Source organism: Sorex araneus, chromosome 3, assembly GCF_027595985.1.
Source record: "Sorex araneus isolate mSorAra2 chromosome 3, mSorAra2.pri, whole genome shotgun sequence".
Classification (NCBI taxonomy): Eukaryota; Metazoa; Chordata; class Mammalia; order Eulipotyphla; family Soricidae; genus Sorex; species Sorex araneus.
The window spans coordinates 9,210,659-9,280,919 of record NC_073304.1 but is presented as its reverse complement, the minus strand read 5'-3'; the positions used below and the strand labels follow the sequence as shown (position 1 = coordinate 9,280,919).

General features: G+C 55.9%; 2 protein-coding genes across 7 annotated transcripts in view; one reads left to right on the top strand and one right to left on the bottom strand.

Moving 5' to 3' along the window:
- The window catches only part of RIN3 (Ras and Rab interactor 3), a 94,058-nt gene extending 80,356 nt beyond the window's left edge, over positions 1-13,702 (top strand). For both annotated transcript variants that reach the window (XM_055132426.1, XM_055132427.1), the window contains exons 8-10: positions 4,890-5,021; positions 11,041-11,204; positions 12,936-13,702. In XM_055132426.1, coding sequence (XP_054988401.1) covers positions 4,890-5,021; positions 11,041-11,204; positions 12,936-13,244 — 605 coding nt within the window. In that variant the 3' untranslated portion in view covers positions 13,245-13,702. The remainder of the gene's footprint in view (positions 1-4,889; positions 5,022-11,040; positions 11,205-12,935) is intronic.
- A 2,670-nt stretch (positions 13,703-16,372) lies between these two features.
- LGMN (legumain) lies at positions 16,373-54,342 on the bottom strand. 5 transcript variants are annotated; one of them, XM_055133720.1, is made up of 14 exons: positions 54,231-54,342; positions 44,170-44,321; positions 32,997-33,094; positions 28,826-28,907; positions 26,958-27,043; positions 25,817-25,892; positions 24,805-24,867; positions 24,323-24,389; positions 22,486-22,604; positions 22,307-22,396; positions 20,665-20,865; positions 19,134-19,304; positions 17,003-17,070; positions 16,373-16,854 (listed from the first exon to the last, which is right to left on the bottom strand). In XM_055133720.1, the coding sequence occupies exons 2-14, from the start codon at positions 44,305-44,307 to the stop codon at positions 16,809-16,811; spliced, it is 1,305 nt and encodes a 434-aa protein (XP_054989695.1). In that variant the 5' UTR covers positions 44,308-44,321; positions 54,231-54,342; the 3' UTR covers positions 16,373-16,808. The 5 variants fall into 5 exon arrangements, with proteins under 5 accessions (XP_054989695.1, XP_054989697.1, XP_054989693.1 ...); XM_055133722.1 differs by lacking the exon at positions 54,231-54,342 and adding an exon at positions 53,885-54,035; XM_055133718.1 differs by lacking the exon at positions 54,231-54,342 and adding an exon at positions 53,902-54,017.
- Between the last annotated feature and the right edge of the window lie 15,919 nt (positions 54,343-70,261).

Genomic DNA, 70,261 nt, shown 5'->3' with positions numbered 1-70,261 from the left:
CTCTGTGTCTCTTAACTGGTGAATTTAGACCACTGACATTGAGAGAGATTATTGTTATGGGGCCGATGTCACAGGCTGAATGAATGTTCTCATCATCCCATTTTCAGATGAGAAAACTGAGAAAACAGAGGGCCCCAGTGAGCTGCCCTGGGTCACACAGCAGTTACAGGCCAGCCTTCCTATCTGCATGGCCAGTTTCTCCCCTGAAGTTCCCAGGCCCTGGAACATGCATCCGTGATTTAAAAGGGCTCAGAGTCCTGAGCTGGCAAGGTAGCTTGGCTTTTGGGAGGCCTCGGGCTCAATCCCAATACTACACATGGATACACATGTGTGCACCTGTGGGCACACACACACACACACACATAAATCAATAGAATGTGACCAGCTCCTCGCCATCACCTAAAGAAACAGTTGTGTGTTTGGCAAAGGAAAGGAAAAGAAAGGAAAGGAAAGGAAAGGAAGGAAGGAAGGAAGGAAGGAAGGAAGGAAGGAAGGAAGGAAGGAAGGAAGGAAGGAAGGAAGGAAGGAAGGAAGGAAGGAAGGAAGGAAGGAAAGAAGGCAGGCAGGCTGGCTGAACTCTCCAGGAAACGCCAGCTGTCGTCCCACAGAGCTGTCAGAAACACACCAGGGGGGCGTGATCTTAGATCCACACAAGGCAGGTGTCCTGGCCGTAGTGGGACCCCATCCGATCCCCGAGTCCTGCCAGGAGTGATCCCTGGGTGCAGAGCCAGGAGGAAGCCCCGAGCCCCGCCGGGTGTGGCCCACCAGCAAAACCACAGCAGGGCCGCCCTGTCACGGGAGGGCCCTGCCGCAGCTGTGCCCAGCACGCAGAGGGCGTCTGCGGCTGCCCCGAGTCTCGCGCCCCAGGATTCCCAGGCAGAGGCACCCCTCGTCCCCCGGCTGGCGCCCCACCTGCCTGCAGAGCTGGGAGCCGTTTGGGCTCAGGAAAGAGACGCCCAGACTCCAGCCCAGATCCCCGAGTGCGAGCCTCAGTTTCCTCGGGGCGGGTGGGGGGGGGGAGGAAGGAGGGGGTTGCTGCTCTGCTGGCTCCGCTGCAGCTCTGCCCGTGCCTGGCATCTCCTGGCAGCTCTCCTGCACCTCGCCTCCCCTCCCGAAGCACATAACGTGGACGGGCCCCGGGTGTCTGCAGAGGCTGAGCTGTGCCAGTGCTCAGCTTCTGTGCCAGGGGCCAGCAGGCTCACCCTGGGGACGCTTGGGGCCCCCAGAGCTATACGCGGCAGCACCCGGGGTTGGCACCATCATAGCAGAGGGGCCAGTCCGGAGCCCAGGGGACTGTGGGAGCGGCTGGCGACTCGGCCTGCCCCCGGGCACAGAGCACGGCGGAGTCCTCACCAGTCTTCACACCTGGGGTCCACCTGGCCCTGCGGGGTCTGAAAACCATGCCCCACCCACCCCGGGCCTCACTGAGCCGCTTCCCTGGGGCCAGCAGTGCCAGCACCCCTTCCTGACCCCAGAGAGTGACTCCGGACGCTTCCCAGGAGGCTCCCTAGAAGCCGGGCTGTGGCGAGCCCGTGGGGGCACCAGTGTCGGGGGCCCCAGTGTTGCTGCTCTGTGGGGGATAGGCGGACCAGAGGCCGCGGGGCTCCTTCCCCTCAGCCTCCCGCAGGACTCCCCAGAGGCAGGGGCCAGGCTCCCCGCCCCTGCTGCCTGGTCCCAGGGTCCCAGTGATGAAGTCGCTCACGGATGCTCCAACCCAGGAGCGAACGCAGCCTGCCTCGGGCAAGGCAAGGGCTCCACCCACGGCCCGATCACCCACCCCGGCGTTTACAACAAATTATTAAACTATTTTTTTTTCTTTTTGGGTCACACCCAGCGATACACAGCAGTTGCTCCTGGCTCTGCACTCAGGAATTACCCCTGGCGGTGCTCAGGGGACCCTATGGGATGCTGGGAATCGAACCCAGGTCGGCCGCATGCAAGGCAAACGCCCTCCCTGCTGTGCTATCACTCCAGCCCCTTTAAACTATTTTTAAATAAAAACCCGTGCAAAGAATCTATGATGAATGATGGAGCTACAAACAAGTCAGTGGTCTGTTTTATGGTCCTGACTAACTTGATTGCCACGGTTCCTAGCTGGCCCGCGGTGCCCTGGCGCTCTTGCCAGTGTTGATAGGGCAAGCACTTGGCACCTCGGGGTATAGGAAAAAATTGCTTGCTTTCTTGCTTTTTTTTTTTTGGCAGCAGGGGAGCTTTTCTGTTGCTCCTGGCAATGCTCAGGGGTTACTCCTGGCTCTGCACTCAGGATTCACTCCTGGCGGTGCTCGGGGGTACCAGTCTTCACACCTGGGGTCCAGGCAGCTCTGGGATGCCGGGGATCGAACCCGGGTTGGCCCCATGCAAGGCAGACGTCCTCCCCGCTGCACTAACCCTCCAGTTCCGAGACTTGCTTTCTCATCGAAGTCTCTAGGAGGTTTTTCCACTTGGTGCACAGCATGTGGGTGTGCACCAAGAGAGAGTTCAACAGGACGAGCATATTTAGGGGGCCTGGGGCCACGGACCCCGATGCTGCCTGGAGCAAACCCTGAGCCCAGAGCTGAGACAGACCCAGACCCAGAGCTCTGCCGGGCATGTGCCCCCCCCAGATGGAACGAATAAAGCAGGACATCTTGGGACGAGCTCTCATTTTCGTTAGCCTCAAAGCCCAGTGGAGCCGGACTCAGCCCTGACCACCCCGATCGATCACTGCCTGAGACCCTCAGTGTCTGCCTGGGTCAGAGGAGGGAGGGAGCTGCCAAGCGCACTGTGAGCTGAGAGCCAGGACTCGGACCCAGGCCCAGGCCCTACAGCAGCCTGCTGGGGCCAGGAGTGACATATACCCTCTGCGCCCCAGTCTCTCGGCCAGTGGGGGAGGGGGGGGCTTTCCCTTCATATAACTGGACAAGACCAGTACGAACGTGCATGCACCGTCCACCAGGGTCATGCTCCCCTTCCCGCCCCCCCCCCCCGGCAGTTGCTGAGTGGCAAGTTTCTGTCCCGTGAGCACTGAGAGAACTTGACACAGGTTCCCCCAGGATGCCACAGGGGAACATTTTATGGTAACCCTCAGGGCTAGAAAACAATCGGGTCCTGGCCGGAGCCATACTACAAGCGGGGAGGGTGCTTGCCTTGCACGCAGCCGACCCAGGTTTGATCCCCGGCATCCCAGAGGGTCCCCCACGCACCGCCAGGAGTGAGTGCAGAGCCAGGAGTAACCCCTGAGCATCGCCGGTGTGACCCAAAAAGGAAAAAAAAAAGAAAACTCTTTGGTCCCACCCACTCACCCCCCCCCACACACACACAGCAAGAAACGGGTCTGTTTTCTTCTCACGAACAGGAAAGAACGCATCCGGCATTGCTCTCTGGCCGTGGCCGCCAGGACTGTCCCCACCCCAGCCCCCTGGCCCGGCCACTGCTTGGGGCTCACGGGGCTGGTGTGTGGCATCTCGTCTGTTCATGTTCTCCCTCCAGTGGACAGTCCAACTGCCCACTGGATCCGTCTGCGTCCCCTGTAGATTTCGCCTTAGCCCATGTGTGTCCCTGTGGCCTCCGTGTTTGCACAGCAGACCCAGGGGAGGGCCGGCTCAGAGAACTCTCTGCCCGGTGCTCGGGCTGCTTCCCAAGCTCCCTGGGGGCACGGGCAGCAGAGGGCTCTGACCCTTCTGGGTGTCCCCTTGTCCCCAGGGAGCCGCCAGCGGGGACTGGAGTCCACTGTCCAAGCCCTGCTGTCCCTTGGGCCGGAGGAGGTAGGGAGCAGCTTGGGGGCGGGCATAGCTGCCGCCGAGAGCACCCCGGGCCCCTCCCCTCCGCTCAGCCTTTGGTTCCGGGTTGCCCGAGGGTCAGTCTCCAGAGCACAACTGGAGGGGCATCTTTGTCCCCGAGGGGCCACACCCACGGGGTCTGGCTGCCATGGTGGCATTCGGGCTGGGTGCCACCATTTGGACAGACGCCCTGGCTCACCCGGGCATCAGTACACTGGAGCGAGGGGCTCAGAAAGTTCCAGAAAGTTCCTGGGTAGAAACCTGCCTCTGGGTGTGTCCATGGACACAGATGGGATGGGAACTTGACCTCCAGCCTGCCACCAAGGGCAGCGCAGAGGGACAAGCTGGGAGAGAGTTGGAGCTCTCTCTCTCTCTCTCTCTCACACACACACACACTCGCACATGCACATGCACATACACACTCATATACTCACACATGCACATGCACACACACATGCATATGCACATATACACTCTCATATGCACATGCACGCATATACACACACATGCATACACATACACTCACACATACACATGCACACACATACACACTCACACACATACATATACACACACTCACACATACATATGCATACACACGCTCACACATACACATGCACACACATACACTCTCACACACATACATATACACACACTCACACATACATATGCATACACACGCTCACACATACACATGCACACACATACACTCTCACACACATACATATACACACACTCACACATACATATGCATACACACGCTCACATATACACATGCACACACACTCATGCCCACACATGCATACACACACACTCACACACATACTCACAAACTTTCATATACACACTCACACACATGTGCACACACTCTCTCTCTCTCTCTCTCTCTCTCTCTCTCTCTCTCACACACACACACACACACACACACACACACACACACGCACATTCCCGGGATCCCTTTCTCACTTCCCTCTCTGTGAAGCTGGAGCGGCCTCTGGCCTGGGAAAAGGCCCGCCCCGAGGTTGCCGGTTCTGAGAGTGGTGGGGAAGGGGCCGGTTCCCCTCCCTGGGGGACGCGCCTGCCCCGAAGGCCTGGCCCGCCCCACACTCACGGCTGTGTCCTTCCTCCCAGGCAAGCCCTACGGCGCTGACGACTTCCTGCCCGTGCTCATGTACGTGCTGGCCCGCAGCAACCTGACCGACATGCTCCTGGACGTGGAGTACATGATGGAGCTCATGGACCCCGCGCTGCAGCTCGGGGAAGGTGGGTCGCCACCCCCTGACCCTGAGGGCTGCAGGGACAGGCTGGCTCGGGCGCTGGCCCGGGGCTGCACATAGATGAGCTCTTGGGCCAAGGGAACCCGCCAGCACTGCTTGGGAAGTCTGGGATGAATGGGAAGCCCAAGAGCATGGCAGCACAGATGACATCAGGGAGGGCTTCCCTGAGGAGGTGACCGCTGGGCTGAGCATTGAAGGGTGAATAGAAGCCAGTTTGCTAGAAAGGGAAAGAAGAACACATTGACCGAGAGGGAGGGGCCAGGAGGGGCTGGAGTAGCATGCCCTGATGAGAAGATGGAGCAAGGGTGGTGAGTGGTTTCTAGGGGCGGGCACCCTGGGGACCCTCGGCCCTTGCTCACGCAGCACTGGGCAGTCACTGAAGGGTAATGTCGTGGAAGAGGGGCCCTCGCTCCCCGGGAGGGTAATGTCAGGGGGCTGTCCTGCTCGGCCCACCCGCAGTTTCCCTTCCCCTTTCCTCCTTCCCACCACTTCCCTCCCACCCACATAACCTCGGCCACACCTCTGCCGGGAACGAGGCTGGGCCCGGCCAGATAAGCAGCCCAGGGCGCCCGAGCTGGGCCTCGAGACCAAGCGCTGAAGGGCGGCAGGCTCCCGTGTCTGCTGGGGGCTTTGTGGCCCTGGGATAAGCCACGGTTAGCATGTGAATGTCCTGCGGGGGGTGAGAGTCTGGTATGTCTGCCAGTCCTGGAGGCCCACGGAGCATGTAAAGTCATGTGGGTGTTGGCATATATGACCTTGGCGTGTACCAGAAGGCCTCTCTCTGGAGCTACTTTTCTTCTGTTTCGTTAAAATTGCCCTGTAGTTGGAGCATCCTGTGATCTAGAGGGTATAAAAAGTCAGTAAAGCCAGGCTGACTTCAGCAGTGAGTATCAGCTGCCCGGCATTTCCAGCAAACTCTTCATCTACCCACCATCCTTCCACCATCTACCCTTTCCTCCCTCCACCCACCCACGCCTCCCTCCATGTATCCATGGATGTACCCATCTCCCCTCCACCCACCCACCTCCCCCTCTACCCACCCACCCATCCACCCACCCATCCATCCACCCACCCACCCATCCATCCATCTATCCATCCACCCATCCATCCACCCATCCATTCATCCATCCATCCACCCATCCATCCATCCATCCACCCACCCATCCACTCATCCATCCATCCACCCACCCATCCATCCATCCATCCGTCCATCCATCCATCCATCCATCCATCCATCCACCCATCCATCCACCCACCCATCCATCCATCCATCCACCCACCCACCCATCCATGTACCCATCTACCCCACCACTCATCCATCCATCCATCCATCCATCCATCCATCCATCCATCCATCCATCCATCCATCCATCCATCCATCCGTTCGTCCGTCCGTCCATCCACCCATCCATCCATCCATCCACCCATCCATCCATCCATCCATCCATCCATCCATCCATCCATCCATCCACCCACCCACCCATCCATGTACCCATCTACCCCACCACTCATCCATCCATCCATCCATCCATCCATCCATCCATCCATCCATCCATCCATTCATCCACCCATCCATCCACCCACCCATCCATGTACCCATCTACCCCACCACTCATCCATCCATCCATCCATCCATCCATCCATCCATCCATCCATCCATCCATCCATCCACCCATCCACCCATCCATCCATCCATCCATCCACCCATCCATCCATCCATCCATCCATCCATCCATCCATCCATCCATCTATCCATCCATCCATCCATCCACCCATCCACCCATCCATCCATCCATCCATGTACCCATCTACCCCACCACTCATCCATCCATCCATCCATCCAGCCAGCCAGCCAGCCAGCCATGCCTTCTCACCCCGGCTCCCCAGCACCCGTTTCCTGGAACTGGCTCCAGGTGTTGTGCCCGAGATTCAGATCCCCAATTGCGGAGAGACCCAGTTCCACACATGATAATGCAAAAGCAAAGGAGCTTTATTACTAGCCCGAGCCAGACCCAACTGCCCAATTCCTTATCTCGGCAAATTACTCAGCCGGGAGTCTACCAGGAACTGCAAGTCCTGCTCGGGGGATACAGAAACTGAGGCCTAGCAGAGACCTCATGTTGACTGCCGCTTGTCATGGCATCGGTGTCGCCCTCACACAGGCAGCACCACCGCGGGGTCCTGTGCCCGCACCCCCTCTCCACCCTGGCTGACGGCCAGCTGGGCTAGCATCTGGAGTAGGGCAGTGAGTCATTCCCACCCAGGGACACGCTCTCCAGGGGGGATGGCCCGCCACCTACTGGGCGCAGCGGGCACTGCCTGAGGCGTGGGGTGCCGGGAGACGCAGTCCGAGGGTTAGGGGTCGCCCTTTACCCCAGCCTCTAGAGCACTGCCCTCGGGTCACCTGACCACTGTCATCTTTGCTGATTCACATCCTTGAAGGCATTTCTGTCACAGACCCACCAAAGCTTGGCTTCCAGAACATTCCCCGTGCACATTCCCAGACGGCCCCCATCCCCCCTGCCGATACCGGCCGGGGGTCCTGATCGGGGCTTCTGGTCCAAAAAGTCTCTTTCTCTCCCTCTAAAAAGGCCACGCCCCGGGCCACCCACCCTGCGCGGCAGACTCTCCCCTAGGGGAAGGGTTTGTCAGAACACCCAGTTTTGGGGCTGGAGCGATAGGACAGCGTGGAGGGCACCTGCCTTGCAGGCAATGAGCCCAGGTTCGATCCCCAGCATCCCATGTGGTCCCCAAGCCCGCCAGGGGTGATTCCTGAGCACAGAGCCAGGAGCAACTCCTGAACACTGCTGGGTGTGGCCCCAAAAGCAAACAAACAAAAAAAGGAATATCCGGTTTCGTGTGATGGAGCGAGGGTCAGGGATGCTTCGGGACCTGAGAGCCCACCCTGTAACTAACAGGGGTTACGTGGGTTGGGGTCTGGGCAGAGAGGGGGTCTGGCTGGCATCCAGAAACCCTGGGAGGGGCCCAGGGGTAGGACAGAGGTGGCGGCTCCTGACTTGCATGCAGCAGACCCGGATTCGAATCCTGGCAGCCCATATGGGCCCTTGAGCACTGCCCAGGGTCACTCTTGAGCACAGAGTCAGGAGCAGCCCCTGAGAAGCACCTGGTGTAACCCCAAACCCAGACCTGAAATCAACCCTGGGATGAGTGACTCGCAGTGAGGCTGATGGCACCTCCTATCCCACACCTGTGCCCATCCCCCCGGCACAAGACAGCTGCCGAGTCTGGGGCAGGAGGTGGGGGGCATTGGCAGAACCCCAAAGGCTCGATCCCCTGGGTCTGGCCGTCCCAAAGGGCTTCCTGGAAGGCCCACCCCGGGGCTCCCCTACATCCAAGGAGCTAGAATAGGGGTCCCAGACCCCCTACTCTGACTGCAAGGGATTCTGGAATGAGGACATTGTCACTCCATTACCCTCCCCCCAAATACAATAGAGTTCTGTTAGGGAGACAAAAAAGTGAGGGTCCGGTGGTCACTGGCAGAGTGGACATTGTCGAGTGACAGTGTCCTGGCCGGAAAGAGCTGTAAGAAGAAAGGAAGCCAGGGCTGGAGCGATTAGCACAGCGGGTAGGGCGTTTGCCTTGCACACGGCCGACCCTGGTTCTATTCCCAGCATCCTATAGGGTCCCCCAGCACCTCCAGGAGTAATTCCTGAGTGTAGAGCCAGGAATAACCCCTGTGCATCGCCAGGTGTGATCCAAAAAGCAAAAAAAAAAAAAAAGAAGAAGAAGAAGAAAGGAAGCCACTTCAGAGATGTGAGACATTAGCTAAGTCCCCTTCCTCTATCCAGGGGGACAGATCGACAGCTAAGGCTCCACAGGCATTTGGGGCGGGGGCGGGGTGTCAGTCATACCTGGTGGTGCTCAGGGCTGCTCCTGGCTCTGTGCTCACGGGTCACTCCTGTTACGGAACACCATAAAGCAATTGAGGGGCCAGAGAGATAGTCCAGTGGGTAGGGTGCTAGCCTTGCATGTGGCTGACCTTGGTTCAATCTCCGGTACTATATATAGGTCTCCTGAGCACTGCTATGTTTGGTGTGGCCCCAAAACTAAAATAAAATACGTTAGGATTTTCTTTTAGTGGGGGGGGGGCTACATTCAGTGGTGCTCAGGAAAACTCCCAGTTCTGTGCTCAGAGGACTATGCAGTGTTGGAACTGATACTCAGACTCGAGTGAGCCCTCCCACAAGGCCAGTGCCTTACCCCCTGTCTCCAGCCCCTCGAAGACAGCTGGACCACAGGACCACAGCCTCCCCCAAGCTAGACCCGCCCCCCACCCCCCTGTGGAAGCACCAGGACATGTGCCTTTGATCTGAACACTCCAGGCGAATGCAGCCCTCCGAGGCGGTGCACACGGTACCTTCAAGCCCGCACTTACTTAGAGATCCAAGGTCCAGTTGCATTTTCCACAGTATAAAGAAACAGAGGTGTGAATGGCTACTTTAGCTCTTTAAAAATAATTGTGTGTGTGTGGCCCAGGGATGTAGCTCTGAGGCGGAGCCTCACCTGGGCTAGATTGCAAAGATAACAAGCTGAATAGTTCTAATGGAATAGAATAGAAACTGTCAGTGACAGGTCAGCTCTTGGCTCAGGTAATAGCTCAATGGCTGAGTATGTGCCTTGCACGCAGGAAGTCCGGTTTGACCCCGGCACCCCCTGGTCCCCCAGCACTGCCAGGAGTCGCCCCCACCCCCTTCAGCTCTGAGCTGGGAATAGCCTCTGAGCACTGCTAGGTGTGGCCTAAGAAACAAAAACCAAAATACTTTATAACTAAATGTGCTCTTCTTTGTTTGGGGCTCACGTCCGGCGATACTCGGGGCTTACTCCTGACTCTGTGCTTGGGGCTTACTCCTGGCTCTGTGCTTGGGGCTCACTCCTGGCTCTGTGCTCGGGGATCACTCCTGGCTCTGTGCTCGGGGCTCACTCCTGGCTCTGTGCTTGGGGCTTACTCCTGGCTCTGTGCTTGGGGGTCACTCCTGGCTCTGTGCTCGGGGATCACTCCTGGTGACTCTGGGGGAATCATATGAGGTGCCGGGATCCAACCTGGGTCTGGTAAGGCAACCACCTCACCCCCTGTATTATTGCTCCAGCTCTTTCCCCTGCGTCCTTCAAAGGGATTTTCTACAAGGGGCTGGAGTGACTTACAGCCAGTAAGGCGCGTGCCTTGCACGTGGTCCAGTCCCTGGCGCCATATGGTGCCCTGGGCTCATCAGGAGTGATCCCTGAGCACAGAGTCTGGATTAAGTCTCCAAGTCCGTTAAAATATATATATATATTTAAACAGCTCCTGAGTTATATTTAAAAATAAAATGATTTGTAGAATAATTACAGGTACCACACACCTGCAATTATTCTACAAATCATTGCTTGCCCCCTTGAGCAAATCGAAGATCAACGGGATGACAAGTGATACAAGTGATGTGTTTATAGATGGGAGTGAACATGCATGCGGGGAGAAGTCCCTGCCCACCAGTGCCCACCTCCTCTCCCTTCAAGAGTCTGCCAAGATTTCTCCTTCCTTCCATAGCCTCTAAATTCTTGGAGCTTTTATACGCAATCAAAAAAAAAAAAAAAGCTCCCTGAAGAACTAAGCAAGAGCCCTGCCCCCAAAGAAAGCCAGGGACGGGGATGGAGCGATCGCACAGCGCGTGGGGCGTTTGCCTTGCACGCGGCCAACCCAGGTTCAATTTCCAGGATCCCATATGGTAGAGCAAGAGTAACCCCGGAGCATCGCTAGGTGTGACCCAAAAAGAAAAAAAAAAGGCAGGGAACCAAGGACAAGCTTAGAAGAGAACCTGGGCAGGGAGGGGATGTGTGTGAGCGAGGGTTGAATTTTAGGGTGCTTGAGTGCATCTCTGCAGGGACGGGTTGGGGCGGGGCCAAGTGTGCGGGTGGGCGGGGCTTGCTGGTGGGCGGGGCACACGGGTCCTGCCCCCTTCCCCCACGCTGAGCCGAGCTCGGCACCGCCTGTGCTCCTGCCCCCGCAGGTTCCTACTACCTGACCACCACCTACGGGGCCCTGGAGCACATCAAGAACTACGACAAGATCACGGTGACGCGGCAGCTGAGCGTGGAGGTGCAGGACTCCATCCACCGCTGGGAGCGCCGGCGCACGCTGAATAAGGCCCGGGCCTCCCGCTCCTCCGTGCAGGTGAGGCCGGGGGCCCCGTGCCCCACTCAGCCTCCCGCACCCCCAGCCCCGGGTGGGAGTCAGGGGCACCAGCAACTACTGCCCGTGTGTGCCCAGCCCGGTGCCCAGGAAAGACCGGCGGGCGTTGCTTTTACAAAATGTTGGGCAGGCCAGGGGAGGGCAGGAGAGCGAGGCTTCTATCCAGCGCGACCAGATCAGCCGTGTCCAGGCACCCTGGCACCCAGAGCACACTAGACCTGAACCCCGTGCTTCGCCTGTGACCAGCAGAGCACACACCTGGAAGGCAGGGAGCTCAGGGTCCGGACCCAGCTCTTTCCTCACTTGCCAGGTGACCTGGAGCGGGCCCTGCGTTGCTGAGGTTCAGCTTCTGTGGGAGAGCCGAGCTGACACTCCCCTCCCCCATGTTGCAGGCCACCGACCTGACGGCTGATGGCCCCCACCTCTAATCCACAGCTTCCGGGTGGGGAGCTTTGATTTTAGCTTCTGCCAGTTTCCTCTGGCCTCGGCGTTTTCCCGTTGGTTTGGCGTGCGTAACTCAGAGCTGGGAAGAAATGTACGTCCTCTAGGGAGAAAAGGAAGCTCTGTCCCCCCACCCCAGCCCACCTCGACTCCTCTGGGTGCCCCTCGGCTGTGCTGTTACTATCCTTCCACCAGGGGGCAGTCCTGCGGGCCACCCTTCTTGCACTGGAGCTTTTGCAGGCTGGAGCTAGTTTTCTGTAAGAAATGCCCATGTCCCATTTGCCTTTAAGGAAAAAGGGGCGCAGAGGACAGGTGGGCAGGGACGCCTGCCACGTGATCCTCCCTCCCCAGCTCCCACCCCTCCCCCTCCTAGATCCCGGTGGCTTATCTCCACCCGTCCTAACCCTCCCCGCCCTGCTCTACCCCATCCTTCCTCTTTCAGCCCTGAAGGCTGAGCAGTTCCTCCTGCCTTCGCAGCCCCCGCTGTCCCCTGGGGCCCCGTGTCTGGGGCCTGCACCTCCAATTTTGCTGACATAAAGCCAGCGCTGCTCCTGAGGTGGGGGGGGCCAGTGCAGGTGGAAAGTAGAGTGGACGAGTTAATGACCGCCAGCTGCAGGCTGGCCACCAGGGGGCGCGCTCGCTCCTTGTGACCGAACCGGCGGCGCGCGGTGATGCTCAGGAGGAAAAGATGCTAGCCAGTTTGGGTGGTACCCGGGTTCCCCGCGGTGATGGGCAGGAGGAGGAAAAGATGCTGGTTTCGGTGGTACCCGGGTTCCCCGCGGTGATGCGCAGGAGGAGGAAAAGATGCTGGTTCGGGTGGTACCCGGGTTCCCCGCGGTGATGCGCAGGAGGAGGAAAAGATGCTGGTTCTGGTGGTACCCGGGTTCCCCACGGTGATGCGCAGGAGGAGGAAAAGATGCTGGTTCGGGTGGTACCCGTGTTCCCCGCGGTGATGCGCAGGAGGAGGAAAAGATGCTGGTTCTGGTGGTACCCGGGTTCCCCACGGTGATGCTCAGGAGGAGGAAAAGATGCTAGTTCGGGTGGTACCTGGGTTCCTCGCGGTGATGTGCAGGAAGAAAAGATGCTGGTTCCATGGTACCCGGTTTCCTGCTCCACTCCCGCTCCTGCCGCCCCCCCACTCCCCAGGGGAGCCTGAGGCCCGGCGAGGGCAAAAGGCGTGCGTGCGCCTCCACAGCCCCCGCGCAGCGCCCAGGCTGCCCGAGCCCCGCCCCCCCCCCGTGACCGCGTGTCCTGTCTGTGCCGTCCCCGCAGGACTTCATCTGCGTGTCCTACCTGGAGCCCGAGCATCAGGCGCGGACGCTGGCGTCGCGCTCCGACACGCCGGCCGAGGCGCTGTGCGCCCAGTGCGCGGAGAAGTTCGAGGTGCCGCAGCCGCGGGACCACCGGCTCTTCGTGCTGGTGGACGGGCGCTGCTTCCAGCTGGCTGACGAGGCGCTGCCGCACCGCATCAAGGGCTACCTGCTGCGGAGCGAGCCCAAGCGCGACTTCCACTTCGTGTACCGGCCCCTGGACGGCGGGGGCCCGCCCTGCCTCGTGGTGCGGGAGCCCAACTTCCTGTGACCGGCCCCGCTGCCCCGTCCAGCCGCGCCCGCCGCCCTCCCACTCCCTGGCGCGCCTCCGAGTGACTGTCCCGGGAAGACCCGGCCACGCGCAGCGTGCCACAGAAAGGGAAACTGAGGCAGAGAGAAGCGATGCTCCCGCCAGCGGAGTCCAAAGCAACCCCTGTTCACACGTGGCACTTCAGTCCAGCCCCTTGTGCCCCCCACCCCCACCCTGTCTCTCAGGGTGGGGGTCTGGCCACACTTGGCCTCCCTGCTGAGGAGCCTGCCCAGGAGCCTGTCCGGCAGCTTCCCGGCCTCAACTGAAGCATCTGCCACCGCCCGGTGAGGCCAGTTCGGCGGCTCCATGGACAAGGCAGGGCCACAGGCCACCCTGCAAGTGGCCACACCTGGGACCTCACCCTGGTGCGTGTGACAAGAGGCACGTGTGGGTGGTGAATAAAAGCCCTTTGGGAAATGCCTTCTCGCGTCCCCCAGATCCAGAAGACCCTCCCCCTGCCCCGTCTCTCTGGAACTTATTTGGTTTTGGGGCCACCCCCGGCAATGCTCAGGGGTTACTCCTGGCTCCATGTTCGGGCTCACTGCAGGATGCCAGGGATCAACCCTGTGTGGGCCGCACGCAAGGCGAGAGTGCTCCCTGCACGGTCACTGTCCCCGGGGCCTTGCTCCTCCTCCCATCCTGTCATCTGCTCCCAGAGCCATTCTGGATCATTCCCAGAGTGAGTCCATCCCCCTCTGGCCCTGCTGCCCGGCACACAGATTCCTTCCCCAGGGTCATTGTCTGGTCAACTCCGATTCACCCTTGAGCACCCATCTCCTCCAGGAAGCCTTCCCGACTGCACAGTCCTCTATGTTCCCAACGCCCCCACCCTACATGCGCCCAGTTTTGTCTAAGAGGTGCCACTGAGTTAATTTTGTGTGGTGGCTTCTGCTGCCTCCCCCAGATTTGTTCCCCTCCTCATTTGTGTTTCCAGCATTGAACATAGTTGTTTGTTGAATGACTGCTAAACTTTACGACACTCCCATCAGTGCTCGTAAAGAGCCAAGATCAGAGAGGCAAAGTTGTGGGGGGCGATGGTGTGGTATGCTGGGCAAGACTGGTAGGACTTGGCACAATAAGCTCCTGGACATTGGGAGCTGTGGCCAGTAGCCAGCTCTGGTCAGCAGTCAGCTCTGGTCAGTACTCAACTCTGGTCAGCAGCCAGCTGTGGTCAACAGTTGACTGCGGTCAGCAGCCAGTTATGGTCAGTAGTCAGCTGTGGTCAGCAGCCATCTATGGTCAGTAGACAGCTATGGTCAGTAGTCAACTCCGGTCCATAGTCAGTAGTTAGCTGTGGTCAGCGGTCAGCTGTGGCCTCTGGCCTGGGGCAGTGACCCACCCAGGGACAGGCACATCCCCGAAGCCAGCGCTGCCTTGCCCTTCCTCCGTTTGCCCCACATGCTGGCCACACGCCCCCTGGACATGAGTGGGCGGGGGCTGGCAGGGCACCCGCTGGCCCCAGGGTGGCCCAAGGATATGCTGAAGTCCCAGCCTAGCTTCTAAGAGGGGGCAGCCCCCAACAGTGGCAGAGCAGGGGGTGCACCAGTGTGGGGGAAACACCACTCAGGGGAGGCTGTCACATGACCGACGTCCTGCACCCGTCCCTCTTCCCCTGATCCAAGGGACAGTCCAGCAGTCTTATTTTTATTTCTTGTATAATACTCAGGGGTTACTCCTGGCTCTGCACTCAGGAATTACTCCTGGTGGTGCTTAGATGGACCCTATGGGATGCCAGGGATTGGCGGCGTGCAAGGCAAGCACACTACCCACTGTACTATCTCTCCGGCCCCTGGGCGGTCCTTTAAAGGCGGATCTCCAAGCACAGAGACGGGTTCGGGTAGAACTTCAGCCTATGACCTTAGGGGGCGAAGGTCAACCCCGTATCGGGTAACAACCAAAGCCAGCAACGGCAGGGTAAGGGGGACCTTCTCCCCTTCTCTAGGGTCTTCTGGGGGCCGGGGGCGTGGTCAGGGCGACGGCCTCACCGGGGAAGGCGAATCCCCCACAAGGACAGACTCTGGGGCGAGGCAGGTACCCAGCTGGGGCCCCAGGCGCAGGGGCAGACCCCCGCTGAGAGTAGGCACCTGAGTAATTCCACTGGGGGTCAGTGCCAGGAGCAGGGTCACCGGAGACTCGCAGAGTCGAGTCTCAAAGTCGCAGTGCAGATCCCTGATTGGACTCCCGGGGTCGCTCCCCAGCAGAGGCCTGGGGACACGACTGCAAATGAACCCACCCACACCCCCACCCGCACCCACCAGGTTCTCAGCCCGCCTGCGTGCATGCATCGCCTTGAAGACCAGTGACAGATCTTGGGTGGTTCGGGCACCTTTGCCAGGCAGCTGGGTGGAGGCCTGAGTGAGGTCGGCCTCCAGGGAGACCCGGCCCCGAGGCTCAGGCCTTCCCGTGGCCCTGGGCAGCGCGATCAGGGGCAGGACACAGCTTCTCTGGTTGCCCTGTGCAGTCTGTGTGCCCGAGGCGGGGGGCAGTGCCAAGTCCGGGCACGGATGAGGCCTCTCGCCCCGGCCGAGCTGTGCGCGTGTCCAGGGATGGGGCCAGGACGAGTGACGTCATCTCAGCTGCCACCCCCTCCCTCTTTGGCCACAGGCAGGCGGGGCTGGGAGAGGCCCTGGGGCAGAGGGACCAGGCCCTGCCGTCTGGAGGGCCACGGGGCAGGGGTGGAGCAGGAAGGTGCCGGGCTGGGGTAGCTCTCCTGCGTCCCCAGCTGTCGCTCTGCGGGAATGTGGCTTCTGGGCAAGGCTCCGAGGGCAGCCGGGGTGCTTGGAGAAAGCACCCCTCAACTGTACCTCAGGCTGCTCCTGCCCCCCCCCACCCGCTCCAGCACCCCGGGGTTTGGGGGGGCTGACGCCAGGGAAGTTTTGTTGTTTGGGGGCCCCTAGGGGACCCTGTGGTGCCAGGAACACTCCCAGCCGCCGAGCTGTCTCCTCCCCCGAGCGGCAGAGTCAGACTCACCTGGAGGGACCCGAGTCTCCCTGGGTGCGGTTGAGGCTGGGGCTGGGAGCTGGGAGCCTCCCACTCCCCCCGTTCCCCCCCCACACACACAGGGGCAGGGCCACAACCCCCCAGCCAGGTTCAGTAGTGCAACTTTATTCAACGTGTCCATTCGTGTGGAGTAAGATAGAAAACTATCAGCCGGGAATCATTCTGAACCACATTCCCCACCGGCTCGCGGCCCTCTCGAGGAAGTCACTCTGAAGGCTCCGGAGGCGGCAGGTGGAGCCTCTCAAGTCGCTGGCTCCCCCACACCCCAGTACTTCCATCTCCTGGAACCAACGTGAGGGGCGGGGGAGGGCAATACCCCTAGAGAGCAAACACCCATCGTCGCTCCGAGAAGGTGCTCTGGGCCTGTGGCTGTCCGGCGGTTGCGGGCCTGGAGGAAGGGGCCCTAGTCCCTGGCAGGCGGGCCAGGCCGGGCTCGGCTGCCCTCACGCCCCTCCAGCCTCGGGGGGTCTGGGGAAGCTGCCTTCCAGGCCCAGCCGGCGTCTGGAAGCTTCTGGAAGGAGCTGCTCAGTAGTGGTAGCCAAGGCACACCTCCTCCATGGTCAGCTTGATTCTGCGAGGCCGGAGAGACGGTCCAGGCTCAGAGGGAGAGGGAGGGGCCCACCCAGGCCGTACCCACCCCGCAGGGCCCAGGCCATGCCCCCCGCCCCCCCGGCACGGGGAGCAGAGCATCTCCTGGGCCCGCCCGCACCCGTGCTCACCTGTCGACCGGGTAAGGCTCAGCACACAGGTTGACCAGCACGTACAGGTGTCTCAGCGCCGCCTCGTACTGGAAGGCCAGGAGGCAGATGCTCACTACGCCCGCCCCAGCCGCCTCCCACGGGTACGGGGTGGGGATGCTTGGGCCCCGCATCCCCTCTCCCCACCTTCTGGCCACCATCGGGTGAGACAGATGAACCATCCCCGTGTAAAAGCCGCCGGTGGGGTGGGCGAGCTCCCAGGGCGTCTCCGGGTCTGGGAACCGGACCCCAAGACCCGGCTGACCTCGGGCACGGCCCTGGCCAGTGCATGCTGGGACGAGGGGCCCCGCAGGGAGGGGACGCCCCACTGGGACTGTGAGGGCTCCTGACCCCGGAAGACCCTTCCAGGGGCACGAGACCCCCTAGGAGAGGGGACAGAGACTGGTGGCCAGTCAGCAGACGGCGGCACCAGGCTGCAGGATTAAGTCTTTTTTTTTCTACTTTCCGGAAATAGTGGGATTTTTGGGGGGGAGGTTGTTTTTTATGTCTCATCCGGTCATGCTCAGGGGTTACTCCTGGCCCAGTGCTCAGAGATCACTCCTGGCGGTGCTTGGAGGGCTATATGGAATTCTGGGGATTGAACCCGGGTTGGCCACAGGCAAGGCACGTGCCCTCCCCGCTGTGCTGTCACCCCGGCTCCCCAAGTGAGTTCTTTTGAACGTTGGACAGACAACCTAGGAGGTAGGAAATGTGCACGTGGCCCCTGACCGAATGCTCCCGACAGCCCCGAGGGCTGCTTGGTGGCAGTGGCAGTGACTGAGGGTCACTGAGCTCCCAGGGATCTTGCCGAAGAGAGAACACAGGGGTGTCTGCAGGGGATCATAGGGGCGCTGGGGATCGAACCTCAGCCGCATGCAAGGCCCATGCCCTGCCCGCTCTGCCCTGGCCCCACGCCGGTGGGTGTTATTTTCCCTGGGGGCCACACCAGGAGGCACTGGTGGGGGTTTGAGAGAAGCCAGGTCGGTGGAGAGAGTCCGGGTCCCACACACGCGAGGCATGGCGGGTGATTCATCACTCCGGAAGGGGCGGGTGCGACAGGACGGCGGGAAGGGCACTCGCCTTGCATGCGGCTGACCTGGGTTGATCCCGGTGCCCCAGACGTTTCCCTGAGCACCTCAGGAGTGGCTCCTGAGCGCAGAGCCAGGAGGAGACCCTGAGCACCATGGAGTGTGGCCCAAAAGCCAAAAAAATCATTTAAAAAACAAGAAATCATCCACCAAATGAGGAGCAGTGTCTCTGAGAGCCTCCGGTGTGGAGCCGCTCCCAAGGGCCCAAGGGCCCCTTTCTCGGGAGTTCCCACGCGCGGCCACCGACACCATCAGAACCTTCTGCCGCTCCAGGCACACCCCTGCTGCTCCCCAGGTCAGTGGCTCCCGGGGCCCCGCATGCTGGACAGGGGACTGGAGGGGCCTCGTGTGGGCGAGGGGGAGCTTCGCCCCTCATCTCCGAGACCCCGAGCCTCGGGGCCCTGCCCTGCTGGGCTCGGAGCAGCCTGGCGGGCCCTGCAAGGGCACCCCATAGGGTGGGCTCCCCTGCCAAGGACCCAAACACCACGGAGAGCTGTCCCGGTGCTCCCAGCCCCGACACTGGGCCAGAGATCTGACTCCAGCAAGGGAGGCCGCAGGTGGCCGGGAGGGTGCGGTCATCTCTGCTCCTTGCTGGAGGCCCAAAGGGCTGGGGCACGGGCTTCGCGAGTGGGAGCCCCGTCCCATCCCCAGCAGCCCCACGTGGTTCCTGGGGGCAGAGAGGCAGGACAGCGGGCAGGGCAGGGCCTTGCAGGTTCGGTTCCCTGGTCCCCCTGAACGGCTGCAGGGATGATCTCTGGAGCACAGAGCCAGGAGTGAGACCAGAGAAACACAGAGCATGACCCCCTCACCCTCACCCCCAAAAGAGAGTCTGGGGCGAGGCTGGATGGGGGTGGGTCGGGACCACCTTCGTTTCACTGCTCACACCTGGGCCTCTGCACTCCGCCCGCCCACCGTGGCCTGGCCAGGAAGGAGCCCGGTGCCAGGCCGTGTCCGTCATTCCCGGCATCACACTGCTTTGCGCGGGGCACAAGTTTGGGGAAGATGGGGCAGGTCCCCGGGCTCACCTTGGGGATGTGCCAGTTGAAGCAGTGCTTGCGGAAGTGGCCCACGGCCGCCTGGTAGCAGGCGTGGGCGCTGAGCTCGGCCCTGGACGTCAGGAGCCGCTGGGCCGTGGCCTCCGAATCGGCCAGGGAGGCCACGATCTTCTGCACCGACTTCTCGATGACCTGCTGTGCCTGCGAGGAAAGCATCCTTCTGGAATGTGCTGGACTCCTCCCGGCTCCCCTGCAGCCCTGGGGGGGCCTGGGGCTCCAGGATAAACTGCCCAGCCCCCACCCCGCGCCCGGGCAGAAGGTCAAGACGGCAAGTGTGGCTGGAGCGTGCACGGGCTCAGGTGTTCGCCCTGCCTGTGGCTGGTTCTCCAACATGGTCCCTTTGGCGCCACCAGGAGTGACCCCCTGAACCCAGAACCCAGAGCCTGGCAACCGCCAGCGGGGCCCAAACCCCCTCCTCCAGAAGGTCATTTTCTTAGCGAAACCCTACAAAGTCCTGACTTCACTGACATCTCCCAGTGAGGTAACATCTGTGAAAACCCCCACTGCCCGTTCCTAAGGTAGGACGTGGCCACAGAAGCCTCGGATTATGGGGACTCTCTTTTCTGCCATCAATGACAAAAGCGCGTAAAGATGACTATAACTCGGAGGATTCCCGTAGTCCCACGGCACCAGCAAGAAACGTGGCGAAACTAACATGCCACATACATGTCAGGACTCTTAGATGGTCTTAAAGAGGCCGCATAGATAGGTCTCCTCTCTTCTAGAAAAATCCAAATGCCCCCCGGCACTTTGGTCTCTGAGCTGCGGTGGGGGCCGGGAGAGCACCAGCTGACTCGGTCCCAGGGCAGTCCCCCGCTGTCCCACATGCAGCTCTGCAGCTCTGCAGCCCTGCTGGCTCTGGGCTCAGCTGTGAGGCCCAGCCGCCCCGGCCCGGGGAATAGTGGAGGCTTAGAACATTGGCCTTGCGAGCATCTCGCCACGAGCTCAAACCCCTGGGGTCCGGGATTGGCCGAGATCTCAGGTCTGATAAGAATCCCTGAGTGTAGCCCCCAGGTCTTCTGAGTGCTGCGTGGACCAAGCCCAGACCCCCAAAAGAGGACAAGGGCGCTGCTCCTCTCCTTCACCATCCCGGGCGGCAGCCAGGTAGTTCGACTCTGTCCTGGTTCTCTGGACATTGGTAGAAGGCAAAGACCGGGCACGGGCATGCGCACGCTGCAGAGACCCGGCACGGGCACGTGCACGCCGCAGAGACCCGGCACGGGCACGCGCACGCCGCAGAGACCCGGTACGGGCACGCACACGCTGCAGAGGCCGTGTACGGGCACGCGCACGCTGCAGGGACCTGGCACGGGCACGCGCACGCTGCAGGGACCTGGCACGCGCACGCTGCAGAGACCCGGCACGGGCACGCGCACGCTGCAGAGTCCAGGTATGGGCACGTGCACACGTGCACGCACTCACTGCAGAGATTGGGGTGTGCATGCAGGCACGCACACACACACGTACACACACGCACACACAGAGCTCCCCCACCGCTCACCTCCAGGTGCTCGTGGAGCTCCTGCACCAGCCGCCGCGACTCGGGCAGGTCGTTGGTGAGCATCAGCTTCCGTTTCAGGATGCTGACGGGCACATCGCGGCTGGGCGTGAGGTCCAGACGTGTGACAGGGGGCAGGGAGATGGGGGCACTGGCTCTGTGCTTCATGCCCTGGAACTGCATCAGCTTCATGGTGGAGATGGACTGTGGAGGGGAGAGGGCGGGTCGCCACGGGCAGAGGGAGCCTTCGGGGGCTGCACCCCGCCTCACAGCCCTCCCCGCGGCCAGAGCACACCCAAGCGGCCAGGAACAGGACACGTGCAGGCCCTTAGCCAGCAGCGGAAACGCTCCAGGGAGGCAGACTCCTGGAAAGCGCCTGGGGCCCTTGAAGGATGCATTTTTCCTTCCCGCAGGGCATGCCCGGAGGCAGACCAGCCTCGCAGACACCCGGTTCCAGCAGGAGGCAAACCCAGGGTACCCCCATCGCTGCCCCGTGACCAAGGTCAGCAGGTGCCAGTGTGAAGAACTAGATGGATTGGCGCCGAGGCTGGGGATGGGCAGAATTTATGCCCCAGGACCTCACCCCGAGTAGGACTCACTGCAGGCCGGCCCCCCGGGAGAGAAACCCGCTCTCACTCCGGGCAGGCAGCAAGTGTCAGCTCGACTCTTGGGCCAGGAAACAAGTGCTCGAGCACGCAGAAAAGATCCGTCTACACCTCACCAAGGCCTTTAACGGCTCAAAACTGCCAAGAGCAGGAAAATCCAGGGGGCAAGAGAGCTGCCTGGCCCTCTCTCCCTCTGACGCCCCCCACCCCCGCCACGCGGCAGGGCAGGGTTGCCCGGGTCTGCCTGTCTGACCCACTTTCTACTCCCCACTAACCCCCACCACGAGTACGACCAGGGGCGGGGTGGCCCAAGGGGCTGGTGTGCGAGCTCTGTTTCCCCAGTGCCACCGGGTGTGGCCCCAAGAAAATAAAATAAAAGCCTGGCCAGTGCCAGGGGCCTCAGCAACAGCAGTCTGGGGGGCGAGGTTCTGTCTTGGGCGGCCGGCTGGCAGCCCTGCACCAGCCTCTGCAAGGACAGGGGGAGCCCAGCGGGAGCCCGGCAGGAGCCCTGCAGGCCAGAGCCATCGGACAGGCAGGAGCGCGCGTGAACCATCCCGGGCTCCGTCTCCAGCACCCCGCAGGGGCCCCTGAGCACTGCCAGGAGTGATTCCGGAGCAGAGAGGCAGGAGTCGGCCCTGAACACCATGGGGGTGGGCCCCAAGCCAAACACAGTAGAGGAGCCTTCCAGAGGCTCCACGTCGGGGACGAATGTGGAGAGGAAACGCCTCTCACTGACTGCCCGGGGGGCCCAAAGCGCAGTGTCCGTGGGGCAATGCCACGGTGCCCGCGGGCAGACGCCCACGAAGGCATCTCCTTCCTGCGGGCCAGTTACAGCCAAGTCACGGTTCCACACACAGTTCCCTTCAGGCTGCTGGTTCCTTCTACACGAGGGTCTTGGCCACCAAGGAAACGGTTCAGAGAAGGACAGAGGCTGTCCGGGCTGGCCCAGGCGGGCGTGTCTGCACCTGGCGAGGTCGGACTCGAGGGGTCCCGGGAGGTGGCGTGCTCCCGCCTGCCCCCTGTCCGGAGGCCCTGCTCACCTTGTTCCCATACTGCATGACGTGGCTGGTGTTGGTGTGCGCTTTCACCAGCTGGTACTGCCTGTGCAGGGTCTCCCTCGTCAGGTCCTCCTGCAAACAGTAAGGCCCTGCAGGTCCCGCACTGCCAAGGCTGGGCGGCCCCGCCTCCCCCCGCAGCTCGGGCGGCTGTGCTCACTCACCACGTCCGAGTCCTCCATCCAGTTGACGCTGTACCAGTCTCCCAGGTATGTGGACCGCTTCTCGTCGTAGTAGCAGGCGAAGGACGACTCCTTGGGGTTGGCGGCCGTAGTCGCGTAAACTGCCCAGTTCAGGAAGCCCCGTGAGTCTCCGAAGCGGAGATGGCCTTTCCCTGCCACCTGCCCTCACACACACACCACACACACCCTCTCATGAACACACACATTCATAAACACACTCATTCGCACACATACATACACATCCATATGCTCATTTGCACATACATACACACATGCACACACATTCGCACACATACATGCACACGCAACACTCTCTCATGCGCATACTCATACACTCTCATGCACACATTCACACATAGTCATACACTCATGCACTTTCACACTCATGAACACACAAACACTCATCCACACACTCATGCACATACACATTCACTTTCATACACACTCACACTCTCATACATTAATGTACACACATTCGCATATACTCAGGCACACACAAATACTAATGCATACACACATTCACACCCATACACACACACTTTTTTAAAATTTTATTGAATCACCGTGAGATAGTTACAAGCTTTCATGTTTGGGTTACAATCTCACAATGATCAAACACCCATCCCTCCACCAGTGCACATTCCCCGCCACCGATATCCCGGGTATACCCCCCCCCTTTCCCACCCTCCCCCTGCCTCCATGGCAGACAATATTCCCCGTACTCTCTCTCTACTTTGGGGCATTATGGCTTACAACACAGACACTGAGACACACACACACTCTCTCATGCCATACATTCACACTCATGCACACACATTTACATACACTCAGCACACACAGTTCACACTCATACACACTCATGCACACTCACACTCATGCATACACACCTTAACACACATACACCACTCTCGTGTACACACATTCACATACACTCAGACACTCTCATGCACATACACACACACACACACACACACACACACACACTTAAACATCACACAGGGTGGCAACACATCTTTGCATGCTGAGCCTGTGGCTGGACGCTTGGAACCACAAGGTCCCCTGAGCACCGCTGGGAACAGCTCCTGAGCACAGACCCAGGAGTCATCTCTGAGCACTGCTGGGAAGAGAAGCCCACTGATAATACACTCTGGGGAGATCAGGAGGCCGGTATACAGCAAAGGTGCAGGGGATCGAAACTGGGGCTCCTGCGTGCCACGCATGCACTTAAGACACTCTGCAGCAACAGCTAAGCGTATGTGCAGGAAGACTGCAAGCTACTGTGGAATGAGGGTGAAAATCTAGAAGTGCTCCAGAAATGTGGAAGAATTTGGCTGGCAGAGAAGTGAGGGGTTATTTCAGGTCTCATGGTGGGTTGGGCCACACTCGGCAGTGATCAGGGCTTACTCCCGACTCTGTGCTCAGAAATCACTCCTGGGGGTGCTTGGGGACTGTATGTGGTAGCAGGGATTGAGCCAGGGTCAGCCACCTGCCAGGCAAGTCCCTTACCCCAGGCACTGTGTCCCTGGCCCCAGTGGGGCCTTGGGTTGACGAGAGCTGCGGTTCACTGCCTATAACCTGGGGCCCACAGGGCGCTGGACACGGGTTACACTTAACCCATAACCGCCGGCCGGATAGGCAGCGCCCTGGCCGCCTTCAGGTGGGGAGGACTGAGGGTCAAAGATGGGCTCGCCCACCTGAGAGCAGGGGGCGCCCCCAGCAGCCACCAGGAGGACCCCGCTGAGTCCCAAGACTGTGATCTGGACCCATCGGCAGACCCAGGAGGGACCCCTGGCTCCCCAGACCCCACCCCCTGACCTACCATTGATGTTGTCGGGCAGGTGCTTCATCATGGAGCCAGACTCGCAGGCCTCGATGTAGAAGACCATCTGCGGGCGGAGACAGACGCGGCTCACTGGCCCAGGGCCCGCTCCCCGCAGCTCAGCCCCGAGGCCCGCACTTCCACTTCCCAGACGGGGAACCCATGGAAGCTCCGCCACACACACTGGACGCCCTGAATCTACCCTGACCACTGAGTCCCGGGGCGGCCGGCCAGCCTGGGCACAGGAAGGAGGCCCCGACGTGCGTCCCCGGAAACCCAGGAAGGTGAGGGCTCAGCCTCACGCCAGACTCTGGACCCTGGGCTCGGAGCTTTAACAAGAGCTTCTCTCCTACCGCAAAGGGTTAACCCTGGACAACCAGCGTGGTGCAAAGGGGTCAGAAAACACAGCACCCAATGTTCTAAGGGGACTCGACTGCCTTCTGCAGACCCCTCCCACTGGCCACTCGCGGCGCTGACCTTACCTTTTGGTACATTTTGTGGTCGTACATGTACTGGATGGTCTCGTTCAGGTCCTTGACGTGGAGCTGAATGGGAAGAGCAGCAATGCTGAGACTCACGCCCCGTGTAGGCAGGAGGCCTGGGTCCATCCTCAGCACCAGCTGAGGGCCTCCAGGCAGAGCTGCAGACAGCCCCTTCTCCTCCCAAAACACCTCCTCTAGAGAACCACCCGCTGAGATGCTCACTGCAGCCCTGGGATGTGGTTCTTATCTGCCAATCGGTACGAAGGCCGTGGCTGATGTTAACTACCCCAAATGTTACCTCAGCTATCTTAGCCTCATAGTTAAAACAAGAAAGCAGAAGCATTTCTTCATCCCCACTTTGTCCAGAGCAGGGAATGTTCCAGAACTTTTTGCTGGCACGGGGCAGCCCAGTCTTGAGAGTGTTTTGAATGCTGTGTCACGAAGAGAAACTTGCGATAACTTGTGTAGGTGACCCTTGGGCGAGGTTTTATTTCTTTTTGTTGTTTTGGGCCACACACACCTGGGAGTGCTCAGGGATCACCCCAGGTGGGTGTCAGGGTCCTGAACCAGGCCTGGCCACATGGAAAGCACCCGCAGTGTCCCCTGTGTTATCTCTTCGGCAAGATTCCTGGGAGCTCAGTGACCCTCGGTCACTGCCACTGCCACCAAGCAGCCCGCGGGGCTGTCGGGAGCATTCTGTCAGGGGCCACGTGCACATTTCCCACCTCCTAGGTTGTCTGTCCAACGTTCAAAAGAACTCACTTGGGGAGCCGGGGTGACAGCACAGCGGGGAGGGCACGTGCCTTGCCTGTGGCCAACCCGGGTTCAATCCCCGGAATTCCATATGGTCCCCCAAGCACCGCCAGGAGTGATCTCTGAGCACTGGGCCAGGTAAGCCCCGAGCATTGCTGGGTGTGGCTCCCAAACCACACACACACACACACACACACACACACACACACACACACACACACACACACACACACACACACACACACACACGAGACCTCACCTCGTCATTAGGAAAGACCAGCAACCCCGTGGATCCGTGATCGGTAAAGTAGACAAACACGTGGTCCCTGGGCCCACTGAGGAGAGAGCAGAGCCGGAGAACAGTCACCGCGGTTTCCTGCTTCCAGTCCGATTCCCACTGCTCTGAGCCCTTCATTCAAAGCCAAGAGGGGGGCCAGGGGGAGGCGCAAATGGCTGGAGCGTGTTCTCGGCATGCCGAGGCCCCGAGTTCGATCCCCTGCAGTGTGGGGAACAGCCCTGGCAGCCCCCAACCCCACTGGGTCCCAAGCCGAGTCACATCACGCATCGCCAGGAGTGGCCCTCGCGTCCCCAAGCGCGGTTGAAAGGCTCCCCTCAAATTGCAAACGAAACCAGAGATCTTAAAAATTATTTTAAGGGGCCAGAGCAATAGCACAGTGGGTAGGGCGGTTGCCTTGCACGTGGCTGACACGGGTTTGATCCCAGCATCCTATATGGTCCCCTGAGCACTGTCGGGAGCAATTCCTGAGCACAGAGCCAGAGGTAACCCCTGAGCATTGCCAGGTGTGACCCCAAAACAAAACAAAACAAAAAATTATCTTAAAAAAACACGAGGCAGAGGGGCTAGAGAGACAGTCCAGGGGTTAAGGCATGTGCCTTCCGTGCAGCCGACACCAATTTGATCCCCAACACTGCACGTGGTCCTCCGAGCACTGCAAGGAGTGACCCCTGAGCACAGGGCCTGGAGTAAGCCCCTAGCACCACCAGCTATAGCCCAAAATAAACAGATTGATCTGTAAATAATAGAAAAAGACCAATTCTTAAGCAGATCAAAATAAATAGATCAGTCAGAGAGATAGCACGGGGGTAGGGCATTCGCCTTGCACGCGGCCAACCTGGGTTCACCCCCCGGCATCGCATAGGGTCCCTTGAGCACCGCCAGGAGTAATTCCTGAGTGCAGATCCAGGAGTAACCCCTGAGCATCACCAGGTGCGACTCAAAAACCAAAAAATAAATAAATAAATATATTGATCGATAATGTCTTTAATAAATGCATCGAAATAAATCGATGGGTAATAAATGGATCAACTGCTGCATGCGGGCCCAGTGTGTGTGCCGGGTGCCCACATCCTCCAGGACCCGGCGGCCACACGGACATTACCTCCTCAGGACCTTCCCTGAGCCTTTGCCCCTCACTGCTTCCGCGTCACCTCTCAGCACGGCGAGGAAGTTCTGCGGGGTGACGTCCTACAGAGAGAGAAGGGCCCGACTCAGGACTCAGGAGCTGTTTCTCCGCCCGGGCTCTGGCCGCATCTGCTGCAGACCCCGGCCACCAGCAGCTGCCACCGTGACCCCGGGGACGCTCACTAAGCAAACCAGTCGGGACGAGAAGGAACACAGCCAGGCTGGCATCACGGCGACTCAGGGTGGACGCGCCTCCTCCCGGCAGCCTGCGGCCCTTCCCGAGTGTCCCCGGGGCCACAAGGCTGGAGGGAGGGGCAGGTCCCCTCACCCAGCTCAGGCCCAGCTCAGGGACCGCTCAGCCCTCACCCTCAGCAGCTGCCCACCAGCGAGAATGAAAACAAACAAGAAAAAGGGGGGCTGGAGCGATAGCACAGCGGGTAGGGCATTTGCCTTGCATGTGGCTGACCGGGGTTCGATTCCCAGCATCCCATATGGTCCCCTGAGCACCGCCAGGAGTAATTCCTGAGTGTAGAACCAGGAGTAACCCCTGTGCATCGCCGGGTGTGACCCAAAAAGCAAAAAAAAAAAAAAAAAAACCAAGAAAAAGGGCTGGCCTGGAGGTACAGTGGGGTGGGGCGAGAGCCTTGCATGTAGCTGTCCCAGGTTCGATCCCGGGCATCACATATGGAACTGCAAGCCCTCAGGAGTGATCCCTGAGCACAGAGCCAGGAGGAACCCCTGAGCACTGCTAGGTGTGGCTCAAAAGCAAAGAAACAACAACAATAATAATAATAATCAGTGGCCAGAGAGATAGTACAGTGGTCAGGGCACTTGCCTTGCATGTGGCCGACCCCAACTGGAGTCCCCAGCATCACATACGGTTCCCTGAGCACCGCCAGGGGTCCAGGAGCAGAGTACCTGAAGCCAAAAGGCTCCGCAAAACCCCCCACCACCGAGTCCGGACATTTCCCTGTTACTGCCTAGAAACAGTCTCATAAAATGGGGCGGGTGGGTGGGGCTGGCTCAGAGGTGGGGTGCAGCCTTCACAGGGGCTCTGAGACCCGGCCAGCCTGGGCAGAGCAGCTGTGGCAAACCCAGAGGGCATCCCCCGGATGGCGACTGCCGTCATTTCATGGGTGGGATGTAAAGAAAAAGTGACGGGAGGGGTTGGGGGGGGCGGGGCGGGATACAGCTGGTTGGGCGTTTGCCTTGCACGCAGCCGACCCAGGTTCCATTCCCAGCATCCCATATGGTCCCCCGAGCACCGTCAGGAGTAATTCCTGAGTGCAGAGCCAGGAGTAACCCCTGTGCATCGCCAGGTGTGACCCAAAAAGCGAAAAAAGGAAGAAAAAAAAAGAAAAAGTGAGGGGTGGGAGTGATACGGCGCTTCATTTGCAGATGCCCTCACCCACCCTCCCCCGTGAGGGCCCCCTGAGCCCCTCCAGGCTTGATCCCTGAGTCAGAGCAGGAGAAAGCTCTAAGCACCGCTGGGTGTGGCCCCAAAGACCAAAGATTTTAAAAAAAGAGGAAAAAAAAGGGGGAAGAAAGTCTGGTTTTAGGGGAGGAAACTTTTAGGGAGGCCGGGAGGCGCCCTGGGGAGACGACGCTGTGTCCGGGCACCCCCCCTTGCTCGCCCCCACAGGACTTTCAGAAATTGCTCAAGCACAAATCTGTCTGCCAACTCACGCGGCTGTGAGGCGGGACAGAGACAAAACAGAGGGGCTCAGCCCTGCAGGGAAAGCTGCCGGCCCGCCGATCCCCGCCTTGCCCGCGAGTCCTCGGGGCCTAGCCGGAGAGTCGGTACAGGCCCGACCCCGCACAGGGCCAACCCCGCCAGCCACTCACCTCGCCCGTGTAGTCCTTCGGGACCCCCTCGTACACGTCCGTGCCGTTGGGTCTGTTGATGATGATGCCAGGGGTGGGATTGCTGAAAAGCAGAGGACTGGATCTCAGGCCACGCCCCCGAAGCTCTGACACTCCCCCCCCTCCAGACCGTGTCCTGGTGTGTCTATGACTCACAAACAGGGAGCAGATGTGGCCGGAGTGATAGCACAGTGGGGAGGGTGTTTGCCTTGCACGGCATCCCATAGGGTCCCCCAAGCACCACCGGGAGTAATTCCTGAGTGCAGAGCCAGGAGTAACCCCTGAGCATCACCGGGTGTGATCCAAAAAGCAAAATTAATCATAGCACTGTAACACTGTTGCACTGTCATCCTGTTGCTCATCAATTTGCTCGAGCGGGCACCAGTAACGTCTCCCGTCTCCATTGTGAGACTTGTTGTTACTGTTTTTGGCATATCGAATACGCCACGGGTAGCTTGCCAGGCTCTGCTGTGCGGGCGGGATACTCTCGGTAGCTTGCCGGGCTCTCTGAGAGGGATGGAGGAATCGAACCCGGTTCGGCAACGTGCAAGGCAAACGCCCTACAAATAAAAAAGGGGGGAGCAGGGGAGGGCTCCAGCGTACCCGCAGGCACTCGGCCCTGAGCCTGATTCCTTGCACTTGTGCCCCCCGCCTCAGGCTGCTGCTGGGGTGACCCCACCACGGTCACCACATCTTATTGAATCCTGCAGTCTGAGCGGCCGAGCAGCCCCGGGCGTCAGCCCACCACCACCTGCATGCCCTTCGGAGGTTTAGCAGCTTGTGGGGAGCCTCCGTGGGGGCCTTGGGAAACACCCACACCCCAACATTCAAGCTCTTGGAGGAGCAAGAATATGAACTCTGAAATCTGAGGGAGGGCTGGAGACCAGAGAAACTCCTGGGGACAAGAGGCTCACCGACTGGTGACGGGAAAGCACACTGAAGGGTGAAGGCACGGGTGTTGGAACACTGTGTGACTGAATCCGATCAGGAGCAACTTTGGAACTGTGTATAACACTATGACCCACTTAAAAAAAAATAAATTAAGAAAATAAAAAACAGGGGCTGGAGTGATAGCACAGCGGGTAGGGCGTTTGCCTTGCATGCGGCCGACCCGGGTTCAAATCCCAGCATCCCATATGGTCCCCTGAGCACCGCCAGGAGTAATTCCTGAGTGCAGAGCCAGGAGTAACCCCTGTGCATCGCCAGGTGTGACCCAAAAACCAAAAAAAAAAAAAAAAAAAGAAAATAAAAAACAGGGGCTGGAGCGATAGCACAGCGGGTAGGGCGTTTGCCTTGCACGCTGCCGACCCGGGTTCGATCCCATATGGTCCCCTGAGCACAGAGCCAGGAGTAACCCCTGTACATCACCGGGTGTGACCCAAAAAATAAAAATAAAAATAAAATAAAATAAAAAACAAAAGTGGAAATTACCCAAGAATTGAGCCTAGGGCTTAGACTTAAAAACAAGAAGAAAGGAAACTGTGTAGTATAGGAAATGACACTGATCTTCCCCATCAATAAAGTTTTGAAGTTTAAACACTAATTAAAAAAGAAAAGAGAAAGAAAGATACTCATCAAGTGGGCTGGAGCCATAGGACAGTGGGGAAGGCAACTGCCTTGCCTGCAGCCAACCCCAACTCAATCCTCAGCATCACACAGGGTCCCCTGACTGATCCCAGAGCACAGAGCCAGGAGTAAGCCCTGAGCACCTCCAGGTGTGGTCCAAAAACCAAACACATACTCTCTGCTCAAAAGGTCCAGCAAGAAGCGAGAGGGAGAGACAGACAGAGACAGAGATAGAGAGACAGAGAGAGAGGGGAGAGAGAGAAGAGACAAAGACAGAGAGAGACAGAGGGGAGAGACAGAGAGAGAGGGGAGAGACAGAGAGAGAGAGAGAGAGAGAGAGAGAGAGAGAGAGAGAGAGAGAGAGAAGAAAAGTCCCTGCCATAGAGGCAGGCGGTGGGGGGTGGGGGTCAGGGGTGATGGGAGGGAACCTGGGGACACGGGTGCTGGGAAATGGAACTGGCGGAGAGATGGGTGTTGGAACTCTGTGGGACTGAAATCCAATCACGAACAGCTTTTTAAGGGCCTGTCACAGTGATTCAATTAAACAATTAAAAAAACAAAGCAAAACAAAGCTCTTGCTCTTTTAGCAACATAACTTTCCTATCACATATCTGGCCCATGCTCCATTTCCAGTTAATTTTTTGTGTACAGTAATTGAGGAGAAAACAGGTTTGCTCATTCTTGTGTGCTCTGGTGCTGTGTCACTGACTGCAAAGGTTTCCTTTTCACACTGAGTCACAGTGATGTCTTTGCAGTGAATCAAACGGATGAGTAATTTACTCAAGTGGTAAATTTTTCTATCTCTTCTATAATGCCATTTCCTCTGAATTTTAATTGACTTTGAAAACCAGAAAGCTTTTTCTCAACCCTTATTCAGTTTTGCTCAGCTTCAGTGAATTATCCAGATTTGACCAATGCCCACTTTGATATTGGGTTTCTGTTGGGGGAGGGGGGTGGAGATGGCAGACACTGAGTTTAAAAATAAATGAGGCTTATTTATTTTTAAAAACCACATGCTGGTACTGTGTCGTCAAGGGAGCGTGAAAAACGACAGCCCAAACTTGACAATAATATCAATGGGTGACCAAATATCATTCTGAAACTTTGCTTAACACATCTAACCAATTATTATTTCCTGGTAGATTATATGTTTCATTTATTTGTTATCAATTAGAGCTAAATAAAGTTTTATTATTAACATATTATTATTTCTAAGGAAATATAATTTTAGGGCTTATTTTTTTTTGTAGAGAACGTGATTCCAAAGTTTACAAGTTTATTTTGACCCAAAAAATTTTAACCTACACATACTGTAACTTGGTTAACATATTTCAGCATGTTTTCTGGGACTGCTCCTAATTACTCAATTTCTGTAATTTGAACCACATTTATAATCATGCAGCTTTCTTCGTTTAAGAGATAACTAGAGGAACTAAGCTATGGCCCGATGCCCCCCAGGAGGGAAAGGCTTTTCTCTCCCTGCCTTTCCTTTTGGCAGCAGCGTGGCAACCGCCATCTTTTAGAACCCACTAAACAGAGGTACGAGCTTGCAGTGATGTGACTTCTGGCAGAAATTTCTCTGGACTTAATTACTAAAATACCAGAAATCCAAAACCTCATATGCTCTTAATTCTCAGCAATGGAAAACAAATTCTCAAATGATGCCTTTTTGGCAGGTTTGATTGTTGGGGGAAGTTTTCAAATAATAATTGTGAGTTTTCTGTTGAAATATTGAATGTATTCAAAGTAAAGAGAGAGTAAAGTGAAAATCATCAGCCACACAGGCGGGGGTGGGGGGGGTGGAATGGGAGGTATACTGGGGTTCTTGGTGGTGGAACATGTGCACTGGTGAAGGGATGGGTGTTCGATCACTGTATGGTGGAGACTTAAACCTGAAAGCTTTGTAACTTTTCTCATGGGGAGTCAATTAAAATAAATAAATAAATAAATAAATAAAAAGAAAAAGAAAAAAAAAGAGGTAACTAGTACAAATTAAAAAAAGAGGTCCAGGGGCCAGAGCGATAGCACAGCAGGTAAGGCGTTTGCCTTGCACGCAGCCGACCCGGGTTCGATCCCTGGCATCCCATATGGTCCTCCAAGCACCGCCAGGAGTAATTCCTGAGTGCAAAGCCAGGAGTAACCCCTGAGCATCGCTGGGTGTGACCCAAAAAGCAAAAAAAAAAAAAAAAAAAGAGGTCCAGTAAGAGCAGAAGCCAAGGCATCAAACTTTGGGGAACTGCACCAGGAGCTGGGCCTGTCCTGACCCGGGGGAACAGCACCGGGAGCTGGGCCCTGTCCTGATGCGGGGCAACTGCACCAGGAGCTAGTTCCTGTGCTGACTCGGAGGAACTGCACCAGAGCTGGGCCTGTCCTGACGCGGGGCAACTACACCGGGAGCTGGTTCCTGTGCTGACTCGGAGGAACTGCACCAGGAGCTGGGCCTGTCCTGACGCTGGGGAACTGCACCGGGAGCTGGGCCCTGTCCTGACACAGGGGAACTGCACCAGGAGCTGGGCCCATCCTGACTCGGGGTTACTGCACCGACAGCTGGGCCCTGTCCTGACGCCCCCAGGCGCTGCATACTCACTCCTCGGAGTTGGCGATGTCATCATACATCATCACCACGATCTGCTCATCGGGGATCCCGTTTCGGTGGACGATCTGGTAGGCATGGCATGCATCCGCCTGGAGAGGGAGAGTTCAACACCGCTAGAACCTGGGGTCCCCATGGGCCACGTGCGCTTCCGCCCTGGGCTCCATCCCCAGCACACGCACTCGCACACGCACACACACACACACACACCAGTCAAAAGACTGTGGACAACATCAATCATTAACAAGTTTCGGAGACTGGAATACAGACTCAAGCATGCCGGGTTGGGTGGGGAAAGGGGCAACTCAGCTGCCAGAAGTGACAAGAAACATAAGCAAAGGGCCTGGAGCCTGCGGGTCGTGCTCCGGGGGAGAGAACAGTCTGCACCAAAACCAGAACTACTGATTAATAAATAATGGAGGGGCCGGAATGATAGCACAGCGGGGAGGGCGTTTTGCCTTGCACGGAGCCACAGCCGACCTGAGTTCGATTCCCAGCATCCCACATAGGCCCCCGAGCACTGCCAGGAGTAATTCCTGAGTGCAGAGCCAGGAGCAACCCCTGAGCATCGCTGGGTGTGACCCAAAAATAAATAAATAAATAAATAAATGTAAAAGAAATCCTGGAGACTGGGGCCTGAGCAACAGGGCAGCGGGAGGGCCAGTGCCTTGCACGGGGCCAACACGGCTTCATTCCCTGGCATCACATATGGTCCCCGAGCCTTCCAGGAGTGAGCCCCAAAGGTAGCCAGGCATGACCACCCCCCCAAAATAAGGAAAGAATGGGGACAGGGATGGGAGGGTAGGAAAGCTGGGCTGGAGTGGACCCCTTGGGTGCAGGTGGGCAGTACTTTGGACATCAACACTAGAAACAAACACTATTGCAACCCTATCCCTCAAACTATAATAAAAAATTATATTCAGTTCTTGGGGCTGGAGCGATAGCACAGCAGGTAGGGCATTTGATGCTGAGTTTGATTCCCAGCATCCCATAGGGTCCCCCGAGCACCACCAGGAGTAATTCCTGAGTGCATGAGCCAGAAGTAACCTATCAACATCGCCGGGTGTGATCCAAGAAGAAAAATATATATATATTCAGTTCTTTTTTTTAAAAAAAAGAGCTAGTTTGTATCATATAGTGGAACAAAGAAATATCACAAGAGAGAGAGAGAAAGATGTCCCATGAAATATTCTCTTTGTACCAGAGGTTTAAATTATTTTAAAACAGAGGCATTTATATTTTTTAACTTATTTTAAAAAAAAGCCCACAAATAACATTATCCATGCCCCGGCATGAACCAACACCTCTCTCCATCCTTCCCTCTCTCCGTCTCTGTCTCTGTCTCTCTCTCACACACACACACACACACATACACACACACACGCACTCACTCACTGACAGCACTAGGGGTCTCTGAGAGTCCTCAGAGGCTTGATTTTTCCTTCCCGCACTACAGAAAAATCCAGAAAGCACAGAACCCCTCAGCCTCATGAACAGCAGAACAAGAATGAGTTCGGGGTCACACGTTTGTCCTGACCCAAACCACGTGGGCAAGCAAAGTCTCTGCTCGGAGAACCAGTGGAAACCAGGCTCCCCACAGGCACGGAGACCTGGAGTTTCCCTTCAGTGAAAAGAGTGACAGCCACAGCAGCCGGGGCCACCAAAAAGCAAATCCTGCCTAAAAACAGACAAACAAAAAAGATGGCCAGCAATGATGAGGCGAGAAGGGAACAGTCCCAGGGAACTGTGTCTGGGCTGGAAGACGCGCTGCAGGGAACAGCGTGCTGGCTCTCCGCCTCGAGGGCAGAGTTCCTTCGGAGCCGGCGCGACACACTTGCCCTTCCGGACTGACGGCAAACACCGCGCTCCAACACCGAACTCAGCAATTTCCCCTTGGCTGCCTGCACAAATGGATTTTTTTTTTAACCATAATGGAATTTGCAGAGATAATGGATTCACTGATAAGGCTGAAAGAGGGGCCACGCCCAGGATCCCGCACACTAGCACGAGAACCGCTAACGAATGGATCGCCAGACAAATAGAAAAACGCACACAGTCAGTCTTCTACTAGGTATGGATGGAGCCTGCAGGCTTTGTGTATAATATCTCATTTAATTCCTACATGAGAACTAAACTCCGTGTGGGGCTGGAGCGATAGCACAGCGGGTAGGGCGTTTGCCTTGCACGCGGCCGACCAGGGTTGATTCCCAGCATCCCATATGGTCCCCTGAGCACCGCCAGGAGTAATTCCTGAGTGCAGAGCCAGGAGTAACCCCTGTGCATCGCCGGGTGTGACCCAAAAAGCAAAACAAAACAAAACAAAACAAAAAAAAAGAACTAAACTCCGTGAGAAAGGCTGAGGAGTTAACAGCCTTGAGAAGGGAGAAGAGGGACAGCTCCGGGCCAGAGGGGGAGGGCTTCCAACCCTGCTGTATGCAGGAACAACACGGGAACCCTTGGGAGCAGACGAGGCCCTGCAAGAGGCCGCGGAGAACAACCAAAACTGATCACCCTGAAAGAGTCACCAATATTTTCTTCCTTTTCTTTTGCATTATTGGGGACCCAACCCAGGGCCTCACACTTTAGCAACATACCCAAAATGATGTTTAAACCCCCATTTCTGGTTTTTTTTTTTTTTTTGGTATTTTGGGTCACACTCGGCGATGCACAGGGGTTACTCCTGGCTCTGCACTCAGGAATTACCCCTGGCGGAGCTCAGGGGACCATATGGGATGCTGGGATTCGAACCCGGGTCGGCCGCGTGCAAGGCAAACGCCCTACCCGCTGTGCTATCGCTCCAGCCCCTAAACCCCCATTTCTGTGGAATACTAATACTAAATCCCCACTTCTGAGGACACTAAAACATAGACTGTAAAGAATGAATGTTCCCCCTGCCAAAAAAAAAAAACCAGTTCCTCATCCCTGAAACCCGTGACCACTCCATGGCAGCGGGGAAGGAAGGAAGGGGGTGAACTTAAGCTTGGCAGTCAGCTGCCTTCACGCCAGAGAGCGAGAAACGAGATCGAAGTAAGCGCAGAGCACGCAAGCCGCAGACAAAAATCACGAGACTTCTGATTAAAACAGAAGAGGCGCGATTGCAGAAATGGACAGGGCGGCCCTAAAGTTTTACAGAATTGCAAAAAAGACCCAACAGTCACTTTTGCAAAAGAGGGGCACAGGCAGAGAGCTTTCAGTTCCTGATTCCAGAACTAGATTGGGCAGAAAGAGTCATTTTAGCAACGCTGTGACAATCTGGATACCACCCCCCACCCCCACGCATGGGGGTTAGCTCTAGCGGCCACCTCCACACGAAACCAGGTGAAGAGCTCGCTGAAAGAGGAGTGAGGGCGTAAACAGCAGAGGAGGAAACCTTCCGTCCATGTTGTTTGAGGGGGCTACGTGGGGCTGCGCTCAGGGCTTACTCCTGGCTCTGAGCTCTGGAATCATTCCCGAGTGAGTGCTCAGGGGACCACAGGGGGTGCCGGGATTGAACCTGGATCCGCTGACCTGCTGTACTATCTCCCTGGCCCGAAAAGAGAAAACTTTCAGGACCTTGAGTTACAACCGCAAAGAGGTAGCATTAAAAATACTTTAGTGTTTCAAGAAACACCATTAAAAAATAAAGAGGTGGGTGGGGAACGGAGCTGGGGGGGGGAGCTTTTTCTGGATTACCCCCTGGGTTCCACCTCAGGAACTAAGGGGTGGGAGAGGGGAGGTTTGAAAGAGAGGGGGATGGGACAGCTGGGAGAGCAAACGCAGAGACAGAGACAGAGAGACAGGATGAAGACAAGGAGTAGGAAAACTTATTTACATAGCCTATATTTAAATCTGTGTGAGACTATGAAAAGAACTGTTACATTCATGAAATAACCAGCCCGCCAAGAACAAGTAAGGAGGGCTGGAGAGACATCTCGATGGTCCAGAGCACACACTCTGCATGCAGTGGGGACAGCAAGGAGTGACCCCAACCCCCAGCACACAGCCAGGAGCAGCCCCTATGCCCTGCTGGGTGAGGCTGTAAAAGACCAAAAACTGAAAAGGGGCAGAGAGTTCTATTCCCAGCATCGCATGATCCCCGAGTCTTTGGTGTAGCCCGGGTCGCCCCCTGGCAATCCTGCATCTGCGCTGCCTTGCATCCCCACCTGAGTACCAAACCCTCAGGCTGCACTGGATGGATGGAAGGATGCGTGGATGGATGGTGAGTGGGTGGATGGGTGGATGGATGAATGGTGGATGGGTGGGTAGACAGATGAATGGATGGATGGATAGTGCGGGAATGGATGAATGATGGGTGGATGGACAGATGAATGGGTAGATGGTGGGTGGATAGATAGTGGATGGATGAATGGATGGATAAATCGTGGGTAGATGGATATGTGGGTGGATGGATGGATGGATGGATGGATGGATGGATGGATGGTGGATGGGTGGGTAGACAGATGAATGGATGGATGGATAGTGCAGGAATGGATGAATGATGGGTGAGTGGATAGATGGATGAATGGATGGGTGGATGAGTGGATGGATGGATAGATGGATGGATGAACGAATGGATGGATGGAAGGTAGATGCGTGGATGGACAGATGAATGGGTAGATGGTGGGTGGATAGACAGTGGATGGATGAATGGATGGATAAATCGTGGGTAGATGGATATGTGGATGGATGGATGGATGGATGGATGGATGGATGGATGGATGGGTGGATGGATGGATGGATGGACGGATGGATGGATGGATGGGTGGATGGGTGGATGGATGGACGGACAATGCGTGGGTGGATGGGTGGATAGCTGAGTGGGCAGGTAGATGAAGGGAGGATGGGGTGGGGGATGGGCAGAGAGACATGGATAGATGAGTTGAGTGGGCGAGTGGATGAGTCAATGTGTGGGCTGATGGATGGACGGATGGATGGACGGACGAATTGATAAATAGGTGGACAAAAACATAAATTTAAAGAACATCCTCTTTTCGGAGATACACACGTGCTGATCACACTAAACTATGCTCACGGTGCAGCCCTATTCTGAGGCCACTCACAGCTCATCCCGGGGTGTGTCTCCTTTCTGTCACTTCATACTCCTGCATGTGTGTCTGTCTCCGGCTCTCTCTCCTCAGGTTTCCCCAATAAAACTATTTTACTTAAAAAAAAGAAAAGATGGGGCCGGAGCGATAGCACAGCAGGTAGGGCGTTTGCCTTGCACGCGGCCGACCCGGGTTCGATCCCCGGCATCCCATATGGTCCCCCAAGCACCGCCAGGAGTAATTCCTGAGTGCAAAGCCAGGAGTAACCCCTGAGCATCGCTGGGTGTGACCCAAAAAGCAAAAAAATAAATAAATAAATAAAAAATAAAAATAAAATAAATGTCTACTTAAAAAAAAAAAAAAGATGCCTGCTCTGGTTCATTGCCGGGTAACACTGGATCCTGACTAGCCCCAGCTTGCTTCTGTGGCGGATGCCACCGGCGGCCACGGGCACTGTTCCCAGGACTCAGCACACACCTCAAAGTGCTTCCCAGGAGCTGAAATTCCAGATGCAGAGTTGGAGGTGCATTATCAGAGGCTCTGCGCCCCAGTGAGATCCTCCTTTGCACCCCAACAGCAACCAGTTCCTGTGGGAATCTGGAGGCCCAAAATGTAACGTAACAGTTTAACTGTCTCTGTGAAGAGGGGGCAGAGTTAGCCAGGGAATCGGCAATTCGAGCGCCCGCCGGAAGAAGCAAAAACACCCGCCTCCACGCAGACTGGTTCACAAATGCTGGCCGTAGTGGGGCTAGAGACAGTCCAGTGGGGAGGGCGCTTGCCTTGCACACGGCCGGCCCAGGTTCGATCCCTGGCGTCCCATTCTGTTCCCTCCAGCACCAGGCGTGATTCCCGAGTGCAGAGCCAGGAGTAAGCCCTGAGCATCACGGGTGGCCCCTTCCCCACAAGAAATGAAAGAAGCAGAAGGGAGGAAGCGAGGCCAAAAAAAGTCACCCGGGGCTGAAATCTGTGTCCCCGAATAAGGGGACAGAGAAGAAGTGAGTTCCGTAATCCCTGAAGTGCCTGAAGTTGTGCAAACCTCAGTACCCACCAGTGTGGGGTCACCTCCGCCCCCACAGCTCCCAGGGTCTGGGTGAGGCTCCCGGCCCAGGCTTGGCTGAGCTCACCTCTGTTTAGAAAGTCGCTTTTTCTGAGTATTTTATGTAAACACAAAAATACTGCAAGGCCTGAGTGCCTTTCTGCCTGACTTCTCTCGGCCTTTTTCAAGATTTATTGGTACCACCAGGACTCAGCTTCATGAATACCCATCAGTACTCAGACATCAGTACTCAGTGGTACTCTGCTTCATTAGTACTGCACTTCTCCTTCTTTTTTTTTTCTTTTTGGGACACACCCGGTGATACATAGGGGTTACTTCTGGCTCTGCACTCAGGAATTACCCCTGGCAGTGCTCAGGGGACGATATGGGATGCTGGGAATCGAACCCGGGTCAGCCGCGTGCAAGGCAAACGCCCTCCCCGCTGTGCTATCGCTCCAGCCCCAGTACCGCATTTCTTTTCCTTGTCAAGGAGTGTCTGTCATGAGGAGAGTACTTTGTCCAGCTGGTGGGCATATGGGCTGCATCTGTGTTTGCCAACCAGGCATAGCTACTGATGTTGGTTTTGGTTTTATTTTTGCTTTTGTTCTGGAGCCACACCTGGCCACTCTAAGGGCTTACTCCTGGCTCTGAACTCAGGAATTACCCCTGGCAGTGCTCAGGGGACCACATGGGACGCCAAGGACTGAACTTGCATCAGTCGTGTGCAAGGCAAGTGCCCTATCCCTCGTACCATCCCTCTGACCACTATCCTAAGTTAAGTGGAGTATTTGCCCGGAGAGAGGCAACACGTTTCAAAAGGGTGTTCTTGCAGGTTCAGCGGTTGCGCTCGTGCCCGTAAGAGGCCCTGGATTCAATCCCCTGCATAAAAAAAAAAAAAAAGCAATAGCACAGCGGGCAGGGCGTTTGCCTTGCACGCGGCCAACCCAGGTTCGATTCCCAGCGTCCCATATAGTCCCCCGAGCATGGCTAGGAGTAATTCCTGAGTGCAGAGCCAGGAGTAACCCCTGAGCATCGCCGGGTGTGACCCAAAAAGGAAAAAAAAGTGTTTTAAATCTAACAAAGGTGCTCTGGGAGCAAAGGCAAGGTTGCTGGATAAACTGTATTCACCACACTTAACAAAATATTCATTAAGGTAGGACCCCTTGCCAGGCTGTTTTCCCTCGGGGCACCCCAGAGGGGGGCCAGTGAGAACCCTCCCCGCCCCAAGGGACCCAGCCCCGACAGCCGACCTCCAGTACCCAACCGCCCCCACACTCCAGGCCGCTTTCCGGAACATGCAGTTGCTTTGCAGCCTCGTGAAACACTATAAGACACTTTCTACCCATTTCCATAACTGCCACACCGTATTTGATGGAGTTCAGACAGTAGGTAACAAACCATAGAGATTAACATACACACACACACACACACACACACACACACACACACACACACACACACACACACACACACACACACACACACACACACACACACACACACACACACACACACACACACACACACACACACACACACACACACACACACCCCTCTCTCGGAGAGCCCAGCAAGCTATCAAGAGTATCCCGCCCACACGGGCAGAGCCTGGCAAGCTCCCCGCGGTGTTTTCGATATGCCCAAAACAGTAACGATAGGTCTCATTCCCCTGACCCTGAAAGACCTCCAATCATTGGGAAAGACGAGTAAGGAGAGGCAGCTAAAATCTCAGGGCTGGGAGGAATAGAGACGTTACTAGTGCCCGCTTGAGTAAATCGACAAACAACAGGATGACAGTGATACAGTGATACAGTGATTTATTAAGGTGGTTGTGGGGGAAACCAGGGAGTGCTGAATCAGCCTGTTTGCAACACAGAATTTAACACCCCGGTGTTCTAACTCATGCTTGGAGAGGGAAGAGCACTGAACCAAGAGTATCCCAGATTGCCCCCTTAGAAATGAGCCAGGGCTATGACCCTGGAAAGCCTCAGAGGAAAAGGGTCAGTTCTGCTATGACAAAAGCTCCTTTGCATCGGGTCCAATTTCCTGCTTAGCAAACACACAAAAACCCCTTAAGAAATCGTTCTTGCCGCAGTCCTGGCCGTTTTAAAGCTGGCAGGAAGCTCAGCTAAGCCTGCCCCTGTGAACTGATACGGGTAAGTGGGCGGCAGCTGCCCCAGGCGGCAGGGCTCCTGGAGGCTGGCACAGGAGGGAGGGCGTCTCCTCAGCTCTGCACACTGACTGCAGGGGTGAGGTCATAATCTGGCTCTGCTGGCGGAAACGAAACTGATTTCACCTTACTTTTTTCTAGTACTTAAAAACGTGGTGGGGGAGGGGGGTGGGCAGGGGGATAGTACAGCAGGGAGGGCGTCTGCCTGGCACGCTGCTTCCCATAGGGTTCCCTGAGCACCGCCAGGCGAGACTCCCGTGTGCAGAGCCAGGAGTCAGCCCTGAGCATCACCAGGTGTGGTCCAAAAACAAAACAACAACCAAAAGTGTGGTTAGGGGGCCAGGAGGTGGTACAGGGTTTAAGGTGCTGGCCCGGCACATGGCCAGGCCCAGTTTGGTCCCCGGCCCTGAGCTCTAGCACCGTGGGGGGTGGCCCAAGCCCCTCACCTCCCTGGGTAGGCCAGGGGCTCTACTGTCACTGCCGCTGAACGGGCTGGACTCTGCAGGCTTCGCCTGTAGAACGCCTGGCACCACAGGGTCCCCCGAGCATCACCAGGAGCAACCAGCGAGCAGCACGCCGGGAGCAGCCACTAAGCGCAGCTGAGTGTGACTACCACCGCACCCCTCTCCCCCCACAGAGATGTAACTTCAAGCCAGGGAGACAGTGCAAAGGGCTGGACTGCATGTCGGACCTGCACAAGGCCCCAGGCTCAATCACATGACCCGGCTCGATCACATGACCCAGGCTCAATCACATGACCCAGGTTAACCGCATGACCCAGGCTCGATCACATAAATCTCCAAGCACTGCTAGGCAGAGCCTGAGCAGCCCCGAGTGACACTAGGGAGGCCCCATCCCCCCTCACGTGGCTACTGAAGAAGGCTGCACAGGGCCTCTCCTGGCGGGCCAGACACCTGTCCTGGGGCACAGGAGGTGACGGACCTACCGGGCCTTTCTGCGCCTCCGTCTGCCCATTTGCAAAGAGGGACTCAGAACCAGTCTGCAGGGGCGAACGTGGTCCATCTGGTTAAAGGGGTCTTAAAGGGCTGGAGCGATAGCACAGCGGGGAGGGAATTTGCTTTGCACGCGGCCGACCCGGGTTCGATTCCCAGCATCCCATATGGTCCCCGAGCACCGCCAGGAGTAATTCTTGAGTGCAGAGCCAGGAGTAACCCCTGTGCATCGCCAGGTGTGACCCAAAAAGCAAAATATAAAATAAAATAAAGAGGCCTTAAAGGGCCTGAGAGGCTGTGCCCCTTGCTCCGGAATCCAGAGGTTAAGCCGGCTGGGGAGAGGGCCCAACCAGCGGGAATGTGTGCTCAGCCTGCCAGAGTCCTGAGCACTGCGGGGAGTGACGCCAGGCACTGAGTCAGGAGATGCCCCTGAGCACTGGGAACTGGGCCCAGAGCTCTGGCACACCAAGCAGGCCAGAACTGTCTCTGCAGCCCCGATGAGGATTCTTCTCAGCCACGGCCACAGGGTTCGGTCAGAAACGCCAGGAAAGGAGGGAGGAGGGGGTGAGGGGGGGTGAGACGGGGCCGAGGCCGCCAGGACCCAGGGGCGGGGGATGCTCGGAGCAGAGCTGGACTTCAGACCCGTCTGGACGGCAGATGACTCACCTCCCTGCAGAGCCTGTTTCCTTATCTGGAAAATGAGGCTGTTGTCACCCAGGAGGGCTCACCTGGGGCCCGGAAGCCAGGGACAACTGTGGGGGACTCGGCGGGGAGGGTCACAGCGAAGCCATGTGGCTGTGCCGCCTACAACCCGCAGGGCCGACTCGCATCAAAGAACAGCCTGAGGCTGGAGCGGTAGGCAGCACAGCGGGGAGGGCGCTGGCCTTGCTCAAGGCCAACCCGGGTTCAATCCTGGCACCCCATGTGGTCCCCCGAGCACCACCAGGGGTGATTCCTGAGTGCAGAGCCAGGAGTAACCCCTGTGCATCGCCAGGTGTGACCCAAAAAGCAAAAAAAAAATAAATAAAAATAAAAAAGAACAGCCTGGTTCCAATGTCACCAGGTGAATGCAGGTGACTGAGGTGGCCGTCTGGGGGTCATTACAAAGGACAACCAAACTCCTTTCTGCCCATTTACCGAAGTCACAGAACGAGACCGGCAGTAACGCCTCAGCTCATGAGGGTTCCCAGTGCTCACATCCCCACCAACACCCACTCGCCTTCCCCAGCCTGGAACACAAGTCGGTGGCTTTCTGCTTTCTTTCTTCTTTCACGGGGGTCTCTCCGTGGGGGAGGGGGAGAAAGGCGGGGAGGGGACAGTGGCTCTGCTGGGAGTTGAGAGACATGCGGTGCTGGGGACTGAATCTGGGGCTTCATGCACACAACAAGACGTGTGCTCCAGCCCCTCAGAACTATCTCCCGGGCCCCTGCAGATAGTTTTTTAAAAGTCCATGAACTGGGCCAGAGCCACAGTACTGCAGGCCGGTGTTTTCCTTGCGTGTGGCTGACCCCGGTTGGATCCCGGCACCCCACAGGGTCCCCTGAGCACCGCCAGGAGTGATTCCTGAGTGCAGAATGCAGATTCCTTGAGCACCCCCAGGTGTGGCCCAGAAAGCAAAAGAAAAAAAGAAAAACAAGTGCATGCATTAAAACTGAGTCCAAGGTTGTTGGACACTAAAACATGGGGGTGATAAAGACAAGATTAGAGAGGCCAGGGAGAGAGAACAGCGGGTCTGGGCAGGCAGCTGACCCGGGTTCTCTCCCTGGCCTCCCCTAGGGTCGCGAGCACGGCCAGGAGTGATCCCTGAGTGCAGAGCCAGGAGTGCCAATGAGTGTCCGTGGCCCCCAAACAAACCAACTGAAAGACAAGATTAGGGGGCCCTGGAGAAATGGATCCAAAGGCTGAAGAAGTGGGTTTGTGCCCGGCACTATGAGGCCGTGAGCCCCCGCGCCCAGACGAGGAAAACTCAGAGTCATCTCCTTACCTGGTGCCTATAATTGTACCAGCCGTTGGAGCCCGCGACGATCACCACCCAGTGCTTGCCTCCGTCCTCGGGGTCGTCCAGGGGCACCGCACCGGCCCCCACGGCCAGGAAGAACAGCAGGGCCGCCCCGGGAATCATCCTGCCGCCGAGAGCTGGAAGGAGAGAGCAGAGTCAAGGACAGGCCAGAGGGCGGCTCAGAGGCACAGCTGACCCGGAGAACACAGATGCGAGAGACGGGCAAGGTCCCTCATCGGGCAGAGAGGACCAGGAGAAAGTACAGGGCCGCGGCAGCTGGCACCTCAAGCACCACCAGGAGGAACCCCTGAGCACTTCCAGGTGTATCCCCAAAACAAAAAAAAAAATGAAAGCCAAGGGGCCAGAGGGATAGTGCAGTGGGTAGGGCACCTGCTTTGGACATAGCTAACCCAGGTTCAACCCCTGGCACCCCATATGCCCCTGAGCCCCGCCAGGAGTGACCCCTGAGCACAGCTGGGGGTGCCCCCCCAGGGTTCGATCCCCAGGGGTCCTATCCCCAGCGCTCCATAGAGCCCCCCAACCAGCACCACCCGGAGTGATTCCTGAGTGCAGAGCCAGGAGTAAGCCCTGAGTATTGCAAAATAAAACAAAGAGTTCTTGGAATAAGCTTCAGACACTGGGAGCCATAACCACATCTCCAGGACACAGTCCCCGGGCCTGATTTCTGCACAACATGTGATGCCTTATCTAATTCCTGCAGAGGGTGGGGGACAGGAGGGGGTGAAACAGGTGACCCCCAGCGACTCCTGTGTCCCTGCTCGGCCTCTCTCTCCTCCCTGCTGGTCATTAACCTCTGCAAACACGGAAATAGTTCTTCAGCGTTCCACAGACACAGGGGCCTGCCTGGCAAGTCTCAGCCAGCTGGACTGGTGGTTGAGGGCCAGTGTCCAAGGAGGTGACCCTGCAGTCACCACCCCACAGTACTAGGCTCTCCAGGGCTACTGGCAATGCTCAGGGGAGCACTGTGATATGGGAACAGGACCTGGGTTAGCACAAGCTGGCCATGCACCTTAACCCTGGTACCATCTTCTCTTGGCTGGATGTGGTTCTAAAGGATGCCCATCTTTACGTTTCACTGCTGAAGCTTTAAGTAATGGGTAAAACACAAAAGGCATGGGGACTGGAGCGACAGCACAGTGGGTAGGGCATTTGCCTTGCACGCAGCCAACCCGAGTTCGATTCCCAGCATCCCATATGGTCCCCTGAGCACTGCCAGGAGTAATTCCTGAGTGCAGAGCCAGGAGTAACCCCTGAGCATCGCTGGGTGTGACCCAAAAAGTAAAAACAAACAAACAAAAACACAAAAGGTGAAGCAGGGCCAGGTAGACAGCTCCAAGGGCTGGGACGCATGTGTTACGTGTGGGAGTCCCTGGTTTGATCCCTCCTGATCCCCCAGGCCCCACCAAGAGTGATGACCCGGCCCCACGCCAAGCAATGTCCTGCGAGTGACCCCTTACATCCAGCCCAGGTCTTGAGACTCAAGGACGGACAGTCAGAGATTTAAACTTCAAGGACCGTCAGACTGGCCTCTGCCCCAGGTGCCAACTGGGTAAGACCAGGCTTATCCCTTCTGCTTCTTCATTCATTCATTCATTCATTCATTCATTCATTCATTCATTCATTCATTCATTCATTCTCCCCAACACCTCCCCGGCCAGCCCCGAGCCCTGAGCCAGTCTGGAGCCCGCTACAGCGCCAGTCACCTGTCGGCCTGACTCATCTCCGTGTTCCGAGCTCTCACTGGCTGCCTCAAGAGAAGGCTCTTCTTCTTTGGGGCTGGAGCGATAGCACAGCGGGTAGGGCGTTTGCCTTGCATGCGGCCGACCCGGGTTCGAATCCCAGCATCCCATATGGTCCCCTGAGCACCGCCAGGAGTAATTCCTGAGTGTAGAACCAGGAGTAACCCCTGTGCATCGCTGGGTGTGACTCAAAAAGCAAAAAAAAAAAAAAAAAAGAGAAGGCTCTTCCTGGAAGCCAACAAGAGCCTGAACTCTGCTATGCAGGGGGCCTGGGTTCAATCCCCAGCACCACAGGAGCCTCGGGCATGGCTCTAACACCAAAATTAACTAAATAAAGATGAAAACGTGCAAGCGCACAGTGCTGGGGGCCGGAGGGATAGCGGAGAGGGTCGGGTGCTGTCTTGGACACAGCTGACCTGCGTCGGTTCCGGCCTCCCTTTCGCTCCCCTGAGCACCGCTGGCCGTGGCACAAAGCCCAGGCAATGCTGCTCATGGGGGGTGGGATGCAGAGTTCCTCTCTGGATCCACTGCGCTGGCGGATCCCCACTGCGTGGCGCAGGGATCCAATCCAGGCCCTCCCCCAGGCCTCAGAACTCAATTTTTGATCCAGACGCCTATGTGGGAACTAGCTCCAGGCTTCCTTCCGCGACCCCGTCCACCGCCTCAGCACCACGAAACACGGACTAGTAGGAATGGGCATAAGGGAATCCCAGATTTAAGGCTACCCTGAAATGATCATGCTGGGGTTTCTAGTTTGGCCTACAGCGTAACACAGGAGCCCAGGACCAGAAGGGGCGGGGCCAGAACCAGAAGGGGCGGGACCAAGGCCAGGATCAGAAGGGGCGAGGCCAGAACCAGAAGGGGCGGGGCCAGGACCAGAAGGGGGCAGGGCTGAGACTAGAAGGGGCGGGGCCAGAATCAGGAGGGGGCAGGGCTGAGACCAGAAGGGGCGGGGCTGGCCCGGGAGGCCTTTGCCTCTGTTAACTAAGGTGCATGAGAGCATGTGCAGGAAGAGGGGCAGGGCAGTCCACCACATGACTAGGGGAGAGAGACAGAGACAGAGGCCAAGGGCCAGGAGCTCCATACCCCCAGGGTTCCAGGAATGCCTTCCCCCAGGGCTGCTCAGCAAACAGGTTCCGGAAAGCTCTGCAGAGGAGAGGTGCCTCAGTCATGCCATCTGTGTGGTGGGGACAGCAGCCAGAGACAGGACGAAGCAGTGGGCCAGCTCTGTCCCAGCACAGCACACAGGCTGTCTCTGGCGTCCCGGGACCGGTGTGGCCTCAAGTCACGCGGGCAGTATCAGCCAGCCTTCATCAATCATTAAGCAAGTGCTGTCCCGAAGCTGGGCTGGCGTCAGGTGACAAGTCTCAAGAGCATATTCCTCGTGGGGCCCAGGTGTGTGTGTGGGGGGAGGGGAGGGGGATTCTTGGCAGGGGATGGCACCCAGGGCCTCACACATGCAAGATAAGTGCTTTCCCACTGAGTCACCACCTGTTCCGTGCCCTCCCTTGGTAGGTAGTGAAGGAAAAGGAAAATACTGAATTCAACCTGGCCTTCCACCCTGCCAATATGCTAGCCAGAAACTCCTCTGTGAGGACGAGGCCTTAGGAGTGCCCTCGGGACACCTCCTGGTAACCGCAGGCAGTGATTCCCCACTGTGGGCTGTTTCTTACAAACACAGCATATGGTTCCCTGCGTACCATGGCGAGTTAAGGTCTCACGGCATGACACTCCTCAGAAAACGGCACTTCAGAAAAACGCAGAGTGGCCCAGAGCGATAGTACAGCGGGGAGGGGGTTTGCCTAACATGCAGCTGACCCGGGTTGACCCCCGGCATCCCATAGGGTCCCCTGAGCACTGCCAGGAGTGATTCCTGAGCACAGAGCCAGGAGTAACCCCTGAGCATCGCCGGGTTAAAGGCCAAAGCCAAAACAAGCCAAAAAACGAAAACAGAACAAAAGCAAAAAACAAACCCACAGACTAAGACAATTTTGGGGACCCGATCGAGGGCCTGGGGGAAGATGTGAACGTGGTGGCCTTCCCAGGACCCTGGGGAGCGCCCTGCAGGCGGCCCTGACTCACACTTCCCCATCAGTAACATTCCTGGCAAAGGTCAAGAATCATGACAAAGGAACAGGGGCCCAACAGCTAGGACAGCGAGGAGGGCACTTGCCTTGCATGAGGCCGACCCAGAGGCTCAAAAACGAGCATCCCACAGGGACCCCCAGAGTCTAACAGAAGTGACCCCTAAGCCCAGAGCCAGGAGTAGCCCTCCCAAAACACAAAAGAGCAAAAAGAACAGGAAAGCTAACCAAAGAATAGAAGAATAGAGAAGCTAAGAATAGAAGACATTAAGAGTTGAACTCAATACTAGAAACCAGAGAGCCTGTCCCTCAGGGATGGGAGAGAACGCTCCCCTTATCTCGTCCTCAGGGACCAGAGCATGACACCTTCAGTCACCTGGGCCGTGTGGCTCAGGGGGCCAGCCCTAGTGACTTTCCAGTGGGGGGACCGGTCTGAAACCGCCCTTCTGAAAAATATGGGCCCAGTTGTCTTTCTCCATAAAAAACCTTTCCTGGGGCTGGAGCAATAGCACAGCGGGGAGGGCGTTTGCCTTGCACGCGGCCGACTGGGTTCGATTCCCAGCATCCCATATGGTCCCCTGAGCACCGCCAGGAGTAACCTCTGTGCAACGCCGGGTGTGACCCAAAAAGCAAAAAACAAAAAAACCTTTCCTGTGACTACAGCCAAGAGAGGCCTTTGTGGATTGGCTTTGGGGCCTCACCTAGTAATGCTCGGGAGGCTTACTCCTGACAGTGCTCAAGGGACCATATGGGATGCCGGGGATCGAGCCTGGATCGAACCCAGGTCAGGTCTGTTGCATGCTAGGCAAATGCCCCACCCTCTGTATTATCACCCCAGCCAAAACCAGCCAAAACCAGTCTCTCTTGACTGATGCCGGCAGTGTGGACCCAAACCTTCTCTGTTACAGCAGAGCCGAGGGTATCTTGATATGCCAAGAGCAAGAAAACCGCTAAGGGGAACTCAGGGAACTTGAGATGTGCCCGCTGACCATCCTCAGGAAGAAAGTGACCAGGACAACTGTGCTCAAACTGGGCAGAGGACTGTCGCCCAGAGATGGCCCCCCATGGAAAGGCCGCAGCGACGGGGCAGAGTGGACTCACATCCTGGCAGCTCTGAGGGAGCCGGTGCCCACCACCTTCAGACAACTGAGAGAACCAGGCTGAGAGAGAAACCGCTGAAAAAGGGGAACAGCAGGACCCACGCAGAGATGACCGCAGGGCCTCCGAGAAAGGTGCTGAGTGCGACAGCTAGGAAGTGGAAGTGACCGGACCCCAGTGTCCGCTGACAGATGAATGGGCAAACAAGTGATGTACAGGGCAGAGAGACAGCACAGCCTGGCGCACAGCCATCGAACTAGGCTCGATCCCCAGCATCACCGATGGTCCCCAGAGTACCGTCGGGGTGATCCTTGAGCTGACAAAGCCTTGGAGGAAGAAAGAGGAGGACTAGAGGTGGCAGAGGGACAGTGGGGGATGGTCTTGGGCTTTTTTTTTTTTTTCTTTTTGGGTCACACCCAGCGATGCCCAGGAGTTACTTCTGGCTTTGCACTCAGGAATTACTCCTGGCGGTGCTTGGGGGACCATATGGGATGCCGGGGATTGAACCCGGGTCGACCGCGTGCAAGGCAGACGCCCTACCTGTTGTGCTATCGCTCCGGCCCCTGGTCTTGGGCTTTTTGGTGACGGCGGAGGTGCAGTGATTTTGCACATCAAGACCCTAACACTGGGGTGAGTGAGGTGATGCAGTGGGGAAGGCACTTGCCCCTTGCAAGTGGCCAACCTGGGTTCGAGCCCAGCACCCCAGGAGTGATCGCTGAATGCAGAACCAGGAGGAAGCTCTGAGCACAGCTGGGTGTGGCCCCAGAACAAACAAAACAAAAGCAGGGGGGGGACCCAAAAAATAGAATGAAAGAATAATGGTTAAAAGAAGTTGTTTCTGGGGGCTGGAACGGTAGAACAGCAAGTAGGGCATTTGCCTTACACGTGGCTGATCCGGGTTCAATTCCCGGCATCCCATGTGACCCAAAAAGCAAAAAAGAAGGTTGTTTCTGCGACATCTGGAGGCTGCATACCCACAGGATGGACGGGGACCCTTCGTGCCACGCCCACCCATGGGTCCGGGGAGAGCCAGCTATGTCTGGGGGGTGTGGAGGAAGGGCCGGGCGACGAGCATCAAACCCGGGCAGGGATGGGGACCAGACGCGGGACTCCAGGCCTCCTTCCTAGTCCCTTAGAGCACGCACGAGCAGACGTACAAAGGGTTTTCTCAGCCAGAGAAACAATGCAGGGCTTCAGGCTTCGCCGTGGCCTGCAGCGGACCTGGGATGGATCCCGGGTTTTTTGTGCCCAAGACTAGATGATCTCACTCGTCAGAGACAAAGGAATAGACAGCACTGAACAACGTCCTCGGCGCTCAGGGCTTACTCCGGGCGGGGCTCAGGGGACAAGATGAAGTGCCAGGGATCGAGCCCAGGCCCACCAAAGGCAACATAAGCGGCCTAGCTGCTAAATTATCTCACTGGCCCACAAAAATTCTTCAAAATCCAACACCCTGAGCCACCTTATAAACAATGGCATGTAGGATTTTTTTTTTCTTTTTGGGTCACACCCGGCAATGCACAGGGGTTACTCCTGGCTCTGCACTCAGGATTCACTCCTGGCGGTGCTCAAGGGACCATATGGGATGCTGGGAATCAAACCCGGGTCGGCCACGTGCAAGGCAACGCTCTACCCAAATTTGCGATCACTCCAGCCCCTAGGATTTTTTTTTTAATATTTTCCACTGTAAACACTATTGCATCAAACATCCTAATACTTGTATGTAAATGTCTGTTTCTCTAGGTACTTTCTAGAAATAGAATTAATGGTGCTGGGCTGGCAGTAATTAGTACTATTCTAACTTCCACCAACAGGGAACCCATATTTCTCAAATCCCTGCTTTCTCTTGATAGTATCGAAATTTATCGCTCCTCATCTGATAGATATAAAGTGACCTCATCTTGGGTTCCATCGGCATTTCCTGGATTTCAAAAAAAAAAAAAAGATGAGTTTTGCGAAACTGGTCATAGTCATACTACGTCTTATCAGTCGGATTTCAACACCCTGGATACATGTGACAATTTAGTATCTGGTGCAGGCGGTTCCTGAAAAGACACTCAAAGGTGGGAGAAGTTGAGACAGAATTACACCCAGCGGTGCCCGGGGCTCACTCCTGGTGCTGGGCTCAAAACCCATATATGGTGCCAGGAGTGGACGAGGGTCAGCCGTGCACGCTCTCTACCACCTGCCTGGCCCTCCAAATACTTCTACTGAAAACACGGGGTCTGGTGCATTGCCTCCTTGACAACCCTGGGCAGGAGAGAGAGCACAGCAGGTAAGATGCTTGCCTGGCACGCAGCAGACTGAGGCTCCATTGCTGGCACCCCAGATGGTCCCCCGGGCCCCACCGGGAGGGCCCCCTGAGCACACAGCCAAGAGTCAGCGCTGAGTGCTGCCAACTCTGCCCCCCTCCCCCCAGCAAACAAAACCACCACATCCTCCCTCCCTGCTGCTGTCGGAGGCCTAACCCCAAGAACCGGGGGGCTCCGCTAACACTCGCAGCCCGGCTAACGACACACCTGTTAGATGCAGTTCCCAGGACAAACTCCAATCACCCTCGGGGCGAGAGCACCAGAGGCTGACGCCAGAGCCCCTGTGGGTGACATCCTCCAGCACTGAACCCAAAGGCAAGTCTTCTCGTGTGTGGGAGTGGGGGTGTCTCCCAGCAGTGCTGGGGGGACAACCTGGGGCCACTCTCGGGAGAGAAGACTGCACGGTGCTGCCCACGGTTAATGGGTGTGAAGTGTCCCCCCACGCTGCCAACCCCCCACATGTAATCATTAAAATCAATGAAAATACATTTTCTCCAGCCTTGTAAAATCCAGACGCACGTGATATTGCATTTAACCAGGCTCTAGTTTTTGAGCATTTTACCAGGACTCCAGGGGCGAAACTTTTGCTCTTTCTAAGCCTCCCATCTGCAGCTTTCCACAGCAGTGGTGGTGGGTCATTATACACACACACACACACACACACACACACACACACACACACGCGCACACACACACACACACACACCCCACTCCATGGAGCTGGCTGTGGGTCATTACACCATTACACACACACACACACACACACACCCCACTCCATGGAGCTGGCTGTGGGTCATTACACCATTACACACACACACACACACACCCCACTCCATGGAGCTGGCTGTGGGTCATTACACACACACACACACACACACATACACACCACTCCATGGAGCTGGCTGTGGGTCATCACACACACACACACCACTCCATGGAGCTGGCTGTGGGTCATTACACACACACACACACACACACACACACACACACACACACACACACACACACACTTCTACCTCTGCCTACCAGTCCCACACTTCCAGAAGGGCTCGGTGCTGTCCGAAAGCAAACCCTGGTCCTTGTAACTCGGAATGGTTCACAACAGACAGTACGGGAGTACACCCCGGCCCCACAGAGGCTGGCTCTGTGGGGGTTTATTTCCAGGAAGGGCTCTGAAGGCTGAGCGGAAGTAGGGAATATCCCAACCACGACCAAAGTCCAAGGATGGGCTTGCTCCACTCTGGAGTGGCCGCATTCTCTCCGCTGCTCTTTCCACTCCGGATTAACCCTGCTTCTCTCCCCCACACTGAATTCTCTGTCTCTTAGCCCACTTCTCTCTAGGTAAACTTCTTTCCACCAAAACCGTTTAGCCCTGGGCCAGAGGGGTAGTGCGGCAGGCAGGGCGCCCGCCTTGCACGCAGCTCGGCCGGACATCTCCATATGGCCTCCTGGGCGCTACCAGGAGTCATTCTGGGTGTGGCCCCCAAATAAACAAAAAAAGCTATTTTGCTTGAGATAAAGCTAACCCCAGCTGGTCGGGTCGGGCGGTTTGCTTTGCTTTGCGTGTGGCAGACTGAGGGTTTAATCCCCAGCATCCCATACGGTCCCCAGAGCACTGCCAGGAGTAAGCCCTGAGCACCGCTGGGTGTGGCAACCCTTCTCCCCACCCCCCCCCACAAAAACTATTTTGCTTCACTTAAAAAAAAAAATCATGTGGTCTGGCCATAGTACAGGACAGCCAGGCAAGCTTTTCACAACCTCCCCTCTGCCCGTAACTGCCCGCCGGCCTGTGTCGGAGAATGCCCTGAACACCCGGTGCAGGTGCGCGCCACACACAGCCGAACCCCAGCACCCCGGCCCCGCAGAGGCTTCCCGAGCAGGCTCTCGAGCAAGGGTGCGAAGCGGGGAGTGAGCTCTTTAAGGACCCCCCTCACCTACCTTGGACCTTGGCTGACTCCTCGCAAGTGCAGCCTCAGCGGAGCTATTTAAAGACATCTAAGGCGGTGGGGGCGGACCGCGCTGGGGTCCCGCCCCCGGGTACTTACTATTCATGAGCTTAGTAGTTAAAGACAACCCGCCCCTGTCTGACGCCTGTCTGCGCCCTCGTCCGGGCGGACCTCCTCTGCACCCCGACCACCACCTGCCCCCTAGGGAGGGAGCAAGGGCTGCCCCCGAGGCTCCCCCTGCGGGCCAGAAGGACCCACCCCGGGGCTGGCTGGTGCATACCCCGCACCCGAAGGCCGGGCACCGCGGGACCCCGCCGGGACGCGGCCGGTGCCAGCCAAGCGACGCAGCGCCCGGCCGTCCCGGGGCCCGGCCGAGCACGTGACGGCCCCGAGCACCCAGTCGCGCCCGTTCAGGACGCGGGAAGGAAGGCGGCGTTCCGAGCGAACTTTCCCTCCCGGCCCGATGACACTCCCAGGAATGAACCCGGCGCACAACTCACTCCCGCTCCCCGCGCACCGGCGCTGCCCCGGCCAGGGGCGCGGGTGCTGGACGGGCCCCGCGCCGCAGAGCTGCACATCTCCTCCCCGCGGCGCGTGCAAAGCCGCAGCCCGAGCCGCGGCGAGCTCGGCGCTGGCCAGCGCGCCCCCGCCCGGCACTCCGGGGCCCCGCGCGGGCCCTTTAACAGCTGGCCCTGGGCTCGGAGGAGGAGCCTGAGCTGCACCCCAGCGCCCCCGCCGGGGCAGCGGCACCCCGCCACGCCACGGCACCCCACCGCCGGCTTTCCCTTCTTCGCTTCCTGAAAGTCTCCCACGCGGGCTCAGGAAGCGCTCCGGGGGCGCGATTACCTGCGGAGGGCTGCGCGGAGGCGGAGGAGGAGGAGGAGGCGGCGGCGGCGGCGGCGGCGCGGCCACCCGGGAGCCCGTCCCGGCGGCTCCCCGCTGTGATTGCGGCGCGGGACGCGAGCCCGGCGGGGCGGTCGCTGCGCCGCCGTGATTGGTGGAGCCGTAGGGCGGGGCTTCCGCGACAGCCAATGGAAGACGGGACCACGCCGGCCTGCAAGAAAGACATGCAAATCCGGGTGCGCCTCGCCGCCGCCGCCGCCGCCGCCGCAGGAGCTTCGGGGTCAGCCTCCAGGGGGCTGAGTTGGTGCCTGGACCCACGGCTGGGTCCCAGGGTTTCTGGAAACACCGTTGGGCCCCGAAGTTAACAGCGTGCAGATCTCTTTGGTTTGCCCGCATCCTGGTGCTACCTAGAGACACTTCAAAGTCACTGAGCGCACCCCAGGGTCCAGAGATGGGTGTGATTTCTGCGGTCTGCACCCTGCCTGGGGCTGGGGGCTCTTTAAAGATCCCCCAGTTTGGGAGCCGGAACCATATAATACAGCAGGGACTCGGATTCGATCTCCTGGCAGCCCATAAAGTTCCTGGAGCACCACCAAAGAATAATTCCTGAGTGCAGAGCCAGGAGTCACCCCTGAGCATCTCCGGGTGTGACCCAAAAAGCCAAGATAGATAAATTCAGTTGAGACTAACAGAGGGTCATCCCGTTGCTCATCGATTTGTTCGAGCGGGCACCAGTAATGCCTCTCATTGAGAGACTTATTGTTACTGTTTTTGGCATATCCAGTACCCACGGGTAGCTTGCCAGGCTCTGCCACATGGGCTCGATACTCTCGGGAGCTTGCCGAGCTCTCCGAGAGGGCTGGAGGAATCGAACTCGGGTCAGCCGAGTGAAAGGCGAAAGCCCAACCGCTGTGCTATCGCTCCAGCCCAGATAGATAAATAGATAAATAGATAGATAGATAGATAGATAGATAGATAGATAGATAGATAGATAGATAGATATCCCCTAGGTGAGTGTGGGGTTAGGGACTCCTGCCTTATCCCTGAACCCTGCCGAGAGGGATAGCCGAGCACAGAACCAGGAGTAATCCGGGAGCACCATCTGGTGTAGCCTTCCACCCCCACCCCGCAAAACACAGTTACTTTGAGGACATGAATGCACCATCTTCCAACCTGCCCTCGGTACCCAAAAAGGCTTTCTCCACCCATTACTGTCTCGCTCATGGACGTGGGTCCTCGAGGACCCGGAAGTTGCAGCCACCTGGCTGAGTGCGGTATTATCCTGGACCGTTTTTGCGAAGATGACTGGCTCTAAGGGAGACCTTCTGCCCATAAGTCTGAAAACATTTGTGCTCTGACCATTTCCAAATAATATTTACCAACCCTGGGTCAAGTATTTGGCCAGAGTCACAGCTCAGATATGACCTTTGGGCTTCCAGCCCAGCTCTTCGGAATCCTAAGAGTTCCTAAGCGGCTCTCCTTACCGCTGTGCTTTCAGCGTTCCTCGCTGGGGGAGGGGGGGCTGCATGCAGAGTCCACACCACTGTTTGCTCAAAACCTATCTGGGCCGGGACGTGGCGCCACCGTGGGGCATTTGCCTTACAACTGTGAGGCGCTGGCTTCCATTCCCAGTCCTGCAGGAAGAAGCCAGGCTGAGTGGATGCCCTGTCCAAGCAGGTATGCTGAGTGAGCCTCGGGAGAAATGAGGCTCTGCTCCTCTGAGGGGGGAAGGGGGTGTGGTGAATTGTCTAGTAAGAAGGGCAGAAGTGGGGCTGGAGCGATAGCACAGCGGGTAGGGCGTTTGCCTTGCACGTGATGGACACGGTTTCGATTCCCAGCATCCCACATGGTCCCCTGAGCACTGCCAGGAGTGATTCCTGAGTGCAGAGCCAGGAGTAACCCTGAGCGCCGCTGGGTGTGACCCAAAAATGCAAAAAAACATAAAAAGAAGGGCAGAAGTCTGACCTTGGCCAAGTCCTGCACTCACCGAGAGCAAATGGAAGAAAAGCAGCGCCTTTGGTGCCTGGCGTGTCCAGGCGAAGGAGCAGGACCTGGGGCGGGGTGCTCCTTAGCTGCCCCCTGCAAGCCTTTGGCTCAGTGCTCCAGCGTGAGCCCAGAGGGGGGCTAAACACTGAGATGCGGTGAGGAGAGGGGAGGCATCCCTGCGATTGACTGGGGATTGCCACGTGACGGTCACAAGAGCCTCCAACAGTCCTGCAGGAGACTCCTTGGAGAGTCCAGGCGGGAACTCAGCTCCTGTCTCTGCCCGAGCTGCACGACTCAAATCCCGACCCTACCTGTCTCCAAGCTGTGCGCCCGCGTCTGGGTGCTGGGCTTCCTCCCCCGCCAGGTGGAACTGGACAGTCCTGGCTCTCTCCCAAATGAAACATGGGGCAGGAGCGACGGTTCAGCAGGTAAGGCGCTTGCCTGGCGTGTGGCCAACCTGAGTTCAACCTTCAGCATTGCATAATGTCCCATCAGCAGTGAACCCTGAGCACCCCTTGAGCACAAAGACAAAACAAACAAAAAATCCGCTCCCCACCCTTCTAAGGACAAGTTGCTCTACACCCAGAAATTCACTGTGCCACTGTCAACCCATTGTTCATCGATTGGCTCGAGCGGGCACCAGGAACGTCTCTATTGTGAGACTTGTTGTTACTGTTTTTGGCATATCGAATATGCCCCGGGGAGCTTGCCAGGCTTGGTAGCTTGCTGGGCTCTCCGAGAGGGACAGAGGAATCGAACCCAGGTCGGCCGCGTGCAAGGCAAACGCCCTCCCCGCTGTGCTATCGCACAGACATGCCTGTGAAAAATAGCCGCTCCCTGAGTTCACCAGGAAAGCAGCTTTGGCTCTCAGGCTGAGCCTTCCAGAGGGGAAAGGATGGAAATCAGCGCCCTTGGGTCACCGCCTGAGTCCCTGGTACCTGTAGATGGGCAGGGGTGGCTGCAGGGCAGCAGACTCCCTAGGGACACGTGGGCACCGGAACTCCTGCCCGTGAAGCCTTCAGCAGAATACACACGGGAAAAGCCACACGCTGGGGCTCCTGGCAGCTTTCTTTGTGTTACTGCTTGTGGGGACACTCCTGGCAAGGGTCGGGCACCACCCGGGTCACACTCTGGGTATGCACCGCCAGGGGTCAAATCCAGGGCCCGCACGACCATGCAAGGCTTGTGCTCTGCCACCTGGACTGTCCTGCCCCAGTCTGGTGGACATCTTGCTCCACACGAGCTGTGGTTTGAGAGGCTCCAGCTGGATCTGAGCAAGACGTGTCTCAGGAACCTGGTGGTGAACACAGGAATGAAAGCACTCCGGGGTTCAGAGTGTTTTTCCTTAACACAGTGGTGGGGGATTAAGAGATTACACTGAGGGGCTGGATCGATAGCACAGCGGGGAGGGCGTTTGCCTTGCACGCGGCTGACCCAGGTTCGATTCCCAGCATCCCATAGGGTCCCCCGAGCACCACCAGAAGTAATTCCTGAGTGCTTGAGCCAGGAGTAATTCCTGTGCATCGCCGGGTGTGACCCAAAAGAGGGGAAAAAAAAAGAGAGAGATTACACTGAGTTGGGGAGAAAGTAGAAGAAATAAATTAGAAGGGCCAGAGAGATAGTGCAGCAGACAGGGTACTTGTCTTGGTACAATCCCAGTAGGCTCGCCTAGGGTCCCCTGAGCCTACCATGACTGATCCTTGAGCACAGAGCCAGAAGTTAGCCCTGAGCACTGGGGTGGCCCCAAAACAAAACAAAACAAGAAGGAATTAGGTTTAGGGCAGAGTTTCTCCAGCTAGGCAGGAAATTCTTGTTTGAGTGAAAGGGGGCGGGGGTAGGGGGGACTGATGTAGGATTAGCCTCCCCCACGACTCAAATGTGCAAATAGATTTTTTTCCCAGCATGTCCAGAGCACATTTGTCACCCTGGCAAGGGAAAGTAAGGTCAGTGGCCCTTGTGTCTGCGTGTCTCCAGAGGAAGGGTTCCCATTTCCTTATGGGCTGAAGACGATCTAGACTTAGGGTCAGAGATATAGTACAGTGGAAAGGCATTTGCCTTGCATGTGGCCAACCAGATTCCATCCCAGATCCCTAGTACTGTACCACTAGGGGTTACTCTGAGCACTGCTGCATGAGGCTCCCAAGTCCCCTCAAATTAAAATTAAAATAGGGCCGCCTGATGAGATAGTACAGTGGGTAGGGCACATGCAAGGCAGGTCAGCGTTGCATGGCTGACCTGGGTTCAATCTGAGCTCAGGCTGCACACCCCAATACCCTTCCCCCCCATTTACTCTGCAATTCACAGCCATCCTCCATGCACGGGTTAAATGTAGTATTTTCTGTTTGCAAATTTGTCTGATGTTAATATGTGCCCTTGTCCAGTCAGAGAAGAAGCCAGAGGGTTAAGGGAATCCCCTGTACCCCTCCATCCCCTTACACAGACCTGTCAGTTGTGGAAGGTTTAGTAGCACCCACCTGACGCCAGCAGGGTCTCTCCCCCAGTTTATGAAAATCAAAACCTCTCCAGATATCAAGGGTGGAGAGGGGTGTGATGGGGGGTGTCTGGGAAGATCTGAACAAACACTCTCATACTGAGAATCATGGTTTCAGAGCTAGGGCTGAGCGTATCATTCATTCATTCATTCATTCATTCATTCATTGTTAGATGTGATTTAAAGGTATAGCCTTTGTGTGCTTGTTTTTATTTTGGGTTTGGGGGGTTATGTTTTGGTTGGCTGGTTTGAGCACTGTCACACCCTGTCGTGTGCAAGGACTCCTACTGGCTCTGCACTCAGGAGTAGTGTTCAAGGGCACCAGATGCATGGCGGACGCCCACCCAGACAGGCCAGGGGTCGGGCCTTCCCCCCTGTGCGAGCTCTCAGGCTCCAAAGGTGTAGACTCGGGATCCACACTGCCTGGTTTGCAGTCCCATCTCTGCTCCTCCCTGTCTCCTTACTGCATGACCCCAGGAAGGTCTTCACTGCTCTGTGCTTCACGGGGTTATCGTAAAGATCAAAAGAATGAAGACAAATGGTCAAATGGTGCCTTTTCGGCAGGTCTGATTGTTGGGGGGAAAATTCCAAATAATAATAATAGTAGGTTTTCTGTCGAAAATTGAATGTACTCAAAGTAAAGAGAGAGTAAGGTGAAAATCATCTGCTACACAGGCAGGGTGGGTGGTGGGTGGGGGGTATACTGGGGTTCTTGGGCATGGAACATATGCACTGGTGAAGGGATGGGTGTTGGATCATTGTATGACTGAGACTTAATCCTGAAAGTTTTATAACTGTTCTCACGATGATTCAATAAAATAAAAAATATTTTAAAAAAAGAATGAATACACTTGGAACTGAAGAGATAGTATAGTAGGGGAGGCACTTGCTTTGCACCTGGTCAACCCAGGTTTGATCCCCGGTATCCCATATGGTCCTCCCAGGAGTAACCCCTGAGCATCACCAGGTATAGGCCAAAAACAAAAAATAAATAAATCAATCAAAGAGAGAGATAATTAAGACACAAAAACACAATAGGGGGGGGAGAGAGAGAGAGAGAGAGAGAGAGAGAGAGAGAGAGAGAGAGAGAGAGAGAGAGAGGAAGGAGAGAGAAAGTACAGGAAGTAAGACACTTGTGCACAGCTAACCTGGTTTGATCCTTTTTTTTTTTCTTTTTGGGTCACACCCGGCGATGCACAGGGGTTACTCCTGGCTCTGCACTCAGGAATTACTCCTGGTGGTGCTCAGGGGACCATACGGGATGCTGGGAATCGAACCCGGGTTGGCCGCGTGCAAGGCAAACGCCCTACCCGCTGTGCTATTGCTCCAGCCCTGGTTTGATCCTTGGCACCACATATGGTCCCCTGAGCACTGCCAGGAGAGCCGCTGAGCATGGAACTAGATGTAATCCATGAGAACCAGACAACGACAAACACCTCGCAGCATGCACAGTGAAGAGCAATGCTTGGATGTGCAGTGCAGTGAAGTGCCTGCTGTGTCTGGACGTTCAGGACACATCAGACGCCGTGGGGCCAGAGAGATGGCTCAGAGGGCTGAGCTTTGCATGTGGGGGGTCCAGGTGTGATTCCCGGCACGGCATAGTCCCTGCAGCACCACCAGGAACAAGCCCTGAGCGTCAAACCCAAGCACTGCCAGGTGCAGCCCCCAAACCCAAAATAACAATAAAGAATAAGATAAATAAGCAAGTGCCCGTAACCGGACCTTCCTGAGTGCCCGGCCAGACAGACCAAACAGAAACACAAACTATAAACGTACCACTCAGTTCATTGGTAAGTTTTCACAGAGGCGCTCTCTGGCCAGTACCACAAGCCTCCGTAGGCCTCTGACAGCAGCTTTTGTTTGTTTGTTTGGGGGCCACACCCCGCCAGGGAACCAGGAACCAATGCCCAGGGCTCCTGCTGCAAGCCCGCCCTCCAGTGTTTGCTGTGGTGCCTGGCTTTCTTCATTTTTTTTTTTCCCATTTAATATTTTATACCTTCACTTCCTTTCTTTTTTAAATCAAATTTTATTTCATTTTTATAAACTTGCTCACAGTCGTTCATTACAGATAATATTCCAACACCAATCCCACCCCCAAGCACCTTCCCACCACCCTAAGAGAAAAGGGTGTGAGGATTGTTGAGTTTCATCCTTGTATAAGGATGAAGCCCTCGGATAAGGGATTACAGGCATGTCTGTTAAAGCCAACCAACTGTGTGCTACTTGCGGTACATCTGTGGGCTAGAGTATGAGAGGTCGCACAGGCGCTCCAGGAATTCTGAGATTTCAATGTGATTGTAGAGCAGGTTCACTTGTGGGTAAGGCCTATGTCGCTCTCTTCTTGGCCGTTGATGAGATTATATGGCCCTGGGGACAGTTTGTGGGTGTGACTGCCAAGCAACTGGAAAACTGGGGAGCTGGGGGGGAGGAGGCCCAGTCCTGCTCCAAGTGAGCTTGGAGATCTCAGTCACGGGTCTTACTGGGTTCTCCAGACATTTCTTTAAGCCCTTCCCTCCAGTTTCTAGATTCCCTTTGTTTTGAACTCTGATCCATTAATGTTGAATCTCTCTCTCTCTTTTTCTTTTTTTTGTAGTGAAACCTCTATAACATTCAGTCATATTTTTATGTGTACAATTTAGGGGCAGTCCCTAGATTCACATTGTTGAGCCACCATCTACTATTTCTGGACCTTTCCATCAAGGTTTCTGGCTCAAAATATGCCCGTAGAAGAAACTTGTATGCAGCTAACACCTCCCTGAGACCATGACCTCATGCCCAGCCCCTCTCCAGCTCCAATAGCTCCTCACCTGCACTTGTGCCCCCTGAAATATCCCTCCGCTCCCATCACCACTGACTGAGCAGGGCAAGGCAGGTGCCCTACCTGCTGTGCTGATGTGTCTTTGAGGCCACACACGGCAGTGCTCAGGGGCTAAAATGCCCCACTGCTGTATTATCTCTCCAGGCCCCTATGTTTTTATACCATCTCTATTTTAGGAAGAAAGAAAGGAGGGAAGAAGGGTGGAGGGAGTGAGGAGGGAAGGAAGGAAGGAAGGAAGGAAGGAAGGAAGGAAGGAAGGAAGGAAGGAAGGAAGGAAGGAAGGAAGGAAGGAAGGAAGGGGGGATGGCTATTTTATTCCTCATTTATCACTGTATCACTGTCATCCCATTGCTCATCGATTTGCTTGAGCAGGCGCCAGTAACGTCTCCATTCATCCCTGTCACATGCTAGTGTAGTCCGATGGTGTACTGGGAGCTCTTTTAGGGTCAGGGGAATGAGGACCATCGTTGTTACTGTTTTTGGCATATAGAATACATCACGGGTAGCTTGCCAGGCTCTGCCGTGCAGGTGGGATACTCTCGGTAGCTTGCCAGGCTCTCCGAGAGGGATGGAGGCTTTTGGGCAGCCTCTAATCGCCTGAAATGATGATTCCTCATTTAAACTATAATTAATTATAATGAATGAATTTAGCAGCTGGTAGACACCTCAGAGTGGCTTCCTTTTGCTGTTAGTTTGATTTGGGGGTGGGGTGGGGATGTGATGAGGAGAATCCACTCGCAGCAGTGCTCAGGGGCTATTCTTGACTCTCTGCCTAGAGCTCATCAGTGCTCAGGGGATGACAGGAGTGTCAGAAATTTGAACCAGGCTCGTGGTTGACTGCCACATGCCAGGCAAATGCTTCCCCTCCTCTGCTGCCCCGGGCCAACTTCACGTTGGTTTCTTACTTCATACAGAGCCGTGGCCCTGGCGGGACAGTCCAGAAACTGCACACACCCTCAGATACACCAGTGGTGTGAATAGGGAAAATTCACAAAAATAGAGGTCTGGGGGCTGGAGCAATAGTACAGCGGGTAGGCGTTTGCCTTGCCCGCGTCCGACCCGGGTTCGATTCCCAGCATCCCATATGGTCTCCCGAGCACCGCCAGGAGTGATTCCTGAGTGCAGAGCCAGGAGTCGGCCCTGAGCATCACCAGATGTGACCCAAAAAGCCAAAAAAAGAAAAAAAAAGTCTAATTTTCTGCAGAGAGTCTCTTGCCCACACGCCTGGCTGTCTTCCCCGGGGCCCCTCGGAGGGGATGGGCTCCAGCTTCCCTCCCCACCCCGATCAGAGCTCCTGGCGGCTCAAGACCACCAAAACCTAGCTACAGCCATGCTCGAGGCTCCTCTCCACACGTTCGGACAGGCCTCACGCATGAAGGTACCAGCAAGAGGAACCCAGGTGTGTGTAATCCCATCAACAGCCAACATCCAGAGAGAGACTTAAAAGCAAGCTCCCAGAAGCGATATCTTTTGCCTACTTCTCCCTCTGGGAGAAACTGGCAGTCTTCTAAGAGTTTCCTGCCCACATGGGACAGCCTTGAAAGCTTCCCATGGTGTATTCATGTGCTAAATCCAGTAACAAGCTGGATCCCATTCCCCTGACCCTGAAAGAGCCTCCAGTGCGACATCATTGGGAGGGCTGAGTTGAGAGAGACTTGTAAGATCTCAGAGAAAGGACGAAATGAGAGGTTCCTGAGCCTGCTCGAGAAATCGACGATTAATGGGGACTTCGTGATTCGTGTGAATTTTCTGCATCGAATAATTTACAAACCAGGCAGATCCTCTTTTAAAACAGCAAGACGTCTCTGTCGGGGGAATCCTCTCTGTGGTGAGGGATTTTCTACACATGCGGTTTACGAAAGTTCCCCAGGGCCAGAGAGAAAGTTCAGGGGCTGGAGCACACATTTTTGCATGCAGGAGGCTGGAGTTGAATCCCTAGATCTGCCCGGCCCCCAGCCTGGCCAGGACCCCCCCCCCCACCTCCCAGCACAGAGCCAGAATTTGCCCCTGAACCCCATTCTGGGGTGTCATGGTAAACAAAACAAAGTTCCCGTGCCTCAGGAAAGGGCATTCCCAGAGGAAACCCCGATTTGGCTGCCAGCCTTTAAGTGGGGTGCAGTGGCCAAAGGCCAGGGCTGGTGGACCATGGCGTGTGTCAGGGAACACCAGAGGTGCTTTAGTGCGTCCTTTGGAGAATCTGCCCAGAACTTCTTCCATTGGCAGACTAGCCACGGCTGTGGGCAGCTTGGCTGGTCACCAGCGCCCACTTTTAGGGTAAAGTTTGAGTTAAGAAGTTGGAAGAAGAGCAGGATAAGAAATAAACCAGTGTGGGGCTGGAGCGATAGCACAGCGGGGAGGGTGTTTGCCTTGCACGCAGCCGGCCCACACTCGATTCCCAGCATCCCATCTGGTCCCCCAAGCACCGCCAGGGGTAATTCCTGAGTGCAGAGCCAGGAGTGACCCCTGTGCATCGCCAGGTGTGACCCAAATAGGAGAAAAGAAAAAAAGAAAAAGAAATAAACCAGTGAACTCCTAGGAGAAAACCAGCATCATTTCTCTCTCTCTTAAAGTTATGCATCTTAACTAACCTTTAAGATGAAAATAAAGCCAAAGAGATTTCACTGCCCACAGAGACCAGTGGCAGGGGTTGATGCACGGAAGAGAGAAGAGGGTTTCTTTATTTTTTTTTAATTTAAAAAAATTTTTTATTGAATCACCTTGGTATAGAAGATTACAAAATTGTTCATGATTGTGTTCCAGTCATACAATGTTCCAACACCCGTCCCTCCAGCAGTGTAATTTCCCAGCACCCGTGTCCCCAGGTTCCCTCCCACCCCTTCAAGCCACCCCGAGCCCCGGCCTGCCTCTCTGGCAGGCACCTCTCTTTTCTCTCTCTCTCTCTCTTTCTCTCTCTATTCCTCTCTATTTCTCTCTCTCTTTCTTTCTCTCTTTCATTTTCGGCATTATGGTTTGTGATACAGATGCTGAATGTATGTGTATGTTGTCGTGTGCACAGCGGCAGGGCGTTCGCCTTTCACGCAGCCAACCCGTGTTCGATTCCTCCGCCCCTCTCAGAGAGCCCGGCAAGCTACCGAGAGTATCGCGCCCGCACGGCAGAGCCTGGCAAGCTACCCGTGTCATATTGGATATGCCAAAAACAGTAACAACAGGTCTCACAATAGAGACGTTACTGGTGCCTGCTCGAGCAAATCGATGACCAACGGGATGACAGTGACAGTGACAGTCTATTTCTTTACCTGCTTTCCACACTCAGTTCTTGTCCAGAGTGATCATTTCCAACTAGTATTGTCGTAATGGATCCTCCTCTAGCTTAGCTACCCTCCATCTCACACACCATTGACCAACCATTGACCAGTCCTCCTGGATCTTAGATTTTAGTTTCATACTGTTTTTTTAAAATATATCCCACAAATAAATGCAGTCATTCTATGTCTGTCCCACTCCTTCTGACTCATTTCACACAGCATGATACTCTCCAAATCCACCCATTTGTAGGCAAATTTTATGACTTCATTTTTCTTAACAGCTGCATAGTATTTCATTGGGTAGATGTGCCATAGTTTCTTTGTCCATTTGTCTGTTCTCGAGCATTCAGTTTGCTTCCAGATTCTGGTATTGTGAATAGTGCTGCAATGAACATAGACGTTCAGATGGTGCTTCTGCTGTGTGTTTTGGACCCCCAGGTTATATTCCCAGAATAGGAATTGCTGGGTCAAACGGGAGTTTAATTTCTAGTTTTTTGAGGAACATCCATATTGTTTTCCCAAAAGGCTGGACCACTTGGCATAGGAGGGTTTCTTTCAGTACAGACTGAGGTGTATTGCATGGTGATTCAATAAAAAATAATTTAAAAAAATTTTTAAATAAAGACACAGGCTAGGAAATTTTCCTTCTAAGGGACACTCTGATAAGCTTGTCTTTGAAGCATGTGAAAACAGAACATACAGGCAGAGGCAGCCAAGATATCCTTGCTCAGAGTATGACCTCTGGGAGGTTCCTCGCTATTGTGGTGCTTCACACAGAAAAACAAAAAAACTCCCTCTAATACAGAGAGGCTGGTGGCTAACTTGGGGTTCCCCCTGACAGACATGGCCTTCGTGTAAGGTCACGGCAGCTATGACCGGGATCCTGAGAAACCACAGAGAAAGGGGAGAGTTTGTGGTGGTAGACGGTGTGTCATTTTCACATGCACAAATTTATTAAAATTTGCATAGAACTACCGCCCCCTTTAAAATAACCAAAGCAACTCAGAGAGATAAGAAGACTGTGGACATCACAGTCCCTAACTTTAAATCACACTACAAAGCTACAGTAAGTAAAACAGTGTGACATGCAGATAAAGACAGACACACAGATCAATGAAATAGAAATGAAAACCCTAAGGGTCATTCTTTATCTGGCCTTCTCCTTCTGACTCATTTCTTATAAAATGCACTTATAAACGGGTGCACGTGGAGAATATCACTCAGCATGATACTCTCCATGCCTATCCATTTATAAGCAAATCTCATGACTTCATGTTTCCTAATGGCTGAATAGTATTTCATTGTGTAGATATACCATGGTTTCTTTTTTATAATTTGTTAAAATTTTATAAAATAGTTCACAGTATTTGATTACATTTAATATTCAGACACCAATTCCACCACCATTACACCTCCCCACCATCATATTTCAGATGCTTCCATCCCGAACCCCAATCCCTGGCCCAAAGCAGAACCAAAATAATATATTTTATATTGTTTGTTATGAAAACCCGCGAAAAACGCTACGAAAAAGTATCCTTAGAGGAAAGAATGTGAAGATTGTTGTATTTCACCCAATGGCCACTAAACCCTTCTATCAGAGATCATTAACTTGTTAAAGGTTGAGTCTTATGTGCTTTTTTATGTATTCCTGTAAAATAAAATCTTTCCCTCTAAGATTGGCTGCCTCCTACGTGGAACCCCATCATATGTGGTGTGGCACTCTTGGCGTAGGGGTAGGGCGTGTCCTATGAGGTGTCTCAGCCACACGGTCCAGGAATAGGTTCACTCGTGAGTAGGCTTGGCCCGAACGTGTGGAGAATGGCCGTGAACGTGGCGGCAGTTGAGTTCTGGAGGTTTTCGGTTGCTGGGGCTGGGTCCCTTGGGGAAGGGGGGTGGCGGTCTCACCCGCCTCCCTCCAGGGTACCCTGAGTGAAACAGCCTAGCGTGGGGTCGGGTGCATGGTTATGGTGAGCGTCATGTTATGCCGTTGTTTCTTTATCCGGTCATCTATTCTTGGGGACTTGGGCTGACTCCAGATTATGGGTATTGTGAATAGTGCTGCAATCAGAGTAGGAGTGAAGGTGGTTTTCTGCTATGTGTTTTTGGGCCCCAAGGTATATTCCCAGAAGAGGTAATGCTAGGTCAAATGGGAGCTCAATATCTAGATTTTTTGTGCAATGTCCATATTATTTTCCAAAAAGGCTGGACCAATCGGCAATCCCAACAACAGGGAATGAGAGTCCCTTTCTCCCTGCAGGGGCTGGAGCGACAGGGTAGGGTATTTGCCTTGCACGCGGCTGACCCGGGGTTCAATTTCCAGTATCCCATATGGTCCCCTGAGCACTGTCACCCCGTTGCTCATCTATTTGTTCGAGCAGGCACCAATAACGTCTCTCCTTGTAAGACTTATTGGTACTGTTTTTGGCTTTTCCAATACGCCACGGGTAGCTTGCCAGGCTCTGCCATGTGGGTGCGATACTCTCTGTAGCTTGCCGGGCTCTCCAAGAGGGACGGAAGAATCGAACATGGGTCGGCCGCGTGAAAGGCGACCGCCCTACCGCTGTGCCATCGCTCAGCCCAGGAGTAATTCCTGAGTGCAAAGCCAGGAGTAACTCCTGTGCATCGCCGGGTGTGATCCAAAAAAAAAAAAAAAAAAGAAGTTACCTTTTTTCCCTGCATCCGTTCCAGCACTGATTGCTCTTGTTCATTTGGATGTGTGCCAGTCTCTGGTGTGAGATAATAGCTCATTGTTGTTTTGATCTGCATCTCCCTGATGATAAGTGAGGAAGAGCATTTAATGTGCCCTTTGGCCATTTTAATTTCTTCTTCAAGGAAGTTTTTGTTCCTTTCTTCTTCCCATTTTTTGATAGAATTGGATATTTTTTATTATCAAGTCCTACCAGCGCCTTATATGTTTTTGATATATATCTTTTCTTTTTGGGCCGCACCAAGTAATGCTCAGGGGTTATAGTTGTTTCAGCCCAGAGGTTGAATTTATTTTTAAAATATTGTTATTCCAGTCCAGAAGCTGAATTTATTTTTTATTTTTATTATTATTTTTTAAATTTTATTTTATTGAATCACCATGTAGAAAATTACAATGCTTTCAGGCTTAAGTCTCAGTTATACAATGCCAAAACAACCATCCCTTCACCAGTGCCCATATTCCACCACCACCAAAAAAAAAAAGTGTATCTCCCATCCCGCCCCTCCCCCATCATAACTGATAAATTTCACTTTACTTTCTCTTTACTTTGGTTACATTCAATATTTCAACAAAAACCTCACTATTATTGTTTTTATTTAATTGTTTTAAACCTCACTAATGGAGCTCAGGGCTCACTCCTGGGCTCACTCATGGCGGTGCTCAGGAGATTATCAGGGGATGAAGCCAGCCTCTCCTAGGTGAAGCCTGGCCTCAGTCCTTTGAACCAACCTCCCTGGTACCCAGAGGCTGAAGCTGAGCAAGTCATTAAGAATCAGGAAATTGGGGCTGGAGTGATAGCACAGCGCGGAGGGCCTTTGCCTTGCACGCGGCCGACCCGGGTTCGATTCCCAGCATCCCATATGGTCCCCCAAGCACCACCAGGAGTGATTCCTGAGTGCAGAGCCAGGAGTAATCCCTGTGCATCGCCGGGTGTGACCCAAAAACCAAAAAAAAAAAAAAAAGAACCAGGAAATTACTGGACGGGGATCCAGAGAGATAACACAGAGGGTGGGGCTTTTGCCTCGCACACAGCTGACCCGGGATAGATTCCCTGGCGCTCCATGTGGTCCCCTCAGCCTGCAGGAGGGGTCCCTGAGCACTGGGGCAGGAGTAAGCCCCAAGCACCACTGGGTGTGGCTTGAAAGCCAAAACAAACAAACAAACGAACAAAATGATTCAAAGAGAAGATTTTCCTTTTTTTTTTTTCCGCATGTGTCATAAATCTCTCGGTGCTCTGAAGAACAGATTTCCCCAGAGCTGAAGCTAAAGGATTCCATGAAGTCCCCTGGGAAATGTTCTCCCAGAAGCACCCTTCACCAGGCTCCTATTGGCGCCGCCTGGGCACCCATCCAAAGTACTTAGCAAGTGGGGGCAAGTACTTAGCAAAGGGACAGGGAGATCCTCTGCTCTCCCAGCCTTGAGCGACCTGCTTTCCAGAAAAAAATGAAACCCTCTCGGGGCTGGAGTGATAGCACAGCGGGTAGGGTGTTTGCCTTGCACGCGGCCGACCCGGGTTCGATTCCCAGCATCCCATATGGTCCCCCGAGCACCGCCAGGAGTAATTCCTGAGTGCATGAGCCAAGAGTAACCCCTGTGCATCGCCGGGTGTGACCAAAAAAAAACAAAAAAAAATGAAACCCTCTCTGCCTTTTGGGGGGTGTTGAATCTGGAAACTGGAGAAAGAAATGATAGAGCCCAAGCTCCTGTTTTGGGGTGCAGGTACGGGGGAGACCCAGCAGCATTGTTTTGTGTTTGGGGCCACACCTGGTGGAGCCAGGAATCCCTCCTGGCAGTGCTTGGAGGACCCTTTGTGGTGCCAGGGACGGAACCCAGGTCGGCTGAAGCAAGGCGAGAGAGCTGGGCCCTACCCGCTGCACTGTCACTTGGGCCCCGGGCTCCTGGTTTCGAAAATGAAAAGACAAAGGCTATGACGGAAGCAGAACCGCTGGCCTCACATGGCCAGCGAGGCCCAGAGTCTGCCCCCCCAGGCCCAGGCACTGCGCAGGCTGTTGCTGCAGGTGAGAGAGGGAAGACCCTGGGCCCATCTCGGCCGTGCCCTGAAAATCACCTTTTACTTATTTATTTGGGAATGGCGGGCGGCCTCTTGGCAATTCTCGACCAACTGGGCTGGTGGTTCCATGTCAGGGCATGAGGATACCGTGCTGGGGATTTCCTGGGGCTTCCCCTGTGGTGCTCAGGGCCTTCCAGGGCCCTCGGTGTTGGGGGTCTCCAAGGCTGCGCCCATTGATTCTCAGGGGACCATGTGAGGCTGGAGGTAGAACAGGGCCGGCTGCGTGCCAGGCATGAGCCTTAACCCTGCACTGTCTCTCCAGCTGCTATTTTTTTTTTAATGCTGGGATAGAACTCAGGGCTTCCTACGTGTTTTTTTTTTTTTTTTTTTTGCTTTTTGGGTCACACCCGGCGATGCACAGGGGTTACTCCTGGCTCTGCACTCAGGAATTACCCCTGGCGGTGCTCAGGGGACCATATGGGATGCTGGGATTTGAACCCGGGTCGGCCGCATGCAAGGCAAATGCCCTACCCGCTGTGCTATCTCTCCAGCCCCCTTCCTACGTGCTCTTACCACTCTTACCACTGACCACTTCCCAGTTCCCCTAAGAAAATAATCACTTATTATCTCCAGGCCGCATGGCAAAAGAGGACCTGGGCTGTCCCTCCTGGGTCGCCGCCCGCCCAGTAGACTCACTGTCCTGCCCACAATGTGCCTCCGGGTGCCATCTTAGCTCGCCAACAGCCCTGGCC

What these genes read in the sequence shown, in the direction of transcription:
- LGMN (XM_055133718.1), bottom strand. Translation starts at nt 53,962, where the DNA reads ATGTGCAGCTCTGCGGCGCGGGGCCCGTCCAGCACCCGCGCCCCTGGC. An exon ending in GGATGGAGGACTCGGACGTG is followed by an intron (nt 22,397 to 22,485) that starts GTGAGTGAGCAC and finishes TACTGTTTGCAG; the next exon opens with GAGGACCTGACGAGGGAGAC. An exon ending in GAGCCTTACCCGGTCGACAG is followed by an intron (nt 16,855 to 17,002) that starts GTGAGCACGGGT and finishes CCGGCCTCGCAG; the next exon opens with AATCAAGCTGACCATGGAGG.